The sequence below is a fragment of the Hyalella azteca genome, unplaced genomic scaffold (assembly GCF_000764305.2).
Source record: "Hyalella azteca isolate HAZT.00-mixed unplaced genomic scaffold, Hazt_2.0.2 contig1382, whole genome shotgun sequence".
Lineage (NCBI taxonomy): Eukaryota > Metazoa > Arthropoda > Malacostraca > Amphipoda > Hyalellidae > Hyalella > Hyalella azteca.
The window spans coordinates 51049-123137 of record NW_025931701.1 but is presented as its reverse complement, the minus strand read 5'-3'; the positions used below and the strand labels follow the sequence as shown (position 1 = coordinate 123137).

General features: G+C 37.2%; 1 protein-coding gene and 1 non-coding gene across 2 annotated transcripts; one reads left to right on the top strand and one right to left on the bottom strand.

Moving 5' to 3' along the window:
- Positions 1–15259: 15259 nt before the first annotated feature.
- Positions 15260–70804, bottom strand: LOC108670906 (rho guanine nucleotide exchange factor 17). Its single transcript, XM_018158402.2, has 20 exons — positions 70745–70804; positions 68827–68904; positions 65797–65874; positions 49836–49940; positions 43584–43700; positions 42273–42365; positions 35425–35618; positions 34266–34403; positions 33855–33949; positions 31954–32176; positions 28968–29059; positions 27851–27995; positions 26924–27046; positions 24716–24907; positions 23654–23920; positions 23031–23247; positions 21975–22158; positions 21005–21263; positions 20311–20410; positions 15260–19709 (listed from the first exon to the last, which is right to left on the bottom strand). The coding sequence occupies exons 1-20, from the start codon at positions 70802–70804 to the stop codon at positions 19575–19577; spliced, it is 2895 nt and encodes a 964-aa protein (XP_018013891.1). The 3' UTR covers positions 15260–19574.
- Positions 60250–60321, top strand: Trnag-ucc. The gene has a single exon. It is a non-coding gene; the product is annotated as a tRNA-Gly (tRNA).
- Positions 70805–72089: the final 1285 nt, after the last annotated feature.

The window sequence follows — 72089 nt, the reverse complement described above, 5'->3', positions numbered from 1 at the left end:
ACTCCATACACATCAGCTGCACGAGCCGTGTTCAAGAGGCTGACTCCATACACACTTTGCACGGGCCGTGTTCAAGAGGCTGACTCCACACACACTTTGCACGGGCCGTGTTCAAGAGGCTGACTCCATACACACCAGCTGCACGGGCCGTGTTCAAGAGGCTGACTCCATACACATCAGCTGCACGGGTCGTGTTCAAGAGGCTGACTCCATACACATCAGCTGCACGGGCCGTGTTCAAGAAGCTAACAAATGTGTCCCTAATAAGAGCCCCCCATAGCCCCTTGATGGTAACAGTGGAGAAGCTGCTGTTCAAAGGAGTAGATGAGGGAGATTTTTTTTGACCGTTTAGAAAGGTTAGATGCTTCAATGCCTTAGTGCAAATTAAAAAATTATGCTCATCATCTAAAGCGTTATATCACAAACTAGCAATAACCAAAGTAAAACATATTATAAATTCGCGTTTGATTTACAGAATTTTAAGAGAAGCTATATAGAAAATGAGTAAATTAAAATCTCAATACAATGTTTTATCCCTCCCAAGGTTGCACGCCGTTATAGAGGCATGCCTGCATATTCATACGAGCACATTGTTTTGTATTCAAAATTGTGAGTTCATTTACGTACAAATTACAGAAGAATTGTTAACGCTTTACTCGGCTGTGAATTAAGATACGCTTCAACACTTATGAACATTTAATTGAAAGTTTTTACCTGGACGATAAATAGGCGCTCGTTAAGCATTTTTTATAAGATGGAAGTGTTATTTGTATTAAATCAGTTAATGTAACTCTATGAAATTGAATTACAATAATGCCAGATAGTTATTCTTTACGTATGAATGTTTGAATTTTTATTATCTATGCCTTTTTTAAGCAAAGTGACCATATTTAATAGATGTTTCGAGGGCGGTTTATTCCATCATTAAGCAATATTTTTAAAATATTGCTTATATGAGTAAATGTACCTTATTTACTGTTTATGCTTTCTTTTAATGGTTTAAAAAATTTAAAATTCTTCATCTTTATATGCTTGCCCACAAAAGGCTTACATCTTGATCTGCTGTCCGAGTTTTGTTCAATGTGAAGTGAACGATTCCTTGAATGTGTAAAAGCTTTTGATTGAGATAAGTTTGACTGCGAAATTAAATGCAGTTATTACAAGCGTGACGCAAAATAAGTAATATGATTTGAGAGAATATTGCAGGGATATGTAATATATCAATATTGATTGTTTGTTAGTCATTTATGAAATCCACGTTCTTGTTCGGGAACAAAAATATTCGAAAATTATAATGCTACCACAAATCAGAGTTACCGCCATTGATCTTATGAATAGTTTGCACTGGCAGGGTTTATCTTGAACTTATCGCGACCATTTGTTCCTGAACATTATTACTTATACGAATAAGATGACAACGAATTAACTCACTTCATAAACATTGCTACGGAAATGAATTAGCTATACAAACTATCATTGCTTGATTAAGTAAAATTCTCAGGTTGATTTCTCTGTCAGGAGTCAAATTTGATTAGGACTATAAAATCAGGGAATATTTGCAATAGTTACACAAATTTATCAGGAATAATCCTATACCAGGGGCCGACTAAGTGCATTTACTAGAAGATACAAAAAACTCCTCTGCAACTTTTACAGACAACTCACTGCATGTGGGACGCCGTTAAAAAGTGTGACTAGAGTTGAAAATTTAGAGACAATGCGTCCTCGGTGCATCAGTATGAGTGACACAAACTCTTATGTTCCCTTATGTTGATGTGGGTCGCGAGGTTCTCTTAATGAGGGGACACTCCCTCATCTGACACTCAGAGGCGCGACTCTGGAACACAAAGGAACTTTCGTTTGCATCGTTTAGGAGTTCGTTGCCTCCCCGCAACCGACGCTAATCACCGTGCATTGTCGTAGGCGCATCGCCTTGTGACCTGACCTAGTATGAGCTCTCTAGTGACGGAATCACAACAATTATAGTGAAAGCCGCAAAGATAGCATGATGATATCTGTCCGCACAGCAGCAAAGATAACACGATGATATCTGTCCGCACAGCAGCAAAGATAACACGATGATATCTGTCCGCACAGCAGCAAAGAAAACACGATGATATCTGTCCGCACAGCAGCAAAGATAACACGATGATAGCAGTCTACACAGCAGCAAAGATAACACGATGATAGAGCAAAGATAAGAAGCAAAGATAACACAATGATACCAGTCTACACAGCGATAACACGATGATAGCTGTCAAAACAGCATAAACAATCTCCGAAGATTATAGCCCAGAATAATTAATATAGCACCTATTTAAGCAGCCACGAAAATAAAAACAGAAACTGGAGAAGGAAACTTATGAATTTTTCCATAAAAATCAGTAGCTATAAAGAAGTAACATATCTCCATAAGAGAAAATTTGGTAACGAGCAACAACTAAGAATCACGATCAATGGCAGGAAAATATTGTAATATTTACAATAATTCAAACCTAGACAGAAGAACTGGTAGTACAATGTCAATGAAAATATTAACTTACAGCCCGTTGCACAAATTACAGAATAGAGCTCGTAAAAAACTACAATAACAAACTGTTACAGAAACAACACTCGTGGAATCTTGCTGGGTGCAGCCGTCAGACACGTGGATGGCAGGGTGCAGCAGTGATTCAACACGGGCAATTCTACGAGAAGCTGTAACAATCAACTTTAGCGCTGTAAGATGCAGCCGTAATGCAGACTGATTGCGAAAAGTTCAAGTATTTAGGTTACCTAATGGGGCGCTACAAGTTGAAGCTGTCGGGAAACATGAATGTTTCCCGTAACAGGAATACGGCCACTTCAGCGGTCCAGACATCAACAGTCAGGAAGCCTGAGTATGGGAGGAACTGCAGTTAGGCAACCTGGGTGTTGCCTATCTGCTCTTTAGAGGCTGTAGCTAGGCAAGATTAGTGTTGCAAGTGGAGCAGTTAGGCATGATTGTTGCGAGTTGTAGCTTTAAGGCATGAGTGTTAAAAGTGATAGCTTTAAAGCATGAGTGTTACAAGTGGTAGATTTAAACCATGCGTGCTAAAAGAGGTATATTTAAGGCATGAGTGTTACAAGTGGTAGCTTTAAGGCATGAGTGTTACGAGTGGTAGCTTTTAGTTTAGGCATAAGTGTTGCAATTGGCTACAACCCTGCCACGTGAGTGTTACATGTGGCAGCATAGGAACCAGTCTTTTCTGGTTCATTTTATGGGATAATTCCTAAATTGATTGGGCAATGCACATGACCGAGCATGTGTATGTCATCCAACTGGTTGGCACCAACTGGATCTTGTGTATCAAGTCACCGCATGCATCATGTTGGTATCGTAGAGCAACTTATCAGTTTATTACTTTCCAGTAATTTGAATTTTTATGGTAACATGTTTGATCTTAGCGGATTTGCTGCAAACAAAAGATTTAGTTTGTAACAACTTACCAGTTAACATCAACTGGCTTATTAGTAGAAACTTGCTAGTCTCTCGAAGCAGTAGGATATAACTGCTTATAAACTGCTGTATAAGTAGACAATGCATTGCCAGTAGTATAACTAAGAACGTGGCGTGTATTTTTACTCTTTGCTTTTAAGAAGTGGTGCCCCAAGTTTTCAAGCTGTAAACATCAACGAAACTTTTCAACCACACTTTTAAAGAATTTTATTGGTTTGAAACAGTGCACGCAAATAGCCGCTGGCCGAGGATCGAGCTCCGAAGAGAGTTAGTCCATATAGGCTGCCCTACAATTAATATGCTGACGTTCGGACCACTGATCGGATTGTTGATGAGAGTTGGGGGTTACGACTTCACATAATACGGCAGAAAATACTGTATCAATATGTAAAATCAATATGTATTATTAAATGAATAATAGCGATAAATTTTTAGCTTTTAAATTTAATTTCAGACTAGTGAATCGTGAATTGTGTCTACTTGAAAGTTATATTAGCAAAAAAAAAAAGACCATCGTTGAAATGCATTGAAGCGTTAACCGGTGGTTAAGCGATAATAAGGCGAGTGCAAACGTTCAGTTTACCCACAACAATCTTCTTAGACAAGATATATCCTAATCCGGATCGAGAATAGATTTGATATTTGCCTAAAATCTTGATGCATGTACATGCTGATGGAAAGAACCTCACGTGCAGTACGGGCTCGTGGTACGTGCATGCTGATGCAAAGACCTCACGTGCAGTACGGGCTCGTGTTACGTGTATGCTGATGCAAAGACCTCACGTGCAGTACGGGCTCGTGTTACGTGCATGCTGATGGAAAGAACCTCACGTGCGCTACGGGCTCGTGGTGCGTGCATGCTGATGCAAAGACCTCACGTGCAGTACGGGCTCGTGTTACGTGTATGCTGATGGAAAGAACCTCACGTGCGCTACGGGCTCGTGGTGCGTGCATGCTGATGCAAAGACCTCACGTGCGGTACGGGCTCGTGTTACGTGTATGTTCTAATACAGTAAACCTCAGTGCGGTTTCAGATAGTGACTCGTGTAATTACTAATTTAATGCAGTGAACCCATCGTGCGGGTCAGGCTCGGGGTGCTTGAAGATTCAGAGGTACGTACAAGACAAAGGCCGTAGACCGCAGACCACGCTTGGAGGAACAACCCCGAAAAAGCGACATATGACAAATTCATTAGGTTTAGTAACAAATAAAATAAAACATCCATGACGTATATGCGACACAAATGTAAGTAATGTATAATTCTTAACAATATATATCAGTTGAATTGGGAAAGATTAATGATAATCGTGTGTTTTTTGTATGGCTTATCTGCATCATTTGTCATTCGTGAACGAATTTCGCAGTGAATCAAAATGAAAATCTCCAATCGACCACTGGTGGTTCCTTAAAGCGACATTGATCGAATGGCTGCCGAAGTATTTTGGATACTTCACTCATTGGTTTCATCCAATATTGAAAATTGATCATGCCAACATAAATGACGCCGATGAAGGATATATTTTTAAAACCGAGCTCCTGCCAATGCAATGTGTCGAATTCAATTGAAAATGTATGAATGTATAAAATTCATAGTACTTTTAGCGCATTTCTCGTTTATGGAAAAAATATAACTCAGTACTCACTGCAGTAAGTGACAGAGGGCGCATTTTCTCGTCGACGAAAACTTGATGTCACAGACGGACGGACAGACGGACGGACGGACAGACAGACAGACGGACATGGCGAGCACAATAGTGCATTTTTCCATAAATGAGAAAATGCGCTAAAAATACACTATTGTGCTCGCCATGTGCGTCCGTCTCTCTGTCCGTCCGTGACTTCACGTTTTCGTCGACGAGAAAATGCGCTCTCTGTCACTCACTGCAGTAAGTACTGAGTTTTATTTTTTAGTATTATTTTCCCTTAACTATTTAATTTTAATACTGAGCACAGTGGTCAAAAGTCTTCATAGGTAGCGAGAGAACTAGCCTATATGAATTGCATTAAAATCAGTGTGAGCTACAGGCGTTTAAACATTTAAGTTAATTTACAGCGTAATAGCTTCCAATTACTTGTTATAGTTTACAATTAAATAGCAAAATTTCATATTTTCCACCGTGTTAATAACCTGACACACCGCAGTGCAATAGATAATAAATCTATGGTGACGCAACTCTAATTAATAGCAGCAGCTGGAGGGTACCCGCAGAATAGACACTAAATTTAGCGTGATGACCATGACTTGCAGGGCTCGAAAGCTTGTGTAAGTTGGCAACATCTAAAAGAGTGAGGGAAACGATTTATATATGTACGTGCAGAGGTGAAGTGTCCACTTTATATGTACGTGCAGAGATGAAGTGTCCACTTTATATGTACGTGCAGAGGTGAAGTGTCCACTTTATATGTACGTGCAGAGGTGCAGTGTCCACTTTATATGTGTCCACTTTATATGTACGTGCAGAGGTGAAGTGTCCGCTTTATTCGTGCAGGTACAAGTATGATCAACTATTAATGAGTGCCAGCTTCGTGAGAAAAAAATAGTTTTACTTATAGTTATAATTAATGCCTTATTTAAAATAAACGATCATGCCAAGGGTCAGTCAGTCAAAAATTTCATTCGTTTCACGAGAAAATTAAAATCGATGAAGTATTTTCAAGATATCGCGAACATACAGAAGTTGAAGAGAAAATAATTGAAGTTGTGTCCATTAGTTTTTTAAATATTCAAGGACTAATAAATCTAAAAAATCTTAAAACTACATCGTTAGCGCGACAGATTTTTTACCTATATCAAGATAGGACACAAACTTAATAAATAAGGCTAGGAAAAGAAGAAAATGAACCTTCGAACTGCGATAGTCATACAGAATTAACAATTTAAACTAATGCGTTAAATGAATAGAGAAATTAAGTCGCAAATGGAAACTCAACTTTATTAAAATGATCACAGTTTATTAATATCAAATGCATAGTTTGATATACATAATCGTAGTTTATTACTCTGCAATGCAACCGTCGAGTGGCCAACCTACTTCCCCCGTGCGCCTAACTGTACTCTAAACATGCGTTTTTACTTTAAGTTGTGACCTCATAGGTTCTTGTATAGTTTTGACCTCACATCGTCAAAACCAGTCTCGCTCAGGCCTACCTCGGTCGTCAGTAAAAAGTGGCCTCCAGACTACCCTGGAGGATGGTCAAGACCAGTGCCTTCGTAGTGCCTTGACACTCACTTCTGCATGGGTCATTCGCTTCTCAGGTGCTCCCAGGTCGACTTATTCTGGGTCTTGGTATTTTGACGAGTACCGCCTGAATTCTGAAATCGGGGTTATTATGCTATATGACATTTCTTAACTTATCTTATGTTTTTTCTCTTCTTCGCTTTGTCTAGAGATTCATTTAATTAAGAGTTTGTATCTTCATATCTTACGATGATACGGTTATGGTTTTCCAGTAGTACTAGGTCTATGTTTTTAGATGTGGTCAGATTGTTTTTAGATGTGGTCACAGAGTGCATTTTTTGTTCTAACTTTAAGGAATTGGACGCTTTTTTGATCGAACTTCATCATTCAGCCTAATCTCAAATGGCGCTTGTCACTGTGACAGTAAGGTTGCCTGTAAAACTATTCCGCCTGGGATAATCCAATCCTGGAATAATTCAAAACAATCCTAGATCATCAATAAGACGAGGTCGTCACCAATGCATACGATGCCATCCACTTCCAGGGCCTATACTTTCAAAAAAGTTATGAGATCGTAAGTTCATCAGCCAATCATTGACGGCCTTTCAAGTAAAATTCACCAATCGTAGACAAGAAAATAGAGCGTAAGTACTTACGTTCACTTGGCGTGTTTTGGAAGTATGACCCCAGGTTTCCGAATCACGCGCCGTACGTGTTCCCCAATTTCATCTACCCCAACCTACATTTATTTTAATCTTCCTAGTCGCTACTACATAGACATGGAAAAGATTTTAATGCTGTTTTATAAAAGCTTATTGATATACCATGTGAGAGAAGATGAGGATCCATGTTTATTTAATCTTCAAATAAATGGCATGAATAATATTCAATTTTTTACTGCGAGTACGACAACTAAGGTTAAGCTTTTCAACATAGACTTATTAAACTCAAGACAATACAGTGAAAAACTTCACAGTTCCTTAATTTAAGCTAGCGGTAAGGAGGCAGCCTCAACAGTTGGGTCAGTGGCCAAAAAACAGACACCAAAAGATGCCTGATCAAATATGGAATAAAAAAACCCTCCCTCGCAAAACCTGGCTACGTGCACAGAGTGCAAAGTATTTTTGAAACTTTCAACCCTAAACCTTTTCTTGGGAGTCAATATTGAGAAGGGACTCAATATTGTTTGGAAAACTGAACTATATATTTGACAGCTGTTGCACTTGACAGTCAGGAATTTTAGTGAAATTTGAGAAACCCCTTCCCCCTCCCCAAAATATTTGACCTTGTTTAGTGTGAAAATGGTAGCAAGGTTTTAGTTAGCATTCAGCTAGTAAGGCTTTATCATCAATATTTGCAATACAGGCTAGTCACAGAATGCGATAAGGCTGTGTAACCATAATGTCTCACTTTAGATGTCGTATTGATCAAATGAAATGCATTTCAGGCTGCGTTTTAGCAAGAATTGAAAATATTGTGAAACTTTTAGATTACAGAAACTGACAGATGTAGAAGAGATCTTAGTAAATCTGATAACGGATTCAAATTTTGGCAAACGGCTAGAACTTCCGTGAAATTGAAATGTTTCGTAGACATAATGGTAGTGAAGTACACAATACAAATGATTGTCAAAAAACAAGTTATGTAGAAATGAGAGCATAAAATCGGAAACAATGAACATTGTTACTCACGGGCGTGATCGAAGGTCTTGCCAAATGATCCTCTAATTGTGTAATTGATGGGCAAGAAGCAATTTAAATTATTATTCCGATACTTAATTCGATCACAATTTTATTCTAGCAGCAAAAAGCTGGAACTTTTGCTCCTTTACATACTAATTCAATATGAATAAATAATTTTTCCCACAGAATATGATGAGTAAATGGGGACAATCTTTATGAGCAGTGCCGTTAATGAAATTTTGTCTCGAGTTTTTCGAGATGGAACATACACATCGATTATACAAGATTTCACCGAAAAATTCTTCACCACCTAACGGATACCATAACGGTAAGGAACGTGTACGATTTGATTTTAGCAACTTTGTATAAAAAAAACAATATTACTACAGATTTGAAAATAATACTACTTCATTCATTGAATGACAACTTTAAGCTACACTGGAGAATTTAGATAAATGTAAATTCTCTAAAACTACAATTATTTCTTCACTAACAGGCTAAAAATAAGTCGGTAAGCGATATCTAGAAGGCCGCGAAATGCCAGCTAGAGTCGTTTGTCGAGAGTAATAATGGAGATTTTTGTTTTATTTTGACGCAATTATTTAAATTTTCATTTATAGGACTTGATTCCCGTCAATGCTCAGCTATTATATTAATTTGGATCGTCGATGATTGTTAGATTTGCTTCGTTTAAGAGCAAATATCCAATCCAAAAAGAAAACTTTGTTGTTCGTTGGAAAATCTAATCCTTCACAATATTCACGACAAAATTGAATCAATTGGAAACCGTTGGAGGTTATTCATTATTTTTTCCTTTTCATCTTTAAATGTCTCTGAGATCAATCTCGCCTGGTTCCTCGATCCTGCGTAACAGAACATCACAGCACAAGAAACCTATTTTGCCTTAGTGTGACACCAGTGATATTATTACATCCACTGAAGTGTTCTATTTGAGAGCCATTTTTATTACCCTATAACGGCGATGCTTCTTCAAACGTCAAAAATAACCGCTCAGATCAAAGTAACAGCTCCACAATAGAGCCAAAGTACAGAGATCGAGGGGCAGTGGAGCAGAACGAGCCTATCAATTACTAAACTAAGGGATTGTCTCACCTCATGACAACCATGGAAATGACCCAGATTCACACTTAACACAAGGTTCCTACAGACAGATTTCAAATCTATGGAAGTGCGACGCGTCTCCAACGAAGTTGTAAATTGGAAAGAGGAACAGATGCGTCAGGGCTAATAAGCAAAAAAACATTATAAATTTTATTATGTTAAAGTTCAACAGATTGTCAACGCGCAACGCTCTTTACTGCTTGTAAGCTGACTTTTAGCAAAAATGTTGATCTGTGCGAGCTCAATTAGCAGAGACTTTATCAGTTGGACTATTAGCCAATGTCGAACCTCCAGTAATTGGGTAAGAATAGATTATTATTTATTAGTATATAACAGGTTATTTTTAACTTGAATCCAAAGTCATTATTATACAGACTTGCTTCTTGTTTTCTAGATTTAATTTTCATGCCATGGTTTTCGTATTGATTCTAGAAACCGGTAAACAAGTATCATCACAAAACCGTGTCTTCATTTAATCCCTTCTATAAACGCAAAGAATACATAAAAAGATTTGTGAATTATGCAAAGAAATATGATCTTGATTGTTTAGAAAATTTTAGATGATTTATTTATGATCTAAATTAGTACTCAATCGGACGCGAAACAGGAATCGCGCACCTAATTCAAAGAAATTCCTGGATTGGTAATCAATGTGAGTTACATCTCATTACCTAAGACCAAGATAAACCAGGGCAGAGAAAACTGGAAATATTGGTTGTTAGTGTAAAAGTATTCATCATGGTGAACCTTTGACGTCACATGAATTTAATCAGAACAAATTAATAATCATTAATCAAAAAGTAATTGACATCGTTGACAGAAAATATGGATGTAAATAAGGGTGGCCTGTACGGTGCAGGTAAGAGCTTGCCCTCGGCGAGCCAGTCACCCCGGCAGATGGTAACTCAGCTACCGGCGGTGCGGTTCTTCTGCCCGTCATCTTGGGAGTCGTGAAACATGAGGTCGAGGTAAGCCTTTTCTCGACGTGTAACGGTCATGCAGATATCTTCACAGCCAGACAAAACAACCTCACGAGACCTCCTAACATGGACATAACGCAGTTATGTTACTCGCTGCAGCATTCATAACGCAAAAAAGGTGTGCCGCTCGAAAATATCAAATCCAAGATGACAAGAATGAATGAAATTAAGGTAACAATATAGAATTTTTTTCGGTTTACCAAGAATGTAGAGGTGAGATAGTGGTTTCAGTAAAAAGAAACTGAAGTGGTTGTGTTGCAAAAGTACGAACCGGACCAAAAAGTTGTATTAATGGATATGCTTTAATTTGATAACGGAGCAGGACGTTGAGCAGGTTTGTGTGTCGATGATTCAAAATAAATACTCCAGCGATATGATTGTTCATTTCGATATTTAATTTCGTAATGTAAGTAAAACGTCAAACAAATGGCAATTTTTCATATCTTTTATTTGCGGTCTTTTATTGATAGCATTTATTATGATGAGTGCAAACATTAGGAAAATTTGCACATAATCATTCCTGAGAGTCCTAAGACTGAGAGTCCTTCGACTGAGAGTACTAATACTGAGAGTGCTACGACTGAGAGTCTTAAGACTGAGAGTCTTAAGACTGAGAGTCCTACGACTGAGAGTCCTACGACTGAGAGTCCTACGACTGAGAGTCCTACGACTGAGAGTCCTACGACTGAGAGTACTAATAATGAGAGTCCTACGACTGAGAGTACTAAGAATAAGAGTCCTACGACTGAGAGTACTAGGACTGAGAATCCTAAGACTGAGAGTTACGACTGAGAGTCTTAAGACTGAGAGTCCTAAGACTGAGAGTCCTAAGACTGAGAGTCTTAAGACTGAGAGTCTTAAGACTGAGAGTCCTAAGACTGAGAGTCCTGAGACTAAGAGTCCTAAGACTGAGATGGTCACGTTTACTCTCACCGAAATAACGTCATGGTCACTTTTTTCTTAATTATACTATAGCCTCATTCTAGTTTCTTATAATTCCTATATATGCGTGACTAATTCCCATCTCAGTGAAGTTTCGGAGACACAAACTGATAAACAATTTAGGAGTTCCAAATTTACATAAAAAATACTCATCGTATAAGAAACAGCCGAGTATATCAAATTGCTGCATTCCAGATGCGCAGTACGATTCGTGCTTAGGATATGCATAAACTATTTCTGCATAACTTCTATGAAATTCTAGGCATTTACGACATAAAAATCAATCAATTGCTCGAATTTGAGGTTTCATTACATTTGAAAAGGTTGATGTACTGTTCGTTGTAAAGTTGATTCCTCGTTCATTTTTTTGGTAATTTGTTTGTGTAATCGTGCCACAAACAGCCACAGCGCTGATATCAAGCTGTCATAACATAACATAACATAACATAACATAACATAACATAACATAACATAACATAACATAACATAACATAACATAACATAACATAACATAACATAGCATAACATAACATAACATAACATAACATAGCATAACATAACATAACATAACATAACATAACATAACATAACATAACATAACATAACATAACATAGTGATGTCAGCGCTGAAGTGTAGGACTGATGTGGCCCATGATTGAACTAGTAGAATATAAAATATAGTTCAACCATGATGTGGCCTGTCGCCGATTCTTTTCTTTTCGTGCCTTGTTCACAGAAGATCTAAAATCGTGTCATTCGACCTGCGGATCTTTTCATGACTGACGATAGTTTGAAATGCTGAAGCTACTAGACTTCCACCGGGTTCGATATGGTGCAAGGCATTTCAAGTCGGGTGGCCCAGTGGTTAAAGTTCAGAGTACCAAGATTGACGCACTAGAGAGGTGCGGGTTCGATCCCAGCTCTGTGCGCCAGTTTCTGGTCAGAATCGGCGAGGAGGCCGGGCGGTTAAAGCACAGCAGAATTGTAGCAGTGCGTTGCGAGTTCGAGACCGCAAAATGCTGCGAATGTTCTGCGATGTTAAGAATCGGCGACAGGCCTACGGCCTAATAAACGCTGAAACCGCTATTATTATTATTATATTATTATATTAAGTCTGAACATATATTTTCCCATAGCTTTATCTAGTCTGTTCTTGAACGCGTTCATACTCGGAGCGCCAACGACGTAATTGGGGAGGCTGTTCCACATGTCGGTGATTCGAAGCGGGAAGAAATTTTGTCGCGTGGATAAGTTGCAGCGCATTTTTTTTAACGGAAATGGTAAGATTTTGACCGTAGAGGCAGCTACCGTCCTAGCACGACCGTAATTAATTTACACGTTAATTGATGTCATTAATTTACATATTGTCACATTTACATGTCACGTTAATTAACATTCTGTCACATTTACACATCACGCTAATTTACATTCAGTCACATTTACATGTCGCATTAATTTACATTTTCATTTCATTGCAATCTTCCAAAATATGTTGTCAGGATGATTAGGTGCCATTCATTCAAATGATTTCAAATCGCACGTCTTATTTAATATTGTTAAATACTAGCAAGTCTCTGTTAATATTATTGAAAAACTTACGTCACGAACTGTTCTAAACATTATTTCACAATTATATCACTGAAATTATATTCACAAAAATTTACAATGACACCTGTCATAAAAGTGAGTGTATGATCGTTGGGCATTGGTTTAACACCAACTTTTTCAATAGTAAATAAGGAAAAGTTTTCTATGTATTTTGTGAAAACTTATTTCTGGGTAGGCTGATTTAAAATGTGTAGCAAACAGTTCGAACTCGACTCTTTGCATTTGATTTAATAACACATTTCAACGGATGTTTTCGATTCATTCGATTAATTATATGATAATAAGACTTACTGTACATTATGAACAGAGGTGGGCAGTAGCGCGCTACATGTAGCGGTGGCGGTAGCGGCGCTACATTTAAGCAATTGTAGCGGTAGAGTTAGCGCCCGCTACATATTTAAGTAGCCATACGAGGTTTTGCCGTTACAGCGCTACCGCTACATTTATAGATAAAGCCTTTAGATTTTACTTAATAGTATTAAATATTATTTAAAAACGAGCATGATACATACATAATATTAATTACAGAATAAAACTGTACGAAAGATTTTGGTGTAATGTTGTCAACCTCTGCCTGTTACTAGTGTCAACATGTTAGTTGTTACTTGTTAAGTTGTTACCAGTTACCACTTAAAGGTATTTTTTCATGTTTCAGTTTGCTTACAGTTATTTTTGCACAGTTATTTTTACGTTTCATCTTCCCTACATGGATATCTACTATAATCTACCAATCTCAAAAATAATCCACATATATATACCAATAAAAGATTGATTTTTCATATGTATATGTGGATAATTTTTGAGATTGGTAGATTAAAGTAGACATCCATGTAGGGAAGGTAAAACATTTGTAACTTTTATTTACTGTATCTAACCCATACTAGTTCGGATAGGTTAATTGCAATAAAGTTGCATTGATAACAGTATGTTTTGAAAATGTTTTATTATCATTAAATGTTTATGAGTAAATCCCAATAGCAGAACAATAAATATTTAGAGATTTCCGAAAAATTTGGCCATTGCAGCGGCTAATGTAGCGGCGCTACATTTTACTGTAGCGGTGCTACATTTTACTGTATCGATAGCGGTAGCGCTTGCTGCAATCTAGTGGGCGTAGCGGTAGCGGTAGCGCTGCTACATTTAAAAGTAGCGCTGCCCAGCTCTGCTGATAAGTGGCAGCTGCGTTGTGAAAAGTACTTCACTTCGGGAAGAACAATGAACAGCAAGATTACAGTATGAGAAGACATGGTTGCAACGAGAGAGTAATGATTAAAAAGTCTAGTTTTGAAAAAGATTTGGGAGTTTCTGTCGACAATGAGTTGAAATTTTCTGAGCATTTTGAAACGCAAGCTAATAAATACAACGAACCCCTTGGACAGATCAGACGCTCTTACGAGTTCCTAGATGCGGAAGCGATGAAGCAGTTGTTTGTTGCTGTCGTGTTGTCACCAGAGGGACTACTAAAATTTGAAACAAGAACCAACACCAGAAGCCACGACTATAAACTAAAAAAACTGCGTTGCAACTCATTCACGCGACAACATTTCTGCTCGCTTCGAATCACCGACATGTGGAACAGCCTCCTCGATTTTTTCGTTGACTATCAGAGTATAAACGCGTTCAAGAACAGGCTAGATAAAGCTATGGAAAAATGTATGTTCAGACTTGAAATGACTAGAACCATACCGAACCCGGTGGAAGTCTATTTAGTAGCTATTTTAAATTATCGTCAGTCTTGAAAAGATCCTGTCAAAGGACATGCTTTTGGATCTTCTGTGAACAAGTCAGAAAAGTACAAGAATCGGCGACAGGCCACATCAGGCCTACTCTTCAGCGCCATCACTATGTTATGTTATGTAAAAGGAAAACTGCAATGAGCTGAAGTTGAAACTTGAATTGCATTTGTAGGCACTGCACTCTTGTCATCGGAATATTTAAGAGCCTGGGCTTGGTTATAGATTTGAAACAAATTTTAAATGAGGTGAAATACAAATATATAAGTCAATTTGTTTATTGACCAAAGCCTAAATAAATGCAATCGTTTTGCTTGGGATTTTCCCATTCAAGTACTTTTATTAAAAAATTTTTACACATTACTGTTATAAAAATATTTGAATAATTTATCTTGCTCAATTCAATTTGTACAACTAGGTTTAAATACTTTAGACCCTAAATTTTGTGCATTATTCATCCCAAAACAACAAACACCATCTGCTTGTGGAGGATGAACGGCCACGTACGTGAGGATCAAAAATAAAAGCAGCGTGTTAAGTCAAAATATTTATTTCCTATTGAAGCGTAATAATATATTTAAAAAACGACCGTTTAATAGCATTTGACCACAAGATGCACAATAAAGCAGTCTACATTATACATTGAAAGGCGCAACTTCTCTAGTTTCTGACCAAGCTGTTTACTTCAAATACTTTTCATCTGTAAACCAACCTCAGTGCAACCAACCTAATCAATTTTGTGATGTGATTCATCCTTATTTTCTCTTACAATGAGAGGAGCGCATTCCAGCTACAATGAGTCATTGATACAAGGACACATTTGCTTCGAAATTCGGTAATGGGGTAAGCTTGGGCTAACATTTGCTGGTTTTATGCGCCTTCAAACTTAATTACTCTGAAATCCCGCGACCACGAAGCCACGACCTCATTATGCATAAAAAAAAGAATTCACAATTGTAAGCTAATTCAATAAAAAAAGCTTTACTGCTCGCTGGAATTGATGAAAATGAGGGGAGGAAAAAATAATTCACAGCATGAAATATAAAGAGAATATAAAGTTTGTGGTAACCGGAACGCACACACAATCACATCCACATACAACGATCAGACGGAGGCACACAAATCGTTCTTATAATTTCCTCCATGACGTGTAACATATGAACAAAACAAGTAACGACAGCAGTTCCTGATTCTGTGGCAACAACCACCACACCAACGTAAGCCGCGCTCACGCATTGCAGTTTTGCGCGGCCGTACATAGGCTGTCTAGTACGCAGCCGGGTGGTCGCAACAGAGTTTTTTGTCTTCCTCCATCGCAGATACCGGGCAAAGTTGTGAAGTATTTAAAGACGAACCAGTTTGAATTAAAGCTAAAAAATGTTTATAACTGAAAACTTCAGAAGTTTTCATGTGATAACGAAGTGTTATCGAAAACTGAAGTGTTTGAAGCTACCGTGACGCTTCTGAACGATTCATGGAAGTCCTATTGGGCTATACAGAAGTATGTAAAAATTCGAGCATGAATTTATAACGTATACTTTAAAACGGAGCCCTAATTATTCATAGGCGTTCGACGCTCTATTTTTGGTAGGAAGGTAGTTCATTTCTTCCATTTTCTTATGTCATAACAAAAAAGCAATTAAGACGAAATAATTCTTCACAAACTAATGAGCAAAAAGTAATCATAAGAAATATAGTTCATCAATGTCGCGTTTGACGCCGTACAAGATAATTGTATTGCTTAATCAGTTTAATTGTATTATGTGCAAAACAACATTAGTATAACGAAGCAATAACGATATGTACTTTTCTTGTTGAACGAATGTAGAGCAGAATCGTTGAGTTTAACCTCTCATTCCGTTCGAAGAGAAAATATTATTTAAAATTAAATCTTTAAAAATGACAACTGGTTTAGTCAGACTAGATAATTATCTGTACAATATTATACATTGAAATGCTTACTTTTCGAAAATACCAATTGAGCCCAGTGCTGCAACGCGAAGTTAAAGAACAAGTCGATAGCCTCGGACATGCTTGAAAATGCATCGGGTTCTCTCCCCATTGAAACAATTTTGAAATTCCGTGTTTGTAGATTTCATTATCAGTGTTTTTAATAATAATACATTATAAATAGTCTCATATACTCTAATAATACAGCCAAAACGAATCTCAACAAAGAAACTTCCCCTGGAGACACAAGAACTTACATAAACAGGAGTCACATTCCTGATCCTTAGTCTGAAGCGATAAGTTTTTAGCCAATCAGGAAACTCTCGCTACATAAGTAATTGCCGCTTCAGAAAGTATGATGAGCGTAATGGATCTGATGGAAAATTTCACAGAGTCCGATTAAAGAGTCGTGTTACATTTGCAGGAGTAAATACAGAGGGAGCCGCTTCAAGGTTCAAAGAGAAATATGTGAATTGTATGCACAAAAAAATGCAGATAATGAAGAGACTGATTAATTTACAGGGTTATAGTGCAAGCTTGTGTAGTTATATATAGATATAATTTTTTATAGCTGCACTTTTAAGACAATGTGAACGGAACATCATCGAATTCAAAATTAGTGTGAGATTAAAGAAGGTAAAAAAAGAACTATACGGTTCAGTATTCGCACATTATTTGCTTAGAAGCTTTTGCGGCCTAGCCTATTTTGATTGTAAACTCTCTCATTACAAAAACTTTTTTTGAAGAAAATATCTGTAGGAAAGTAGAATTGCGCATAACTAACCAATAATCACAAATAAATATAATCATTAATATAAAATCGGTGCAATGTGTCCCTCAGAAAATCAGACGACATGCACAATTTTCTAATCACCTAACAGTGAGCGTACCTTTTTGGGAAGCACTACGCGTTTGACGAGCCCTATGCTAGCGTTAGCTGCAATTTTGTATGAAGGGTGAGGCTACAAATAAACTTTGTTATGTGATATGTAAAATGCTTGAGCAGATGCAAACCAAAATTGAAATGAAATTGCAGATGCGAAACCATTAATTGAATTTTAGGATATAGTTCAATGCATAATCTGGTAAACTTAAAGCTCATTCTTCAACACCATTACGTATGACAATTTCACCTCATTAATCAAATGAAAAAAAAATGTTTACTAAGGATGAGGAGAGCAATTAGATTAAGATTATATAATTGAAGGACGCACGGTTTAATTTAAAAACGTTTTAAGATGCGTCCTCCACGCACACCAGAACAAGCTAAGGCTGAAGTTTATTCAAATCACAACCATAAATCATCGGAAAAAAAAATGATTTTATTAATGTAAGCACGCTACCGAAAGCTGAAACTACTCAGCGACATTCTTAGAAATAAGAAATTAAAAAGCAACGAATAACTGCCACGGAGAGCTAATTAATTAATTAAGTTATGCGACAAGCTGCACTTAATTGGTCTCCACCGAACTGCGAACACTCCTACCCTTCGTGTGCAAAAAGTTGTAATTACGTAGCTGATAAATATCTGATAGAAATATTTAAACAATTACTAGAATGCAATAACTGCCTCGGTACATTATTTTCTGAGTCAGTTTGATTTTGGTTTTAATCCAAAGTCAATTTAAATGGTTAAATGGTAAGGGTAAGTCCAATCTTAAGCTTTTTCAATGTTAACCATTTTATCTCAAACGCACGTAAAAATGTCGGAGCTAAAAAACTATATAGATTATAAATGAATGGGTAAATGTCTCTTTTACCTTGAAATATAAGAAGAACGATGAAGATCTGGGAATAAGAATTTTTGAGCGTATCTGGGACATATACAGTATAATACAAGATAAATATAATATAATACAAATTACTAGGTTAATTCTACTTCTTAAATATCTCCACACTTGATAGAGCCCCTAGTAGCTTGCTTGAAAATAATATTCTGGCACTTGAACGTCATTTATTTCCAAATAAAATTATATTGTAAGTTTCCCCTCAAACTTAGAAAAATGAGACTCAACCCAAACGAGATCGCTTTCAAGCCCAAAGTGTCTTATAGATCTGGATTTGTCTTTGTGACGCTTCCATGAAATGAAAAAATACTTGATTCCAAAGCAGTATTCATAGCAATATATAATTTATTTTTGATAATATATTACAAATGGTGAAATATTTTCCATTTACCGGAAATTTAAGCAGGTTGCCCTGAAACGTTTATTTTAGAAAACCTCCGTGATATTGATGCACAGGCGACAAACGACACAGCATTCAAGAATTTTTCTCATTCAACTTTGGGCAAAATAATTTTTGAGCGAATTTATCTTGGACTGTACATTTCACCGTGTCGTTGGGATTCCTCTCACAATTTTACTGAAAATAAAGTTTAATGCACCAGGAAAGTGCATGGTATCAAGTAGACAAACTACTGGCGCAGTTGAAGTCATTGACGTGTTGCAGCTGTATTGTTCTCACGCTTGCCTTAACACGTTACGGTGTTTTATATAATTACCCTATCGACAAGCATGTGTAAGTTAAAAATATTTAAAAACTAGTTACATTTAAAATACGTCACAGATCTTCGTTATCAGCATCAGCAAATGTGATGCATTTCGAGTTTTTCCGCCATACACCACAGATGTGCAAAGCTCTATTTTGGTGCGCACTGGCAACTAGATCACTTTTGTCCGACATCCGACGGTTGCTGGTTTCGGTCAAAGTTTCTTCACCCAGCTGGTTCTCATGTGTGAACTATTAGCAGATGGTTCTCATACGTGCCACATCAGCAGGTGGTTCTCATACGTGCCACATCAGCAGGTGGTTCTCATACGTGCCACATCAGCAGGTGGTTCTCATACGTGCCACATCAGCAGCTGGTTCTCATACGTGCCACATCAGCAGCTGGTTCTCATACGTGCCACATCAGCAGGTGGTTCGTAGAGTCGTCTCGCCCCGCGAGCTCCGACGCGTTCGCGTTTCTGAAGTCTTCGCTACCGTCGCCTCCTGAGATCACGAGCAGCTTTGTCGGGGCCGCCGTGCCAGCCTGCGGGATCATTAGTGCACGTCTTAGTGTAATAACAGACATGCAATAAGTCTTAGTGTTAACGCAGACATGCCTTGAGTCTTAGTGTTAGCGCAGACATGCCTTGAGTCTTAGTTTTATCGCAGACATGTCATACGTCTTAGTGTTATCGCAGACATGCCTTGAGTCTTGGTGTTAACGCAGACATGCCTTGAGTCTTAGTGTTAGCGCAGACATGCCTTGAGTCTTAGTGTTAGCGCACACATGCCATAAGTCTTAGTGTTATCGCAGACATGCCTTGAGTCTTAGTGTTATCGCAGACATGCCATACGTCTTAGTGCTATAGCAGACATGCCATACGTCTTAGTGTTATCGCAGACATACCATACGTCTTAGTGTTATCGTAGACATGCCATACGTCTTAGTGTTATCGTAGACATGCCATACGTCTAGTTATTAATCAACAGCAAATTTGAGCATCTGTTCGTAAATATAATGCAATAATATAATTAAAAATAAGTTAATCGTGACCACAGGACGTGGGACCGAGTAGGAGTAAGTGCAACTTAAAATGGAGGCGAAATAAAACACAAAGAGGACGGCAGCAGACATATCAGCTCACCGGATGAGAGTCTTTGCTTTTAAACGAGGCTGCGGACCTGGAGTGTGACTTGGCACGGGCAGGTCTCGCTTCGGGCGTCAGCTCAACGCACGTCAGGAACCTGGACAAAATGATAAATAATAAATAATACGATAAATAATATGATTAATAGATAAATAATGTGTCTGTCGTTAGTTTAAGTCAACTTTACAAATAAGTTTTATTATCTTTCAATCAGGAGATGCAGATTTAAAGAGAGAAATCAACAAAAGGCTGCAGGTACTGCCTCAAGGTTATCAATATATTGTACATTATCAGAAATAAGAAAGATGGTTTAGTTGGTTATAGATAAAATCAGCGGATTTTACATGTGTCTTTTAAGTAGCTCTGAAGAATCGTCGGATGATTGACGCAGATTCCGGAAATAATACGTTAATTTACATCGAATAAAATAGACTTAAATCGTACGTGAAAGAATAAAAGAAATTACCTGCAAGCGTTTAGATACGCTGTGAACGTTTATAATAATAATGGTGGTTTGTTATATAGGAAATAACTCGGTCACAATTCCCTCCCGCATGCTTGTTATAATTATAATATTTTTGCTTCTCATATTTCCAAGTAGATTTGAGTTTATTTATGTCAGAGGAAATAATTTCTGAGAAATACACGCGTATAGTAACTATTTCAATCACTTATTTATTGGTTTGCTTACCTGACTTGTCCCGTATGGCCATGGGGCACAGCTTGCAAATTAAGTGCTGCCGAGGCAGGGTGATGACTGGAGTGGTGAGGTTTCCAGTGAGGATGTGAGTGATGATGTTGCTGGTGGTGTGGCAGGTGGGGCAGTGGGGCGGTGAGCACCACACCGGCACTAGTGCCCACCCACAAGACGTCCTTGCATGCTAGCAGCGCCGTGACGCGCAGGCACGCTAGCTTGTGCTGCCGGATGATGTCGTCGCAGCCTGGAGACGCTGACCCCAACAACAGAATTACATGTTACTATACATAAGATTATAAATAACGTTCACATAGGAAACTCAATGAGGGTTTATCAATCAATGAGGGTTCATCAATCGATGAGGGTTCATCAATCAATGAGGGTTCATCAAGCAATGAGAGTTTATCAATCAATGAGGGTTATCAATCAATCAGGGTTTATCAATCAATGAGGGTTCATCAATCAATAAGGGTTCATCAATCAATCAGGGTTCATCAATCAGTCAAGGCTCATCAATCAAAGAAAACGAAAAAAGAATAAGGAAACGAAATAAAAGTATCCATAGATTGTAGTGGCACAAATATGGGAGAAAAATTGCAGCAGTGGCAAGTTGAATTTATTGTGTTATTAGCACACAGCCAATAGAAGTGAATTGACTTGCGTAAAAACGATTATGTTAACTCTCATGTTAATGAGCTCTACAGTTAGTTTTGTTGAGATAAATGGGCATTTTAAGTTTTTCGTGACTAGAAATGTTTCTTGAACTTAAAAAAATAACCTAATGTCGTGAAAAAATCTTATAATAACCGTTATTGTGGGAGGCTGAAACAAAAATTAATGCGCGTACTCGTTCTATTCATTAAAAATGGCAGCCAAGAAAGTGTCCAGGAACTTTCAGCGCAATATAAAGCGTGGTATGACTGGTCGACAGGATGGTATCAGGACAAGAAACTGTAGTACTTACACGCGAGCATCTTGGTGACGGCTGGAGAGACGTTGGCTTCACAGAGACATTCGTGTGAGGTAGCATGGTACAGACGTACGATAGATGAACCATGTGATGATAACCATACACCCTGACCAGCCGACACCATACACGTCACCCCACCACACTTGGTACCTTCACCACCCGCTACCGTAAACGAGTGCTGTAAGTAAAGTCACGGAATTTACACGGTGAAATATAAGCGGGCTCTTACCTTCCAATAATATTGAGCAACGAATTACTTTTATAAAAGCCGAAAAATTTTTCGTAAAGATTATGAATACAAGTAATTGTATTTTAGGTTACCGTAATTCATTGATGACAAATAATAAGATCATAAATCAATGACAAGTCCGTCTCCATGGAGACAGCTGCAGCTTATAATGAGGCGATCAGGCCGTTTCACTAACTTTCGTCTTCATTTTCAGATCATTAAATGTGATACTAAATTAATAAAAATTCATCAAAGTTCCTCGAAATTGAGATCAGAATTAGACTCGCACACATAATGTACGCTTGCCCCTGTTTTCGCAGTGATGGTAAAAATATCAAAAAATCTACGGTAAAAAAATATTTAGAAAATAAACACTCTGTCAACAAAATTGGTTGTTTTTTCAGGCCAGAATTTGAATTAGACACGAACTACGTGAACAAGAGTTGGTATCATACATCTGATGCAGTTCGATCATTCATTAATCGAAAACAATCGTCATTAATTACGATTGCAACATACATTTCAAAATTTTTGGTGAAATTTGACCAAAAATAATCCTCGGTTGTGATCTACCAAACTATTAGAATAGAAACAACAACTAAGAAGCAAATTCATTTATTGAAAACATTAATTGGTGGCCACCTCGAAACCTCGTGAGAAATACAAATAGATGCTCGAGTGTCCACTATGACAGATTTGTTATAGTAAAACTCTTATCTATCACTCAAACCATTAATTTTATTTTCTATTTTCCTAGTGGCATGTCGTAGAAGAAATATATAAAACAAAGGTGAAGTGAGCAATGGTCCTCAATGCCTTACCTCAAGTTGCAGCGTATTTGTGTTGAGTATTTTGATGGTATTGGCAGCAGCACACCATAGCTTGCCAGCCACCAGGATCATTTTGATGACGGGCGCCGCGGCAGAGCTGACCATCACCACTTCGCGGTCCACTTTAGCGGACCACGAGTCGTCGTGGCGCGTGAACACAACCACCTCTCCGCTGGCCAGAGACGCAAATACGCGGTTGTCGAGAGGACTGAGGAATGTACAGAGACGTTTACAACTCTTGATATGTAAAAACGGTCCATATACTTCACAGTATTGGCTTTGAACATAAACGAAGAAGTTTTTTCATTCATGCGTCACCAACTATAGCACTAAATTGTGTTGACATGAGATTGATTTTGTGGATTAAATTTATCTAACTTTTAAATCGAAACTGCCTTTTAAAAGTTTGGAGTTGAGAGAATTGATCACTGTGGTTACCTTCAGAATGTTTAATATGCCTCAAATTTAATATGCCGCAAATATTACACATTTCATCATCTTTGTGACGAAATAATCGACCTATCATTGTTTAATATTCCATTCAACAAAGCTCCAGTAAATGATGGAAATTCGTTTACAGTTGATAGTAAGAGTTTTGATCATTCAAGCCTCACATTATAGAGTGAACAGATGACCCAAGTTGGAACTTGAACTTGTTCTTCTTGATCCTGATGCTGTCCGAGCAGTTGTAGACGTGGATGAAGCCGTCCTCGGTACCTAGCCACATGGTAGGTCGTCGTGCATCGCCATCGTCAGCCGCGGCGCCGCTGCTCGCCGAAGAAGCGATGTTGTTGCTCGGTGGCAGGGACTCGCTGCGACGCTTGCGACCGCTGTCTTCGGCACACGTGACATCCTCATCGTCGTCGTCGTCACTTGAGTCACTGTACACATTATAATAGCCGTGTACATACTTATAATAGCCCTGTACACATTATAATAGCCGTGTACATACTTATAATAGCCCTGTACACATTATAATAGCCCTGTATACACTTATAATTGCCCTGTACACACTTATAATGGCCGTGTAAACACGTTATAATAGCCCTGTACACACTTTGCGCTGCGTTTAAATACTAGCGAAATGGTTACTTTATGATAATTTAAATTAACGAGACAAATATGAAATTAGCCCTTTCATATTATGAAACTGTTAACAGTTTTAAACATTTATTTGCAGTACAGAGCAACGCGTACAAGTTGCATTGAACGAAAAGGAACTGGGACCAATTGTGCTACCTTCACGACTAAGGACACAATTTTATTAGCGCTGTGATGAAAATGTCGACTTTATTGGCCGTATATAAGATCATTTCATTATCGATACTGTTTTGGAAAAAGGCTAAAAAACGGAATTGGGAGAAAATGCGTCAGGAATTCAAATTAAAAGATCAAAATGAGAAGTTAGAAACATCGCAAGAAACTTTAATTAAAAGGAAGGGTCACGCAAACAAAAATATCACCATATAAAGCTCAAGAGATTTCTGTTATTGGGGTTCATAAAATTTGAAACTTTAACGAACTCAATCAGTCCTTTTCGAGTGAGTATGAATAATAAACTCACAAGAACTCATAAAGAAAAAATTCTTGTTGAACCAAATAAACGATCATCGGTCATGTTTGAGTTTGAGTTGTTAGAAAAAATCGTCATTATTAAAATTTTTTATGCCTGTCACCTGTCATCTCTACTAGTCGCCGATCGGCCGACATCAGACCTAAACTTTTTGAAACTGTCAAGGCCGCGCTCTACCAACTGCTCCAAACCACCGTCGGCTGTTGGCAACCGCCGGCGTGACGACCGAACTCGGTTTCTGAGTGTCATGGTGGACGGTGGGCGACTCAGCGTCTTCGCTGGTTCTTCGGCCGCACTTCAATAGGGAAATATGAGCTGTGACTTACGGGACTTGAGATTTCAGGTATTGATTAAAACATAGTTATCTGTTGTACCATAGGATTAAAAGGAATAAAAGTCGCTGATTAGAGTAGGAAAATAATTATAGACGATATTGTTAAACCTCCAGTATGAAAATGAGACAATTGAGATGTTTAAACGTAATTGAAGGAGTGGGAAAAGATAGCGATTTCACAATGAAAATTTGCTAGTGATTTCCAGAGTAACAACGTCACTAGGGTAAGAACCACAGCCGAGAAACATGGGTTGATTTTCAAATTGAGATATGATGAAGACTGCATCAGCGCTGGATAGCAGTGCTTTTAAACAGATTTCGGTTATTGGCATATTTCTGCTCAGCCGTGGCGCTTTCGATGGTCTCAATGGCCTGAGATTGACGTCGGCCATAGGGGTAAATTAACCTCTAACCCTGGGTTTTTTACTGACGAAAAATGAGATGTGCAAGCAGCCAGAGCATTAAGCTGGCATAAAAGGTATCAATATTAGCGAGCCTGAAATCAATAGGACGCCAAATTGTGAAAGAATAGAATGAAGAAGTAATGATATTTGTATATAAACAACGTACCAAATAATGGCGTATAATGTAATGAATCGTATAATGTAATGAATATGACACCAGCGTAAGGTGTCATATTTAGTATCGTGCAATTTCTATCATTTTCTTAAATGAGAGAATTTCAATATTTATGTTCGCAGCTAAGATTTCATTATTTTATTGTGATAAATAATGGTAAATATGAGAAAATGTACGGAATATGTACTAAATATTTGCTTGAAAATTGTTCTTATCCGCAATTGGAAAACTGAATTAGAACCGGCGATCACCTGGAAATTCAGACGTTAAAAATATATATTTCCATCACGCACACACAAGAATATCAGCAGGAATCCTAGCTAAGGAAAAAAATTATCTTCTGCGCATCTCATCGATTCCCTACTTTAATATAAGGAGGAAATGCAAGGATCCAAGACGACGTCTGCTTCTCAGAAATGCATATCCGTTCTTCTATAACGGAGAGATCTTCCACTACTGCATTCCAAGAATGATTGGAATGCACCACTACGACTATTTCTACTAGTACTGCAACGACTAAGGCAACGACGAACAATTTATCCACTAAATCATAAGCGAAAAACACATTGTTTGCTAATGCAATAAATGATGTTGAGTTACTGCAAAATTTGCAGATATAAAATGATGATTAAACGTGTAACAAAATTGTCCCATTCAAAATATAATTCATAGCGAATAGTAGGTGCCTGAATCAACATAACAAATTGAAATAATTTACCGTGTAGTGCCACATTGTGACAATTAATATCTTCATTAGATTTTATATAAATTCAACAACTTTATATACTAAATAAAGTGAATTTGTAATGAAAATTGACAGTAGAATGCGAGTGACCTTAGTGTTTTATTCAAATTGTTGGGTATGAATAGGTAATTCATGTAATAGGACGAGAGTGTCCGAGAAACGCTGCATTGTATATGAATAAGGAATTGAAACAAGTAGTCAATAGTATACATGGAATTTATGAATACATTGAAGTCAGGTATAGAAAAGTGAACCCAACTCCTGCTGTGACCATCATTAGGTATCATACACTATGGTGAACATATTGGAAATAATTACCAATGCAATGCATATAAATACACCACGGCACAGCGGCGGTACTGACAGACTTTGTGCAGCGGCTACGGTGAACATATTGGAATTAATTACCAATGCAGTGCATATAAATACACCATGACACAGCGGCGGTACTGACAGACTTTGTGCAGCGGCTATGGTGAACATATTGGAATTAATTACCAATGCAGTGCATATAAATACACCATGACACAGCGGCGGTACTGACAGACTTTGTGCTGCGGCTATGGTGAACATATCGGGAAATAACTCAAATAAGTACCAATGCAGTGCATATAAATCATATAAATACACAATGACACAGCGGCGGTACTGACAGACTTTGTGCAGCGGCGACGGAGGCGATGCTGAGGATGCGGGCGTTGCAGACGCCGTTACAGCAGGCGACCGCAGGCTCAGGGTGAAGGCTAAGAACGCAGACCTGGCCTACGTAGCCGTCACTGCACGGCAGGCGTACCCAGGGTTATTTTAAATGATGGACACAATTTTATAAATTCGTATTTATTAATGTATAAATTCAAAATAAATAATTTATACACCAATGGAAAGAAAAAGATTAAGAATTTTTGTTTAACCTATTCAAACACGGAACTGGGCGGCGGCGGTATAGTTGCATAAACTTGGTATAAATAATGAATTATACCATGCATAAATTTATGACATAAAAATAATTATACCACTTATATTTATGGGGAAAAATGTTTATTATACCATGCATAAATGTGTGAAATAAAGAATGCTGGTAGTAGGACTCAATGAGGTTTGGGATGGAAAGGGGTAGGTAATGACAAAATTTGAAGATTTGTTTGGTAACTTGGGAAGTTGGTAAGGATTAGAAATAAAGCCGTGGATGGAAAGTGACTAGGATGTATGATGCAAAAAAGTAAATAATAAGGGACGGTTAATTAATAGAATATTTGATAATAGTTACACAAAAGATTTGTTACAGATATGTAAATAAATGTTGTTTTCGATTAAGATATAAAAGATTGATGAAAGTTACAAAAAATGATGAAAGTTATAGTTATATGTACATGCCTGTGCTAAACTATTGCACACCAGTTCACCACAGTCACCTGTTGCACACCAGTTCACCACAGTCACCTGTTGCACACCAGTTCACCACACTCACCTGTTGCACACCTGTTCACCACACTCACCTGTTGCACACCTGTTCACCCCACTCACCTGTTGCACACCTGTTCACCACACTCACCTGTTGCACACCTCTTCACCCCACTAACCTGTTGCACACCCACACGTCGCGCAGGTTGTGCACGCTGAGGCCGGTCGTGGCCGCGGCGCACGTGAACTGCAGTCCAGCGCGCGTCTTGCGCACCGGCAGCGCGCGCACAAACTCCGGAGGAGGCCGACGGTCAGCTGACATCGCTGCAACACGACGTAGCGGTCAGACATATATACACGTCAACTGCAACACGACACAACGGTTAGACATATATTATACACATCGCTGCAACACGATGCAGTGGTCAGACATATACCATACACATCGCTGCAACACGATGCAGTGGTCAGACATATATACACGTCAGCTGCATGGCTCGAGCACTGACTGGACCTCAGCTGAATGATCCGATCACTGATTAGGCATCAGATAGATCGCTCAAATACTGCCTAGATACAACTTGAATGGGTAAAGTACCACTTAGACCTATGCTGAATAGTTCCAGTCATTGTCTAGAGTCTCTAGACACTAGCCGAAAATAATGTCGAGAAATCAGCGGGATAGCTCAGGTATTGCCTAGAATTCTTTAGAAAATTTCAAGCACGGCTAAGATGAGTAATTCTAATGCGGTGATACACGTACTACTGGTGATATGTTAAAGCCTTTCAGGTGGAACGCCAACACTTCGGGATTGGAACGATTAATATTAATATATTTTACTCCCAAAAATATCTAGTATCTAACACATTTTAACTTTGCAAGGGTTTACAACGGTTGCCACGTGTCACCCATCTGTTCAGAGTGGCCCACATTTCACACATAAAAAAAAACACAACAAATTATTGTGTTGAGTATAATTAGCGCATGGAGTTAGTTATAATAATATTGCATATTAGGAAATAATATGTAATACTTGAGTATTTTTAGCATTTTTTAACACCGACCCCTGTGTCGCAATGCAGTCCCCCTAAACACGGCAAGGATCTTCCAGAATTATTTATGTCCGAGAGCTTATTTAGAGTTCTATTTAATTTTTATTAATTAGAGTTCTACTTAGAGTTCTATTCCTATGTGTTAGCAATATTATCCACTTGCTCAAAATCACCGAGTTTCCGATCTATCACTAGATTCACTGAAACATATTGAACTTAAGCATGTCTCAGTATGTGTCTCACCGAGTTTCTGCTTGGCACCAAGGAAGGCCTCCTCCCAGTTGGCGCGCTTCTCCGGGTTGTGGAACAGGAATGTTATGTTCTCCACTCCCTCCCTGCGTAGATGAGAGAGATAATTGTTAGCAATGAAAAAGCAGCACGACGGAAATTACCAATTAAGGACTGGAAACAACGAAACTTTGTTTTCATTTTTCATTTTCGAGAACTTTTTCAATGAACCTGCTAAAAAAAATTGAAGAGACGAAATGCAATTTTTTGGAAGTCCATCAGCGTTCCAGTGGGAATGATTTAATGAAACTTTCTAATAGAGTTGTTTTGAAGCATGAATATTGCATATATTGTTAATATTTATGAATTTTTCATTTCACTAACTTATACATATTTTTACTGTCATATAAAACGAATATTTTGCAGAATACGAATTAACAAATAATCAAAGAAACTTTCATCCTTCATTTCTTTTTGTGACAAGTCGATAAAGTCTTTCTTTTTCTTAATGTATAATTATATTGCCATCCATAGGCCATCTTCCGATACATTAAAATTTTCTCAATGTGTATCACGCGAAATCCGATTTGCAAAAAGTTAATCACTCATGGCGTACACGATTAATTCCTTTCAATAAATATTTTCTTAGTTACGCATCCACCTGCAGTCAACTCAACTCAAGTCATGTATGACTGAACACATATTGCTACGTCACTCTATAATTGCCTAAACGACTACGCCCATGCTCAGACCAGGTTATGCATATTGAATAAATTTTTATTTTGCTGTACAAAACGAAAATTACCGACAATTTTATTTATATACATTTTTATTTGATTTGCTATAATTCCTGTACAATTTGTTGATGCTGGAGATCACTGGTGAACAAATGCTCAGCCGGTTTTGCGTTTTATATGAATTGTATAGAAAACTTCGGACGTTCACACCGAGCATTGAAATGAAAGTTTAAATCATCTAATGAACCAGTTTTAAGATCTATGATAAATTATCGTTAAACTAAAACTTACTAAAGGCTAAATTATCTTTAGCAGGAAACGTTTGAGGTGTTATTTAGAATATTTTCAGCATAAGTAATCACTTTCTTGAATTAAATTAAAGTATAAGCTTCATAAATTTAGACTGCAAGCGTAAGAATGTCGGAGAAAATTTATTTACGCTTCGGTGGAGAAAATAAATATTCAAGACGCAAAAATTCAACGCCTCTGGCGATATACTAAGGAAGTTTGAAGCTTGCTTCAAATTGTCGAATCGAATACGGCTGCATTAAATCGCAACATTCATATTCACAAAGTCACAATTTATAAATAAGTTTTAGCGCTGCAGTAAAAATGGGTAAACAATTTTAAATTTTGAAGACCAAGCCCAACGGAATCCGAGCTCTAAATCTTTAGAGTTAAATTAAGCGCAAACATACAGAAGACCTAAAAGCTGTGCTCGTCTGACGTTGATCTTCCGAAAGCTACTAAAAAAACAGCATGGAAGTATTCGAAGCTCGGATACGATGGCTGCAATATTGCGGCTTCGGTTTTATAGGAAAAATACGATCAGGTGCCGTCAAAACACAAGATTACGAACCAGACCAAACTGGCTGGTGGCGTATCATATTGGCGCTGGCAGTCAAAACATCAGCGACACACACGGCTGTCTCAAAGCAAATAATAGTCTGGAATATATACAATCGAAATACATTAACACAATATTATTTTGACTCGGTATCGAGAAGGTTTATATGTTAAAAGAAAAGTGACCCTAAGATCCGACATTTATTCCTTTGGTGTTCAAACTAGGAGAAATAACCTCAACAAACGCATAAACTTTGTCTAGTGCACTTACCTATTTTGATTGGGAAATTTGCAGAAAAAATATTAAAAATATGTGCTGCTCTACGTGAGTACCATTAATGAGAATTAATGCATTTATCTCTAGAATTACTCTAAAAATTTTTAATCATTTAATTGCTGACTTCTTTATTTGTTTGAATTAATTTGATATTAATGAACATCCGGTGACTAGCAATCACGGTGCTGGGGCCACACTTTCAAAACTCGCTAAGTGAACGTAAGTACTTACGCTCTATTTTCTTATCTATGATTGGTGGATTTTGCTTGAAAGACCGTCAGTGATTGGCTGATGAACGTCCATTCTCTTAACTTTGTTTGAAAGTATAGGCCCTGGGGCCATATACTTTCAAAACTCGCTAAGTGAACGTCAGTACTTACGCTCTATTTTCCTGTCTATGATTGGTGGATTTTGCTTGAAAGGCCGTCAATGATTGGCTGATGAACTTACGATCTCTTAACTTTTTTTGAAAGTATAGGCCCAGGTCACATTAGTCTTCCGGATTACAATGAGTTACGGAGGCAATCAACATATTTTAAAAATAAAATTGTAAGAATATTTGTGCGGTGCGCATTCATGTGGCGCAACTATCAGAAACTTCACTTGGCAACGTGCTCAGGGTATGTTATGATTTACAAACCCGTTAGAGTTTCATAAAAATAGACGGTTTATATTTACCATACCATAACAAAATGGTTGAATGTTTATTCATTAAGTGTGTAATTTTGGCTAATTTTATAACAAAACTGGAAAAACCCCTCAAAAAGTCAACTTGATCGAGACGTGATGCGGAAATGATGATGGTGATCTCGAACTGATTCGACGGGAAAAATACTTCTCCGTCCAAAATTCATATTACTGGCATGGGGTAAAGGAGGAGAGCTCGATTGACTGGGTGGTGATGGTGAGCTCGACTCAGTTAAGGATGAAGGCCCCTAATATTGCATGATAATGTCACAACAATGTTGCACTGACTGGGTGGTGATGGTGAGCTCGACTCAGTTAAGGATGAAGGCCCCTAATATTGCATGATAATGTCACAACAATGTTGCACTGACTGGGTGGTGGTGGTGAGCTAGACTTCGTTAAGTATGAAGGCCCCTAATATTGCATGATAATGTCATAACAACGTTGCACTGACTGGGTGGTGATGGTGAGCTCGACTTCGTTGAGGATAGAGTCAGGACCCTGGCGCTCGGAGAGCTGTTTCCTGACGGCGTTCTCTGCGTCGTGCAGCGCCTCCTCGACGCTGGGCCGCGGTGTGTGCAAGGCGCGGCTGAAGCCCGCCATCCTCTGCACCGTCTGTAGGTCCTCCTCCAGGTTCTCGATCTCCTTCAGTAGCTTCTTGATGGCTTCATCGCGAGCTGCAGAAAAAAATGGATATAATATTTATACAAAATCAGAAGAAGATGAGGAAAAAATTTATCTACAACCATTTCAATCTTTTAAATGATGTTTTTTATTTGGTTCCAATTGATGTACTTAACTCTGACCTATTAACACCAACAGTACCGGATACTGACTAACAACTAATGAGATGAATGATTTTCTGAATTTAATGAATCGCTGGTTTCATAGACTATATTTCTGTTATCAGTTTTCTAATACAAGAGAAGTGTTCATGCGTTGCTAAGGGTCATGTCTGAAGATGAAAGTTGATGAATGGTAGGCTATATATAAAAGAACAAATGCCAAAATAATGAAAAAACGTAAAAATAATCATACTAATATTCTAATCATTAAATTTAAAGATGAAAATTGTATTTATTTCGAAATTTGGGAGATTTTCAACAAATTTTCCAGTAAATTTAAATGAAGTTTGAACTATGGAATCCTTGGAGCCTAAATATGCAGATTAGTTCCTTGCTACGATGAGCAATAAAGTTGGTCGACTGAAATATTGCTAAACTTGCCAGCGTTCTTCCCGCCCCTTTCGCAAGTTCCAGTAAGCGCTGTGACTATATCATTTAATATGAACGTAAGGTAAAAAATAAAATGCAACTAAATAAAGTGAGGATCGATGATCTACAGACATAAGCTTTCCAGTGTTATTCTCGAATATTGTATAACGTGCAGCCCCTACTTAATTTAATGACACAATTAAGCCTCCATGTGCAACGAAACTTTTATAAGCATTTAGCAGTCGTATAAATTGTATTACATCTAAGCCGTAGCTAATGTGCAATCAAGAATTGAATTATGATAGTTTTCCCATACTAGCACGCACCTGATGATGAGCTCGAGGGAAACTAATGCATCGAATTTTTTGTAGGTCGAATGTGCACTTTTAAAAAAATATTTATTCAACTAGCGGATAATTGATAAATCTGCATTCAAGTTAACTAGACTTTAATCTTTTAAAAATTTGACGAGCGTTTGATGCTAAGAACTACTTTAAAGCAGTTGCATTACCAAAAAAAAAAAACAGTGCAGTATAAAATATTTTGTCGAAGAACGACTGAAAAATAGATTGCTCATATCATCAAGACATCTTAATCAGGCCGAAATTTTTATTTAAATTATGTAAAATCTAATTCTAAAATCGTACCAAAAGAAACGTGTAACTCGTTACACTGTTAAGATGAAGTTGCTACGCGAGCAATAAATTGAAGCCCCAAGCTCACATGAACTGAGTATGAACGACTCTTTTCCATCAGCACCCGGTCCGATGGACCTGTTTCCATCAGCACTCTGTCCGATGGACATGTTTCCATCAGCACTCGGTCTGATGGACATGTTTCTATCAGCACTCGGTCTGATGGACATGTTTCCATCAGCACTCGGTCTGATGGACATGTTTCCATCAGCACTCGGTCCGATGGACATGTTTCCATCAGTACTCAGTCATGATGGACAATGCACTGAATGCCAGTGAATAAGGTCACCAAGTTGAGATGATCGTGTTCAGTAATGTTCGTTAGTGTACTGGTTGACCTCGCTTCAGATAAGAGTGGCTCTTTTGATCAGCTAATTATGCCTTAGATCAAGTCGACGTGGGAGTACAATAATCCTCATTATATAAAAGCTGTGTCGGGTACTCACATCTGGCGATCTCCAGGTCGTCAAGAGCAATAAACTTGAAGAGCTTGAGTTTGCTCACTTCCAGGAATGCCAGACTCAGCACCGTTACGGGACAACTGCAATAAAATCCTATGCTGTAAGAATTTTATATAGTCTGAGGAAGTGATGTCAGGAGAAGGTGATATCCCTGGGAAGGGATATCAGGAGTAAAATACACGATTTGACTACATGAAGAGAAACGTGGCATACAAAGTGAGCACAATAATATTAGAAGCGTGGTATAATTTCATGCGCGTTATTTCACAAAATATCATGAACATAATCGCGGCGCATAATGTAACCCAGTAACACAGAGTAGAACTGTTTAAATGAAAAAGAAAAACAGGATAAACCTGAGGAGAAAGACACACGAGCGGATTACGACCCACTCACTTGGAGATCTTCTTGAGGGCGCCGGTCCTGCGTTTGACGGAAGCGATGACGAGGATGTCGGAGAAGAGGAAGAGACATCGGTCCTTGCGACTGCCCAGCGCAGAGTGCATCGTCGCCAAGTCAACTTGTAGGAACGTTCTGTGCCGTCAACATCATCGAGGTAAATAAGATCTAAGTAATATCCATGCACCAGTATTTTCACACATGCAGAAATGCTGTGCGCAGTTGAAATAATCGCGGGAATATAATTTCTAAATATTTCCGTATGCATATTGCTAATTTGTTTGCACAATTATTAAATGCACATATGAGCGTTTTGCATCGTAAATTGGAGATTTTATGATATATTAAAAATATAACACCAAATTGCATTAAAAATAATAAACTAATTTGAAAAATATTTGAAAATACGAAACTAAAAACACACCTATTAAAAAAATGAGAGAATATACATATTTTTTCGACGGTACGAGCGCAATCGCCTAGAATTTTCTGCAAGCCCTATGAGTTCTTAACTGGATCATGGAGTGTTTATAAATCTATTTACTGTCATAAATACTTTAATATAGTGTAAAAATTTGAAATAAAAATCAATAAACATAAAATTTCTACCCTCATTTGAAGGCAAATGTTAAAACCGAGAGTATATACACGAAAAAACACGCAAGTAATTATCGACCATTAATTATCGCATATGCTCATTTTATTTTGCATATCAAATTAATCATTGAGCGTACATCGCGAGACTCTTCTTCAAAGTGGCTCCTGTAGGTAGCTAATAACGCATAATAATAATATTATTTATGGTAATCGTTGCATGCATTTATGGGGGGAGGGGAATTAATTCGGATATTTTGCTTTGAAAAATAAAGTTTTGTTCCTCACATAATCTATTATTTAGGTCAAAATACATGTACTAATACATAATGCATTTCGATGTTATTTTGATGGTTTAAAATAGATCATGCACACGTCACAGCTGATAGATTAGGATTGAGCTCCCTCAACGCAGCAAAGTTTAGGATTAAGCTCCCTCAACGCAGTAAAGTTTAGGACTAAGCTCCCTCAACGCAGTAAAGTTTTGGATTAGCTCCCTCAACGCAGGAAAGTTTAGGATTAAGCTCCTTCAACTCAGTAATAACTTGAAAGGTTAGCTCACCTGTCAGGTTGTACGAGTCCTTCTAGTCCCTCAATAACAGCCTCGAGGTCCCTGAGGATATCTTGCTGGTGCTCCTGCTGCAGCGCTCGCTTCTCGTGGTCGTTGATCTTGACGGTTACCTCCTGAGCCTTACTGAGGGCTTCCCCCAGCAGCGCGTGGTCAGGGTGGTCGTGTGGGGTGTGCTTCTGCAGCCGCTGTTAATTGTAGCAGGAAAACAGCAGTGAGACTAACTTCGGCTACTGACGTTGTGGAGAACTCATCACAATCACTGCACGCGCCCACTGTGGAGAACTCATCACAACCACTGTGGAGAACTCATCACAACCACTGTGGAGAACTCATCACACCCACTGTAGAGAACTCATCACACCCACTGTGGAGAACTAATCACACCCACTGTAGAGAACTCATCACACCCACTGTGGAGAACTCATCACACAAAAAATTATTAAATTATGCACGGTTTTTGAGGTTTGGTTTATATCATCCAGAAAAGCCGGCATCTGGCACCGCTGGCCGCAAACAATCGCATTGTCTTCAGCCACCATCCATGATACTCGTTCCGATATCGTCACTGTAATTAGCAGGTCTTGGTGATGTTCTGGACTGGAATATACTTTCGGTGTACTATCCTGTTGGCTCCCTATCTATGCCGTTGGTTAAAGACTGCGTCCTGAAGAGCTTTAATTAAGCTCGCTTGCCGTGATTTTTCAAACAAATGTACATTCAACCATATTTTCGTTTGTCTTTAATTAAACTTTCTTCAATTTTAGATCTCGTTCCCAATATTGCACGATTTTTCCTACAGGCTTACGAACATTTCTGCATTTGATATTTGATTTGATAGTTTGTGTGATAATTGATTAAAGAGATAATATAATAAACTGATAAATGATGATTGATGTAACTGACGACTGAAATAACTGATGATTGATTCAACTGATGATTGATTTAACTGATGATTGATTCAAGTGATGATTGATTTAACTGATGATTGTTTTAACTGATGATTGATTCAACTCATGATTGATTCAACTGATGATTGATTTAACTAATGGTCGATTAAACTAATGACTATTAAATTAATATTGATAAATATTATTTATTTATCTGATAAATGACTATTGATTTACGTGAAAAATGAACAGATAATTGATCTAACTTAGGACCAATAAATTTATCTAACTTAAAACTAAGAATTTATCTACCTTAGAACTGATAATTTATCTAATTATAACTAATAATTCATCTAACTTAGAGCTGATAATTTATCTAATTTATAACTGATAATTTATCTAACTTAAAACTGATAATTTATCTACCTTATAACTGGTAATTTATCTACCTTAGAACTGATAATTTATCTAACTTAGAACTGATTATTTATCTAACTTAGAATTGATTATTTATCTAATTTAAAACTGATTATTTATCTAACTTATAATTGATAATTTATCTAATTTATAACTGATAATTTATCTAACTTATAACTGATAATTTATCTACCTTATAATTGGTAATTTATCTACCTTAGAACTAATAGTTTATCTAACTTGGAGCTGATCATTTATCTAACTTAGAACTGATAATTTATCTAAATTAATACTGATTATTTATCTAACTTAAAACTGATAATTTATCTAATTTATATCTGATAATTTATCTAACTTATAACTGACAATTTATCTACCTTAGAACTGATAATTTATCTAACTTAGAACTGATAATTTATCTAATACGTATGAGTAACAGTAATAATTTTCTAACTCTATATGGCCTTAATTATAAATCAATTGAATATTATTCAGGAAATTATCAAGGAGCGTACGGACGAGAAAATTCGTGTGAATGGAGGGGCGGATCGAGCAGCTTGACTGTCTCTTTCGTGTACAGTTGCAATGGTTTAGTTTTTGTAATGAATTCAAAGATAAATTATCTGATTTATCGTTGTTTATATTTGTATTCGCCATGACGTTATTTTCGTCAGCGACGAAGGGAAAAACCAGATATGCTTAAGAATATGTAAGTATGCTTCTCCTTGCTGATTTTTAAAGAGAATGCGAAAAGTAATACTGATTTCATTGGATGTTTATGCATCTAACGCTAAGCTATAATAGAGGAAATTCAAATTAAAATGGTTCAAACGATTAATTTCTGAAACTAGGCAGAAGAGCCTTCAGACGTTGTGGCATTATTATGGTAATTAAAACGCATAACAATCATGCAAATGATTCAACTTATCGCCAGACTTAGATCTTATCCAGAACTCATATCATAAACAGCAGTTATCAATAACTGATTAGAATTTCAAATTACAGCAGAGTTCTCGGAAACTACCCAATTGCCTAAACAACCTTGTCTGGCAAGCAATGGGCAGCTGATCGCTTATCGTAATTGCATTTCCCGGAAGCGAAGAAGGTCTGGTCAATATGAGCCTCGTACGATGCAAGGACACAAACAAGGCGCAGAAGAACAAATTTAGCAAACAAAAGAAATTGATTTGAGTCTTCAAGACTATTCTTCTTCTCTTGGAGGCGCACCCGGCACGGAGAAAACGATGCGATCAGTTCCAAGGACTCAGCGTGACTAACGAGCGTCGTTAGTCTCACGACCAGGAACGGGGATCGGCTTGTGTTGTTGCGGATTGTGGTCTGTCGTTACAGAACCAATGCCAGTGGACCGAGCGGACATAACTCCTATCGTGGCCATAAGTAAGGATACACAAGAAGCAGGTGCAATCAATCACTCAAAGCCAACACTTTTGTTTCCGGTCTCGTAAAGAGATTGCTCCTGAGTGTTGAAAATGATCAACAAGTGAAAAAAAGAGATGATACTGTGACCGAAAAAAAATGTTCCATTCACTTACACCAAATATTAACCAAGAAAAATTCGAGTCATGCCAAATAGAATAACGTTCAATAAAACTATGAAATGAGTAATTCGGTTCTATTCTATTTGCACGTTCATTCCGGCAATAAGAACGAGTATGAAGTTTTCAGACGAAAATACACTGAAACAATGATGTGAACTAAGTCGTTCTCAAGAAAAGGTAAAATTCCAAGGTATTCTGCTAAAAAAATTCCCTGCACCTCTTGCAGAGCAGCCAAGATTTTGCTGAGCTTTTGAGAACGTGAGATGAGATAAGGGAGATAACTGCGCCGCTTAGTGGACAAGAATATCGATGAGGATGGATGATGATGAAACGTTCCAGAAACGAGGATTGAATTCGATGCCGGCTCCTCAAACTTTAGGTGGGGGGAATATTTACAATTCCCAACGCATGGGCAGACACTGTGAAGTATTTTGAAAATGAAATGTTATTCAGATTCTTAAATAAGATGTGAGCGAAATTTGACTGCAATCCCGATTGGCCGAAGCTTTGGATAAGCGCTCGGAAGGCAGGATTCCTACAATGATAGGTCCGAAATTTTTCAAGTAGTGCAGACATCCTTCAGACGATAACTTTGTAAGATCTGAACACAGGTAAGGAATAAACAGAAATAAATATTATATCATAAATATATTTATGTTAAGATATTATTTTTATATTATCGTCTAAAAGTTAAAATTAACCGGATAAAAATCCGTACCGTGATGATGCGGGCCGTTTTCAAGAAACAGTGACGATTCGTCACAGGCTCAGAACAGAAAGCCTTTGAGACGCGCGAGAGGCGCGACGGCTTTGGGCTGTCAACGACAAAGAAAAATGCCGCGCGAAGACGCGGGAAAAAATAAAAATGTGATGCTGCAAAAGCGAAAAGTAATAGAACAAGTTTCGTGAAATACTTTTTTTAGATACGTTCCTTGTCTCCTGACAAGTTTACGTATTTATTTTTAGTAAATAATAGCAGAATTTATTCTTGTATACAAGTTCGATAAAGACCAAAGTTCGATAAAAACAAGTTCGAACTTGTATACAAGTTCGATAAAGAGAAACGAGATATTCAAATATCATAACGTTCATTATCAGGTAATAAGATTGAAATCATGACTCATTTTCCTAGATGCGTGATGACACAAAATTTAAGAAGATATGTACAGCTAAATTCTGTCCCTGCCGGAATTATTTCTTAATAAAGGTATAGGATCAAATTGGATTAGAATAGATTTGAATCATGAGAATATTTTTAAACATTATGCCAGAAAAACACGTAAAATATGTTTAAAGCCATAAATATTATTCATTTATATACCATATTTTTGGCCGTCTGCGATTATAGATCACGATTCGACACTAATTCAGAAAAATTATCTAATCTCGAAATGGCTGAATTCATTCGTAGGTTTCACTAGAGTTCTGTTTAAATCAATTTCTCAATTATTTCATGTTTCTCTACTTGGCAGCAATTGTTTTTAGCGCTCCATCGATGATGTTATATTTCTATGCTGTAAATTTAGAAACTATCCAAAACGTCCTTACATCTGCAGTTCAACCAAATATTACTTATAGGCATATAGAGCAAGTTGGAAGAAAGAAGACGAGAACGTTGGGGAAAATCGTTTCCACAATAAAAATTCAACCCTGACTCCAGAGAATGTCGGTTACACAGAAGACTGTGGATGATGTAATTACAGTAAACATGGTTAGTCGGAAAAATATCGTTCATTAATTTAGAGTCTCAGAAAAACAAGAACATTTGGAAATGCGAAATAAACAAGGTTCATCGAACTCGACACAAAACTGAGCAGTGAAACCAACTAAATTTTTTTAATCAGTAAAATGAATGTTTAAAAAATACTCCTTTTTAACACGTTTTTCTTAGCTTAGCTTCGCGTTTGTTTGTTTGTTTGTTTGTTGTTAACATTGACAATGAAAATTAGCCCACTTCTGATTGTTCTAGAGATCTGAAATTCGGCATGCAGGCTATTTTCGCCTAACAATTTCAGATACAATCATAAAAACTAGTAATTAGAGACCTAAATTAGTTTAATTGAGAAAAGTTTATATATAGTATATATATAGTATGGCGTGCGGGCGCTCACGTTATAGACGAGCAGGCGCTAACGCTGCGTATCATCGATACGTACATCAAGTCATACTTAATCAAGTCTTAATCGTTTTTCTTGTGGACTAAAAAGCAGAAAATAAAATACTTAAAAAAACTTTTTAAAAAACCACGTTTTTCTTGTGGACTAAAAAGTAGAAAATAAATTATGGTTCGCCCCAAAAAAACGTGGGTCGGGCTGTACGTTCACCATCAAATTTCCAAAATTTTTTTTTTAAGTATTTTATTTAATTTTAAAACATCTAAAAAATGACGCAGTAGCAAAGCTATCATTTGGTATTAAAAGTTCAAAAGTGGTCGGCAAGTCTCACGAAATCCAACGGCCGCTAGCCGACACCTCTAAGATGTTTCCAAAAATTTGTTGAGATCGAACGAGGCTGCCACCTAACTTGTTTCAAGAATTGGCTGGTGAAAAATGAACTTGTTAGGAGAAATGAGCCGTGAAACTTTTCTTAAATCGATGAGAAGTTTACGGAGCTTCAGCGCCGTTAATCTCGAGTAAGCGACTGGCAAAAATGAGCAATGCAAATGCTCACCGAGACTCCATCAACTGCAGAAGATTTCCTAAGCCATGGGACCTAAGCCGTTTAAAACAATAATTATTCGGGTAACTCCGTGTGCCATTATTGTTACTAGTACCAACGACAAATCAAAGTTTTCAAATAAAATTGCTGGGACGAATATACAGAAAAATTCATATAATGATACCATTTATCCATGAAAATATAAGTAAAAAACCAAGCTGGCGCCGACTATTGGACTCGGAAGTAATTAATTCAGTTTATTATTATGTAAAAAATATCAGTAGCTGAGCTATATATTTAGTAAATATTTAACCTCGGTTAGATACTACTGAAAGAAAAACAACCGGCCGCAAACTGACGATCAAAATATCCGAAGAACCATGCAGGACCAAATTTCAGAACTGTCCTGTCTCAGAATCCTGGTGTTAAAATTGAGTAAGATGGCGAGGAATCTTGTTTATTTTTATACCTCAGTACAAAAAATTATTCCTGGATAATCTCACAAAATTAAATGACAAAATAAGTTCCCTAACATGAATAATTGCACAAATAAGTAAAATTTATAAAGAAGCCAAAATTAATATTAACGCAATGAAAATATTTCTGAATATTTTCCACGAAGTATTTCTCCATTGGATAAATTTATGCCTTTGTATATTGAATACATTGAATAAAGTGTTATTGTATGCATGCTTTTTAAAAACAATAGCTTTCCGTGTGATATCTCACTACAAAAGTCACTAGATTGCTTTAATCGCAGATTCACTAGAAATATAAAAGCGAAGAAAATACCACAAAAATTTAGCATATCTCTATTGAAAACGTAATATTGAAGCTTTACCAAATTGCAAATATCTCACTACGTTGTGAGCTCGACTTGCTGCTACCCAATACGTAAAACTTGAACATCAAAGCCACCACCAGGCCAGGAGCTGCATACATTGCTGCGCAATAATGTGGATAGTAGCTTCGTATGCAAAAATTTGAAAGGAAAAACTATCCAGGTCTGATTTTTGCACGCTTGCTCAAGCTTTAAGGCGCCAGAAGTTATTATTGCATGTTTATGATGTTTATGTATTATATTGATACTATTTATTTATGATCATAAAACGATACAAGTATCGATTAAGTGAGATTTATTTTATATTTCGCGACTACTTGTCTCGAAACTCTTTACCAAAGTGTTAAAATATAGAAAGTGTTGCTTTAGTTCTGTTTTAAAAGGCAGCAATTTTGAATGATATATATTTATATTATTTATAAGAAAAAATTTAAAAATATATATCTAAATATATGGAAGCGAGAAGTTGTGCGTCACCTTTAGTAGCATCTCGTAGTGAGGGAAGCGCTGCACGGGACTGATCAACAGCGCCTTCAGGTCCATCTTGCCTGGATGCTCCCGAGCCATTGCCTGCAATATTTAGTGGACGGTTTACATGCATTGTAAACATGTCATTGCCTGCAATATTTAGTGGACGGTTTACATGCATTGTAAACATGTCATTGCCTGGTAGAAGTAAATCCGCGCTTGAAATGTTACGTAAAAAAATTGTTTGTTTCCTGGGCTAAGATTCTGAGAGTCTGTGTATGATTTCCAGTGTGTAAAATTTTTTTCGAATTTCCTGAATTGGTCTTATAAAAAATCCCGGGAAAATTGGTAGAATGGTTTTTTAATTTGTCAACTTATATCAGTTAAATATGGCTTTCGATAATTAACTTGACTTGCATGGTATCTAATTGAAATTAATTAATCAATATTATCATCGAATAGTTTGAATAACTAACAATTATTGTTGAAAAATATTTATCTTATCTTAGAACATCAGGAAATTGACAAGTATTAATTAGAACAAAGCCATGCATTGGTCTAAATTTGAAGCTGACATATATGAACCAAGTTGTGTACATAAAGAAACAGAGATGCAATCAGTCGCTACAATCATTCAGGTTGCTACCAAGCGCGCGACCCAAACGATAGCACGGGCGATTCCAGACCTAAAGAGAAATTATTCGTTTTCTAGGCCGCAAGTTTCCTGTTTCTGAACAAGCCAAACAATCAATTTAATAAATTCTATAGTTTACAAGGACATATTATAGCAAATATCGCACAATTGTTGAAACATTTGCCTGAACTTTTCATACGGAATAAAAACATGAGAACATTAGGTACATAGTCGAATTATCTCGAGTACAAAATGGGAATAATTGTTTTCGGTCCCTGCAAGTTGACCTTTCTAATCTATGCAATTTGTTTTCATAATTAAAGCAAAATTCTATAGTTCTCCTAATTCTAATTTTTTTGGAAATTGACACCAAGAATGACGCAAACCTCCATATTATATACTCCGAAAAAGGGATATACATAATAATATACCCAATTAGTGCATACCCAATAATAATATACCCAATTCATAGTGCATTAAACATCGTGCTACAAGTTTGCATCGTGTTCGACAGCCTGCCACCGTACACGTGATGCCGTGAGGCGGAAGTGAGCCGTGAGAAGATAGGAGTATTATGAGTATAGAAATGCACTAGAGCTCTGTGAGTCGTAGCGCCACGAAACAAGGCTGTAATAAGTGACAGGCGTGTCGTTACACAAAACAGTGAGCTACACTATTTCACTCACCACCAGAAAGTCGGCAAATGCCGGCTTGGCAGCAGCCGCGGCTTTGGTCGCTTCCTGGGCCGCCTTCCAGTTCTTAGTGAAGCTCGTGTAGCTCCCCAGCACTGCCGGATCGCTCACCTGGTAAGATTAGAAAGAACGTTAGACAAATCCGATGAAAACCAAACCCATGCATAAGACATATGATCTTGAATCAACGTTGAATTAAACATTTTTTCGATTAATCAACGTTATATAAACGTTGTTTCGATTAAGCAATGTTATTTAAACGTTATTTCGATTAAGCAATATTATTTAAACGTTGTTTCGATTAATCAAGGTTATTTGAACGTTGTTTCAACGTCATTCTTCTGCTGGGAAGTGAATGCTGACCTGCTCATGAGCTGAGATGTGTTGCACGTGCATTGTTACTCTACAACGCAAATGGTCTTGAACACTGAAAAATCAATTTTAAATGAAGAAGAGAATGGAGAACGTTGATGTAGAAGAATGACAGCGATCTGTCGTGGACGAAACGTTGGTGCAAAAACAATATTTAGTTTAAACTTGAACGTTTTTGATTGACCCTTTATCTTGTCAGAAGTCATCCAAATCTCTCATGTGTACAGTAGAATATAAATGGGTGTGGCAGTAATCTTCGCCCTCTGACAGTAATATGGTCGGTAGAAACCGTACGTATCTTCCCGGTGATCGTCGAATGGTAGGCCGGTGATCAGGCTGAACTTGGGACCTCCTATCGCTCGCTCCACATTCTGCGCGGCCACAATGAACCTAACATCGCCGTCTCCAACCTAACATCACCGTCTCCAACCTAACATCACCGTCTCCAACCTAACATCGTCGGCTCCGTGGCTTGAACTTTCGACTGTTATGAGCCAGCGTGTTCAGGAATGAAAGTCTAAAATAAACAGCGTTACTGGAGCGAGACAGGAAAATAACAACAAAAAGCTATGGAAGAAGATAAGGGGCCCAGAAATAAAATAATGAATGGATGTTGTGTTTAAATTCCCTATGGAGGATTTACTAAGAGATTGCTTGAATGATGGCTGTGGCAGTTAATGCCGTAAGCATACCAGGGGTCACGAACTGCGACTGCTCCGCAGAACGCAGCGCAAGGCCACAGAAATAACCTTAGCAAAGTTGAGCAGGTACAAATATAAAAAAATCGTTCAAAATACTCACCGTGTGTATTTTCTCATGTATTTTTGCGATCAATTCTCTTTATGATGCGTCAAAAGATAATTGTAGCAGAGTCAAAACTATTTACATATAATTGAAACGTATGTGAGCTCGCATGTTCTTATTGAGATTTCATTGAGATTTTGAAATTATTCCAGCTCAAATAACGAGAGAATAAATTTTGAATATAGAATTCAGACGCTTTGAAGACTGGAAAGTATTTTCACGTTTGAGACGCGGCTTCATACACGAAATTCTCAATCATTTTTCAATTTGCCAGGAGTGAGCCTGACCCATTTAAAAATTTAGAATTTTCAAGGAAGTTCTCCCAATCCCCAGATAAAGCGGATGTGGAAAAACATCGCGGAATCGTTTGAATTTCTTGGAATTACGTATAAGGCCGAGATTTTGAAAAAGCTTGCTGATAATACCGAATAAAAACATGATCATTTTATATTTATATAGACAAGGCAGCATCCTATCAAACGACCGGAATTAGTTAAACTTGAGATCTTAAAATATAGACGCGCAAAAATTATTACAGGGGAAAATTACATTAAGAATAACGATGGAATTTCAACCATTAACTGAACGAATTATATTTGGTTTCGTCATATCTACCCAAATATAATCGTCATATCTATCGCAGACAACTTTGATTTACCACACTTCAGTGAAAGAAATAACGATTTATTACTTACGATTTTGTTAATTGATGGCAACTATGAGTACGAACTCTCAACAGTCACAAATTCAGTCTTCGATGGCCTTATTCAAGTACTTCGACATTATTTATCTAACAAAGAGTTAGCTATTTTCCCCATGCTAATAGGAGGATTTTTCTCTGGCTCATGCGAATTTTAAATTAAATTACAAGAGCACCAAAAAGTACCGTACTTCAGAGCTTTTCCACCAGATTTATTAGTAAAAAAAAGAAAATCAGACATTAGTTTCGCCATTAAGGTGGACTGATAGTTGGTCAGACGAAACAAACTCGGCTTATCTAAAACATTGAATCCAGGACCAACGTGATTGACGCGTTTTATCGTTGCGTTTTCGCCCCTGACTCTTTCAATGCCATCACTTTTTAGAGGCCCGCTCAAAGCTATCGCCTCACAAAAGCAGTACGCGCGACCGACTCCAATGAGATTCGCACCTTTCGCAGAATAAAAAAAAGAAATAAGCGGCAAGTCTGCTGACTTGAGTTTTGTTCTTGGTGTTGGGCGCCGGTTGTCAGAGCAGGCGCGCGGTAATCAGTGGCGACGGAACTCTATGGGCGCCTCTATGCCAGAATACTCACAAGCACATCAGAGCTTCGTGTGTGCGTGGAACAAAAGACCCGGGAAAAATGTTATGGCTAATGATATCTGGATGGCTAATGATGCGAAATCTGCATGAAGAGTCGGGAATTGTCTGCTGAATTCCAAGTTTAAATTAAATACACGAATGCTGGAATGGTTCGACAATATACAAATTTTTACGTTTATTGCATAAAATAAAAGTGAACCAGATTTAAATTTATTAGAAAATTTAAAATAACGTAAACTGGATTTATTTGTAAATCTTGTTACGGAGGGAAAACTTGGCACAATTTCACCAAGGTGGCAGCAACTAAATCTGTCGGCATTGTCCTGAGTTAAAAGATAAATGAAGCTTATGATTCAAACTAGTCGATTCATATTAATTAACGTCGTGTCATACAAACTACCCTACATAACTATATACGAGTAGGTTCTATAAAGTGACGCTAGTAGATTTAGCTCGTATATGACTATCCCATACGGTATTATGACGTTGTTGAGAAACCCCCGCCAATTAACAATTTATTTATTGTAAGAGGCATTGTTGGATATGAGGTTCAGTACAGACCATAATGCACTGAAGTCAGCGCTTTGAGAAGAATGAGGTTGCAAATGCAGTTGTCAGTCAAATCTTCCAGGCTATATGTGGACTTTGGCACTCAAGCAGCTAAAAATTTGTCATTTCTATTTCACACTGAAGGCTAGAAGCATACAAGCTTGTTTTGAGACGTTTCCCCCGCTACCAGCAACTAACAACTATCTTGTAGGTGAATTGAAGATTGTTAAAACGCAACTATCCGTACTACTGCTGAGCTGACATTTGAAGAAAGAGTTTACCTGTTTGAGCACGATATGTACTGTCAGCCGAGCATATGGCATACGAAGAACCTCCAGTAATTTGTTAAGACAAAATTATTTATTGTCTTGTTAATACCTGATTTTCATCGAATATTAATATTGGGATAATAAAGATTTTGTTATTTATGATATCACGCTTCTTGTATTGAATTCCAGAAACCAATCAATAACCCAAAAGAAACCGTGTTTTTATTTCCTCCGCGAATTAAAGACTTCGTAAGAAAATTTTTCACAATGATCTTTCTGTACGAACCGTAACTTGAGTGAAATGAAGCTTTGAATCACAAGTAATTTAGATGAGATCTCAGCTCGGAGGTCGAGCTCTCTAGGCTCGTTCCCAATAACCGCTGTCCAATTAGGCGGGTCATATTGCTAATTGAGTATGCGTACTCGGACCCATTGTAACCCGGCCGGAAACTTCAGCAGGCTGTCTGAGACCAAGCATGCAAACATACAAATGATAACAAATTTTGGTTCACGTGACGTAGCCGCATCTTTTTTTGTAATGAATACCTAAATTGTTCTAAAGTATACAGGCCAAGTCAGAGAGGCGATATATGGATCTATAGTTGTCAGGCGCTCCTCGATCAAAGCGGCTTGCAGCAGAACTGAATGGATTGGTACAAGGGAATTTTTGAAGTCAGTCTTTGAAGAATTTAATGACACGTCTCATGCAATTAATGAACGTACATGTTCTCCAGTGTCTTTATAGTTATTATTAAATAGCGTTCACCATTAAAGTGCTCACCATTTTGTGTCTACCTTAAATGATTTTTTAATTTGAATACTTCATGAATACTTTTTTGAATTGAATGTTTCTGATACATTAACTTGGAGCTAGAGATTTGTTGGATTAATAATTGGCAACTTTCCGGTAATTGACTTTGACTTAACTTGAAGAATAATGAGTGAGAAGAAACAAATATCTATTGTATCTAATGACACTATAAGTGCATAAGCGCGATAAAGATTTCAGGGATAAAAAATCACCCCCCAGAATAAAGCGGTAGTCTACAATATAGTGGGACAACATTCATCTTGGTTACAACAGGCCGTATTCAAGAAAATGTTTACACGTCAAATATAACAAAGAATGTAAATATTAGATAGTTATTTGTTTGATTTATTGATACGACGGAAGAAGAAGAAGCAGAAAAACAATGTCTGTAATTTAGAGATGTCTGGAGACGGAGAAGCGGCACAGGAGACAGTATGAACAATTTAAAATTTGACCCGCAGTTTCTAAGCAGTTGAAGCAAGAATGAGTAGAACGTCTGATCTTTTTATTATGTAGATGAATATATTTGAATGAGATTACAAATTCTCCGGTAATTTAGTACTGATATGCATGAAACGTAACACTTTCTATAACGATTACTAATCAAGAGCAGTAATGGTTGGTTTACAACAGTAGGGCGTATTTTCACAATTCTATGTCTTGATCGAGGTTACATAGAAATTCAGATGAAATTTAAATTTCCAGATTTTACGACGGAGTACAAAAAGTTTATTTTATTACTTTCATTCAGTTTTAAATTCATGTTGAGCAAATTCTGTCGCACGCACTCTCATCTTGGGTCGTGCAGTTGAAGATTTTTGAGATACTTCCAAGCTGAAGCAGGAAGTAATTTTCGATGCAGTCACATCGCAGTGCAACGCAAATGAGAAGCTGTCGAGCATGTAACGATGTCACGAATGTAGCGAGTGCTGCCGCTGCTAAAATGTCACGAATGTAGCGAGTGCTGCCGCTGCTAAAATGTCACGAATGTAGCGAGTGCTGCCGCTGCTAAGATGTCACGAATGTAGCGAGTGCTGCCGCTGCTAAAATGTCGCGAATGTAGCGAGTGCTGCCGCTGCTAAAATGTCGCGAATGTAGCGAGTGCTGCCGCTGCTGACTGGCGCTGTAGCGGGTCGCATTTTCTTTGTATCGTCACTGTGAGTATCGTATATTGGAAGTATGAGGGGTTTCAAACTTACTTCGGAAATTCACTCCCAGAAGGTTAATTGACGTAGTCGTTGTATGACAAACGGAAAAGAATCAAAACCGATTATTGAAGATTGGGCGAAATAAAAAAAAATAATGCCAGACCACTTGAGATTTCCACCAAATCAGCCGAACTTCACAGAATTCAACAATCCGACTTTGGCATGGGTCTCAATACCTTGCTCGAGGTAATATAATCTATAGCAGCCCAATGAAGTCTACATAGGCAAAACGTGAGTGCAAACCTCGTGTGGGTGCATAAAATAATCTACCACAGGATTTTATTTTATTTCTTCTGTCATCCATTGGAAACTTTCTGCTTCATCGCAAGAGTATATATCAGAACCTGGGAGACGCTCAGGACGACCAAGAAATGAAGACGATTAACATTTAGTGATAAATCAGAATTTCAAGGAATGCTTGTTTTGTTCATGCAACCATTTCTTCTCATAGGACCAGTCTTCTGATCTTCTCAAAGACTGATTAATTGAACTTATTGATCAAACTTTGATTGATTGAGGATATCATGAAACTCGAATAAGGGATGAAATAAAGTCATGAAGATGAAGGCTTAAGGGCTACGCTGCAATTGCAGAAAAAATTATGAATCTAAATATTAGGTATATAGTATAAAAATGTAGTTTAGGATAACAATTCAAAATGGAATCATATACCAATCAAAGGAATCAGAGAAAATAACTTTTTGCTGCAAGAGTTAAATCTCGGTTTTCTCAGTGCTAAAAGTATATGAATCATTTAAACTCATTACCAATTCAATTTCTTCACTTATATTCAGAAACCACATACTGAACAGTTGCCGACAATATATTCTTTCTAATTTCAGCTGAATACATTAGCTAGTAGGGATTGCCAGCAACAGGAACTTAGAAAATTAATTAAAAAGCAAAGAAAGAATTTGTAGTCAAAACTCACAAAATTATAGATGACGTCGCCGACGCACATGTTGGACTCTCTGGCTTCTATGCGACGCCGAAACTCCTCGAGGAACCTCTCGTGGTGTCCCAAAATGTCAGGCACCTGCAAAATGAAACACAAAATAATCAAGAACCGTATTTTAGAACACGTAAAGTACGGGCCCGGTTCATTAATTTAGTTTTTATGTATTCATCATATCAGGAGAGCTTGGTAGGAGGTGAGTGGGTTGGAGAGTGGGCGAAGAACCCGGTCCCCTATTCAATTCTACGAATCGATCTTATTCGATCCCAAATTGCACGAATAAGTTCCTCAAAATTAAAGATCAAAGGTTTCTAAAGTGTGTTGGATTTATCCGATTGCGAACGATTTATTCCAAAAAAAAAAAAAAAAAGAAATTCAAGAAAGAGGTTATTGGTAGGATCTATATCAACATTATCCGATTAAAAGACGATTCTGCTTTTAATTATATTATTTATGTGCCAGGAAAACTCATTTTCTTCTCTCTTAATTTAGAACCTGCAAGAAATGCTCTCTCTTTCTCAGCTGGTTAAGACAATTTTAGTCAAATTAAACAAGTATGAGTGTCAATATGAATAGAGAGAGTAATTATGAACGAGTTCAATTTATTGCCGATTTCCAACGCCATAATTAATTTACATGATCTGGAACTCGGCAAAACGTAATTCAGGTAGACACACAGCACATAACTAACATTTGATAATGCAGTGACCAAAAGATTAAAAATGTAACTCTGCGTTTAAAAAAATTCCATTACAAATAACTATAAGCTAGACAAATAGTTGCATGTACATTCACAACAACTAACTAATATCTTGATAAATGGATTCCTATTGTCTCTTCATGTCATGTCTTTGAAACACGTAATTTAGTTGCACAAAACATAATACAAGGAAATGTTTGCAAGCTAATACTTTCGGCTCGAAAGTTCGTGAAAATGCACGCATTGCAACGCTTTATAATTTCGAGTATCTCACTGTCGCGGTATTTTATTTCATTCATTAGGTAAATAAAAAAGTTAATTTTGAAAGTCTTCTCATCTCGAATTTATCAGACACAGAAATATATTTATACAGGTATGTTCATATACCCTTTCTATTCCATTCTTATGTAATAGAAGAAAGTATTTTGTTTTCATTGGCAAAATTTTGGAGTAGAATCGAGGAAATTTTAATTCATTTGAACTTTTACTATTAGTTTCTCAACACACATAATATAATTGAACAGAGCTAAGATGGAAATATTTCAAACTTTCGCCACGTTAGATGAGTACGCAATCGTACAAATGACAAAGGCGATAATATACCGTCGCAACGGGAGAAAAAAAATGCAAGAAACATGCTCGCCGCCGCAGTTCATCTTCGTTTAAAGCATCACACAGAGGAAAACTCGCTTTGAAAATACAACAGAACTTTGCAAATAATTATTTGGGCTGGGCACGCATTCATGGGCAAGCAAATGAAAGACTTTTGGTCGTGTATTCAATCGAATGGGCCGTGTTTTGCTCCAGTCTCGATGAATGAAAAGCTAAACAAAAAACTGTCACAGGTTAAAACGTATAGCTGAGACCTACTTAATCATCACCTGATAGAAATCTACAAAGCACTGGAACGCATTTTACCGAATCCAGGATACAGGAACTCGGCATCACGTTAATGAATTTGCTGGTGTTCAAATGTGGTGAGAGTCCACTTTTTGTTCAGAAAGCAGATGATGCAGATGCAAAGTTTTCCTAAATTATATTCACTTTCTCAAATACCGCATTTAAGTGTATGATCCCTGATTGATGGATGAGATGGTGCTGCTGCAGGCCGATGTACTGAGAGCCATCGTTTGGGAAATTCAGGTTCATCCATCATATTAGTTGAAGGTGAAATTGAACGCGAGCTTTGAGCAGCTCGTTTTCTGACAAGTGGTCTTTGTCGATGGCGGACTGCGAGGGGTAACATTCAAGTACTAGCCTCCATTGTTGTACTATTGAGAGGAAGATTTTTAAATGAAATTATTTTTAGTTGAAATGCTCAATTTATTTCATTTATAATACTTGAACTTGAGACAGAAATGTGAACAGGTTGCCGCACCCATATATTAGAGGCCAACGGGGTTTCTCGTGTTCCCGCTGATTAAAATTAAGTAATGGAGTAGCCTCTGACGCACAGTGCCGGGATTCAGCTAGCAAAGTCTATAAAACAGTTTGCAACAAAATTTATATTTGTTTATAGATCCGTTCCAGAAGGGGAAATTTATTTTAAAGCATATTCTTTCTACTTCCGTCCATTAGCTCGCAAACTGTCTTTACACTATCAGGTGCGCAACATTAAGGGCCAAAATCAATAAAGAACGTCGTTTAAGAAATTTTGGAGCTATAAGCGTCTGAGATGCGCTACACTGTCCCATTCATGAAACACGTTTTACACTTCCTCATAACCATTCATTCAACACGACTCATCGCTTCGTGTCCCATTCATGAAACGTGAAACACAGCCTCACGTCTCAGCCACGAAACATGCTTCACGGCTTCGTGTCCCATTCAGGAAATACTCCATATAATACTTCGTATCCCATTCATGAAACACGTAATTCACTAATTCCTCATATCCCATTCATACAACACGAAGCATCGCTTCGTGTCCCATTAATGAAACATATGTAACAGAGCCTCATGTCTCATTCACGAAACATGCTTCACGGTATTAGGTCCCATTCATGAAATACTCTATTATACCTCATGTCACATTCACGAAGCACGCTACACGTCCTCATGGCAAATCCACGCAACACGCTACACAGAGCGGGATATGAAAATACATCAGGACGACATACACTTCCTTTCCAGCAACCGCAGTGTTTTATCATGCTAAAAGCTTGCCCGGATAATGCTATCGAGGCCGTGGCAGTTGCTGTCAGATAAGTCACAAGCCTAAGCCCCAATTTCCGTAAAATATCCCGATTCTCAGGAGTTTTTCTGTCTACAGCCCCCCCAAAAAACTTCCCCATGCCTGAGTGGTGAAGTTCAAATTGCAAATTAGCAAATTTGAAGTGAAAGAGTAGACTCTTCGAGTATTTCACTCAGTCACATCGTGTTCCAGGCAGAAAACTCAACAAAATATAGCGAATGCGTCAATAAATTATAATAATAGGTCGATACTGGCAATCACCAACTCACGAACGATAGTATTTACATGCGTCGTAATGTGAATCAGAGTGACTCACTTAGTTAGGTGAGTGAGATGCTTGTCTAACACAACAGTGGGGCCTGAGAGAATGAACAACCTTGTCACATCTGAGTCGCATTTGCCTGCGCGTGTTCTTGACTGGCAATCAAGTTTACAAACGACAATTTTTTATGCAATAATAAATATAACCCCGGTAAAATACCAGACTTGTAAAAACTATGCTTGCATGCACACTATATTTAAAATAATTATTTTTAAAAATATTTTCTGATATATCCCGAATCGAACAAATATAAAGGTCGCCTTCTAGTAATGCGTCGATCCATTTATACATAGAGGCTTCACCCATTTGAAAAATTATACTTTCGGATCAAAAATCTAGGCAAGTGAATAAGTTGAGAAGAATGGCAAAGTCCGCCTTGCTTCTTCAAATTTCGGTCATAAAACCATGCAAGTGTACAATTTGAGTTCAAAACCAATTCCAACGAGTTTTCAATGAATATTAAATCATATTACATATTATTCATATTTATTCAAATCATATTATTACAAGGTAGCCGTCAGCATCAGATTTCAACCTAATCGGAAGTCTCACTAATTTGCGGGGTAATTGAGACAAATTCGAAACTTGACTCGACGATCTCAACTTTTTTCGTCAATTTCCGCTTTGTTCCGCAAATTCGCCGCTAGTCTGCTTTAATATTCAGTTTATCTAAGGAAGTTTTCAAATTTTTCCTCTCTTGTGTAGTGTAAGCGACTTGTACGTTTTAAAGCATTTCGTACAGTAGTCGGTACCACAGTATTTTGAGTTCAAGCTTCCCAAGTTTTTTTAGCGCATTTTCTCATTTATGAAAAAGCCTCTATTGTGCTCGTCATGTCCGACCATCCGTCTGTCCGTCCGTGGCTTCACGTTTTCGTCGACGAGAAAATGCAGCTGTCACTCACTGCAGTGAGTACCGAGTTATATTTCTTACTAATTACGCCGAGGCTTGCGTTTGACAGAAAATTAAAAAAAAATACATATCATAATTATTTAAATCGCTCCACTACATCGCACACAATTGAATGACAATCACCGTTAAAAATTAAAGGAATTTAAAAACAACAAATATGCACAACTTGATAATATCTCCTTAAACGTACCCTATATCAAATACTTTGCAGAGCACAGGACAAAATTCTTTTTGATGCAATGTTTTCCCGTAGAGAACTCAGCCAAGTTCAGGTCAATATTCTTACTCGCGTCAAATATATTTGATTCAGATGATCCTTTGCCTGTACAATATAGGACGACGTGTAGCTCATGCGGAAGTTGCTGGCAAAATCGACCTGCAGAATGCGGAAGCTTCTGCCCTCCTCTTTCGAGTTTCAGCTTTACTCGTCTCTCTTCTCAAATCCTGTTTTATTCAATTAAAAACGTGGTATTCATTTATTAAAAGTGATACAATGAAAAAAATTCGCATTCGCATCTTTTCAAAATAGTATAATATCTAGGACGATACTGTCATCATATTTTGCACAAACTCCGCTTGCATAATTTTTGAGCGTAGGAACTATTGTAGCTTCAAGTTTATAGCATGCGCATTTGCTGATAGGCAACATGCACTCCAATCGGTTAAAAGCAATGAAACATTACGTCTATTGTAATACTGTGATTCGTTCAATTTGCTGTCATGGAATGTACATAGAACAGGAAATTCCGGCTGGGCGCAGAATCCACTGCAGATTTTCAGGATATATACTGTAAGTAGGGCGCTTTTTTAAGAAGGCAGCTAGCCAGGCTCAAAGCATTTCTAAAGCATTAGTTAGCGTTAAACCTCAAAACTTGAATTGACGACGATTTACTTGCATTTAAGTGGGCGTTTAATTAGGAGAAAGAGACATGAAAGCGAAACATTATATTTGAAAAAATTGTACTCCTGAACAAGATTTAGGTTAGAACAATGTAAATAAGGGAAATTTAAGAGATAAATCATGAAAAATCATTTCAAATTAAATTGTATTTTCATCAAAGTATTAGGTAAAATGCTGGAGGTAAAAATTAACGTGTCACAAGATCAAAATAAACAATTTTGCAGTTTGCAGTCAGCATTTTTTGTCGTACATTAATATAGTCTGATTCCCAAAATTAAGCAAACAAGTTGTTCGTGAATTAGGATATCGCTGAGCCAATGTTGCGAATCGAAGCTCGACTTTTTGAATGACGCCACTTATTTCCTTCTATCGTTCAGATGGAAGTTGAGAAAATACCTTCGGAATTACGATGCCATGCAGTTCTCGGACCATTCTGTTTGGCTGTGAGCGAAATCCAATCCGCTGGGCATTCGCATAATGAGCCTAAATGATAGGCTGGATTAAGAGGTCTCACCCGAAAATGAAAACGACAGGGGTAGCAACGACCACAACGAAGCTCTAGACTTGGCTGACAGAAGCTTTAGTTATAGCAGAATATGATGAGTTCAGCGGCTTGCAGCCATTAAAAGAGCAAATAATGTTGTTGTAAATAAGAATAAAGAAGCAAATATGATTGTTGTTAGTTCTATGGCTGGTAATTCTGTTCATAGGTTGAGAACGAGCGTATACACTGATGGTCCAGTAGTTGTGGAAACAATAAGAAAATCATTATCCTAACAGCCTCCAAAGCATCAAGGAATTACCATTGGTCCACAATCAGGAGACAAATTAGGGCTTGTATCGATTAAAGGGCCTCATAATTGGGGGCCAGTATCGATTAAAGCAAGCAATTCAACGTTATATATAGTTATAGGATTAACTTTCTCTTGTGTATAAATTTTCATAAGGTTTACAAGGAAATGAAACCCAGAAGCAGAAAGAACATTGCACTACTATTTTTCCTTTTTGGATGAAGTTGAGGTAGATTTTAAACAAGAAGATCGGTGGGGCAAGGGGAGAAAACAAATATTATATTGATAAAATTAGCGTCCAGCCTACAAGACATAATAAAGAACTTTGTGAAGATATCGTTAAGAAAATAGAGTGGCTGCGTGCATGTCTCGGAGCATCCGGAGACTCCATAAATTCGGCCTTCATTGAGAGGGGAAACTTAAGTTACTGCAAGGATAAACCATAGAAATAAACATTCAGTGTTAACATCATTCTAGAACGCATGAAAAATTAAAACGAAAAGGAGTTTTCCTAACTGAAGCGCAAGCAATTGATTCTTCTTGAAATAAGAAGGGGCTGTTCGCCGTTATTACTTGCTTTCATGAAAACGCTTTCCATTGAGAATGCATTGGTATGAATGTTAATTCAATTGTTAATTAATTCAATTAAGATGACACAATAGAATTGGACAGATTAATGAATATATATCACTTGTTTTCTTAAATCGCACTTTTCTAACTTGTCGCACTGTTGTTTTCTAACTTGTCTTCTAACTCTAAATCGCACTGTTTTCTTCACTTGTTTGCTTAAATCGCAAATTAACTAAGAATCAAGGACTACTACACACAGGACATGCATAGCCTATGTCCAGCCTCTGCTAGCAGAGGCGATCGCCTACACTATGAAAATGCTGGTGTTTTAGTGGCATCAACAAATTATATGCCCATAATTGTTTCATACAATAGTATTACAATGTGTGTAGTAGTTCGATCGCCTCTGCTAGCAGAGGCTGGACATAGGCTATGCATGTCCTGTGTGTAGTAGTCCTTGCTAAGAATTTAAAAGCAAAGAAAAGTCCACAAAAATTCATATCTTTATAGAAACGTTTTCTATAAAGATATGAATTTTTGTGGACTTTTCTTTGCTTTTAAATTCTTAGTATTGGACAGCTATCACAATAGGATATGTCAGAGAGCACAATAGGTCAATAGTATTGGATAGCTAGCAAAACAATATTATATTATATTATAAACATCTCCTGACTCAAGACATGCAAGTTAAAATAGTAGCTTTCAATGAAAATGAATTCAGTTTTTTTTGTTATTTTCTTTTCTAGATTTTGTCATTTTTCTCAAATTTGATGTCAATCCATATTGAACCGAAAAATTTGAAAGCTGTTGGCAAATAAATTTCACATTTTCTTAGGTCGTTAGGTAATTGAAGATTTAAAGATTTATGCATAACAACCAATTTGCAGACAACCCGATTGTTGTATACACGTTAGCCTGTACGGGCTACGTACAAATTTGCATGCGCTGCAGGAAAAAGTAAGATATCGTCACGCCGAGCTAAGCCCGCAGATTGAGGGGGTCTACGATGGGGTTATGGTTAAAGCAGCTGAGGACGGCCGAGCGTATCAAGGCAATGGTGCGTGCAGTCTGCGGTTATCTAGCGCCCCCCTCATAGCAGACGGGCGACTAACGTGCTGCATCGCCAGCATTTTCGTGACGCTCTCGAGCGTCACGAAAGTTTCTAGCGCGCGTCATTTTTTATATCTATCAATTTCTAAATTTCGATTTTATTTTAGAATTATTTAAATTTAATTTCGATTTTATTTAATTTTTACAATTAAATTTAATTTAATTGTAACAATTCAAATTTAGATTTTATTTCTAGCAATTTCTAAATTGTAGCAATTTCGAAAATTTCTAGCGCGCCCCCTCATAGCAGAGGGACGACTAACGTGCTGCATCGCCAGCATTTTCGTGACGCTCTCGAGCGGAAAACTCAGCGACATGGTACATGCAGTCGCTTAACAAATTTATTTGCGGACTTCAATCTTCAAGTCTGTCAGAAATATTGCTAATACTTTCCACGGTTTTTATTTCAAATGAAATCCGGATGATCGATCTTCTGGAATATTGAGTCTCAATTTTCGAGAAAATGTTTCCAAATTTAGGGGATATTTCTGTGAACATGCATGACTAACGAACCATTCAGAAGTGAAAGGTCATTTGGCCTCTCATAGCATTCTCACTCGATCCGCACGGCTGAGATCTATTAAACAGAATCACGAATCGATAGTTATAATGGCTAAAAACCTAAGTCGATAGCAACTCATCAAACCTACACTCCAACGCCGATGCTGTATTACGAGTAATAAGAATAAGTAATAATGCAGAGGTGCGTTGTTGGTGCTGTGGGTAATGGGTTGAGTACAAATACAATTGGAATGTTATATAGAAAAGAGTACTGAATACGGATGTATTGTTACGCTCCAAATAATTAATAAAAACTTCAGTTCTTCAATGGTAAACATCTATCGATAGTTATGCACATGCATGTTTATGTTTTGAAATTCTTTTCTGACCCTGTTAGAAGAATAAGTGTTTTATTCTTCTTAAGTACATTTATTACTTATTCTTCTAACAGGGTCAGAAAAGAATTTCAAAACATAAACATGCATGTGCATAACTATCGATAGATGTTTACCATTGCAGAACTGAAGTTTTTATTAATTATTTGGAGCTTAACCATTTACATCAGTATTCTGCACTCTTTTCTATATAGCATTCCAATTGTATTTGTTCTCAACCCATTACCCACAGCACCAACAACGCGCCTCTGCATTCACACACTCAGACGCAATGCAAGACTTGCACAGGCTAGAGCTATCATTAATTATATTTTGCCGTGTTTAATTATGTTGTCTTGACAACTATTTAGCCCCGCAACAAGGCTTCCGGAATATTGTTGCCGTGTTAACGAATATATTAAATGCTTCAGAACGCACGTAAAAGTTTTTCCAAATGAATGAAGACTGCGAGTATCGACAAATAACTAAGATATGTCTTTTACAACGGTCAACGAGCATTTATTCTTCATTTATATATGGAGCTAATTATCAATTTATTGATTGAGTGTAATTATGTTAACGGTGAACAACATTTGATTATAGCATATCCCAGCTTTACTTGAATCATCACATCGCTCACGTTTGTGTTTGGTTTCAACAAATCAATTTTTAACATAAAATATGTTATTAATGTTATTGTTAAAAAGATGTTTCAATTATGAACATCCAACATCACATACATAACAGTGGCGCAGCTCATGCGTGCTGGCCTTTGAGGTCCGTGGATCCAAAGCGCACACTGATTATTATTTTGCATTAAATATTTAGTTAAGAAATTTGAACATTTATTTTTCAATATTCCCCAGCACTCTATTATATACTTATATTTCACTTGATCCATCATGAGTTACAATATCTGGGTAATTGGTCAAGTAACTAATTATAAAATGTCTAATCCCTTGACTAGACTAAATGAGAAAATCCCTTTTCGGTAGATAAACCGTATTTAGACTTGATAATAACATTATTATTGAGTTTGGCTTTCATTTGCTCAATCATTTATTCAGTCAAGGCTTATCGTCCCAGGATTGGTGGGATACCAAACGAGATTCTCATAATCTGCCACGAGTTTTGAGGTGTGATGTAAAAAGTTGCCATTTAACAGCGCGATTTAAATATTCAAAAATAAAATAATTTCAACAAACATAAATAAAGAAAATTACATATGAACCATTATTCTTCGTCAAGATAATTTCTTCGAAAATTACATATGAACCATTATTCTTCATCATTATTCACTCCGCCAGTAAATCATTTGAAAAATGGTGCAAAACTTCTCTCCGAATAGCTTCATCTCCAAAAAAATACGTTCAAATAATGCGAATGAATATTATTAATAAGTTATGTGAGAAACAGACTCCGTATCCAAAATAAATGCATTCAAGTTAATTGAAAGTAGACTGCTGTGTCAAATCATTTAATCACGATACAAACAACAGATAAAATTAAACTCATATCCATTTTAAATTTATATCCATATTATACTAATTAAAGAATTCATTTTCGTCGAAGAGCAACAATGTGTATAAAGATATGAGTCACTCAAAATTAAATAAAACATAATTTTAAAATTTGCAATCAATAACGAAATCGTTTTATTAATATATGTGACAGGAGTAATGGAAAACCAAGGTGAACATTACGTTGCTGTGCTTCTTACTGCGGCAAATCTCCTCCACATATGCAGTTAGGATCCCATTACAAACGTAAACTCCGTGACATAATGTCGCGAACTTTGGAATGCATTGATTTGGATTCTTTTTATTTAGCTAGAATTAAGTTTCACATATGCAGTTAAGATCCCATTACAAAAGTCAACTCCGCGACATAAATTCGCAAACTTTGGAATGAATTGATTTGTATTCTTTTTATTTAGTTAGAAGTTTGAGAGAATTGAGTGTGAATGGCTCAGGAACACTATGGATATTATCGTCAAGAATAGCACACTAGAGCAGCAGCGATGGTGGTATAGTGGTGAGCATAGCTGCCTTCCAAGCAGTTGACCCGGGTTCGATTCCCGGCCATCGCAAGAAGTTTTTGGTTGGATTATCTTTGGAAATATTCTAGTATTTCCAAAGATAATATAAGAGAGTATCCGCCGCGGAGAATAATTGGTGATGAGGCATGCTAAGCTGGAGCATCGTAGAAAATAAGCCGAAAATCAGTATTTTTATATTATGCAAGTTTTTCTTATAATTGATACCATACAAATTCTAGACAGCGCTATAATTAATTTTTTTAAGGCAAACGTACATTATCCCTCGTATTTCCTTCAGTTATGACGACAATAAAATACTGGTATACACTCCACTCAGTTGAAAGCAAGAATAAGTTATACCGTATTTATTCCAAATGAGTACCAAGATATAAATATTTTTAGGGTTACAATTTAATACAATATATCAAATTAGAATTGTTTTAGTGGTTTCAATAGTTTCAGCATTGGAGCACACTTTAAGCAATAGCTTAAATAATCGGACGATATAGATAATTATTGACCAAGATTAATGACCAATGAACAAACATAAGCGAAAATAACCCTTTTTTACGAAAAAACTTATAAAAATTCAACACTCAGTTCCCGAAAGAGTCACACTTTGCATCCATAATCGTAGCTGCTCGTTAAGTAAACTTTTCAAACTTCATCATTGGTTAGAAAAAGACAAGAAACTCAGTAACCTGGATAATATCATACTAAACCCAAATAATAAAAATTTAACCAAAACGTGGAAACAATCGGAGCTGGGAAACACCTAAAATAATTCGGTAAGCTTTCAAATGTAGAAATTCGCAGTGACGGGTCCCATTCTTTCGGGATGAAATAATTTAGGATGCGACTGTTGGTACAGTCCTGGGCGACAATGGACTTTTTGTTGCACAGAACACCAGTCGGGAGCTCGGCTACAGTCAACAACGCTGGAGCAATCAAGATTCAGCAGGAAGAATAAGCTTCTTTTTAAAAACATTTATTTCGAATTTAGCAGCGATTATTATGTAGCATAGCACTTTAGACGTTCTCTGATCAACGTATTCAGAGGACGTATTCAAATTGTAAACAGAAGAAAAATAGAGCCAGTTTGGAACGTCATTAGCATTCGCTAACAAAAATAAACCAAAAAAAAAACATTCCTCCAAATTCATCAAAAATATTGACAGCTGTTTGGTTATCCTCTAAATGAAATTATTCTCTTATTGATAGGAGACAATCTGAAGCGGTCACAATCTCATAAGGAAAATAAAAACGTGCAATGAAACTCAAGATGTAGATCGAAAATGCTGAAAATTTCTTTTTGATTTTCATTTAATTGCAGGCTTGGTGCAGGCTTGGAGCACCGCATGATGATGCTGGTGCAGGCTTGGAGCACCGCATGATGATGCTGCATGGTGCAGGCTTGGGTCACCGCATGATGATGCTGGTGCAGGCTTGGGGCACCGCATGATGATGCTGGTGCAGGCGTCGGGGCACCGCATGGCGATGCTGGTGCAGGCTTGGGGCACCGCATGATGACCAGCATTCCAGCACCGCGCGAGTGCTGGTCTTGTTGTGAGCCTCCCTCATGTGGTTCCTTGCTCCCTCAGGACTGGAGGTGGCGGCTGCATGGGGCGGAGGCTCAAGGTAGTTGTGGTCAAACGGATGTAATTTAAACTTTTTAGAAGTCTACAACCTTCTTATTATCACAGGAAAATTTGTAAACATCATTAGTTTCCTATAGTGGTCCTGATTTGTTACACAGATTTTATGACTAAACTCATGATTTTTTTGTTGTTGTAATAATTAACGAATTTGATTCGGTCAGTTCCTAGTGTGCTTCTGATATTAATTGACATAGTTGAATTGAGGACTCGTTCATCAGTCCTATAACCGTTGTTCATCTGGTTTTGTACTAAATGGTAGCGATGTTTTCGTTTATTGCAGGTTCGTTGTCGGTTTGGTTTAGACGTTATTGTATTATTATTTGTGTTTGTAGACGGACGAACAAAATATAGGGCGGTTTCCCCAGCGCGAATTAACAATACCAATCGTGGTGGGATATTACCTGATTATAAAGTTGACTTTTTTTGGTTAGGTCATGAGACATGACAGAACAATTTGTTGACAAACAAAAAGAACAATTTCTCTAAAATTTCAAAAAAGGGAGTTTAACTGTGATTTGATGTTAAATAAAGGCTCTCAAAGACGGCTTGACTCTCACTTCCGGTAGGCTTGACTCCAAGGGCTTCCGGTAGGTCCGTTGGCAATTGCTGCTAGGCTTGACCTAATCTCTGGTATAGGAAAGGCAGCGATGTCTGTTAATTTCATCAGACAAAAACGAAGCTGGGAACAGACTAACTCTCATACAGAATCGAACTTGGGTCCAAAAATTAGTTTGGCTGGCGATCTCACAACGTATAAATTACGTGATAGGGAACTATATTGAAAAATCATGTGTCTCAAGAGGAAAGACGGTCTGAACAGGCCTTGTCAATTCTCGTAAAAAGCAACACGATCAAGCTAGAAAGAGACCTACTGCCTTCGCGCCTACAATGGCTATGCATACAATTAAAGGTTGTATACCAGTTTGAACACAGGACGCACATCCTAGTGGTATATACCAATAATTTTACACTCACAACTTAGGAATTACATATTGCAAGCACCTTCTTGTTGATCTGCTATATATGTTCGGCTACAATAGAACGTCGCCGAGGTTCTAGAATCGATCAATGACTCATCATGTATAAAAGTTGAAAATAAGAGAAAAGCTCAGTACTGTAAAATTGAAGCATAAGTGAATAAAGATCATTTATTAAGTTATATATTTGATATTTTCTTTGGCGCTATATAACATCATTCCGCTTAGTTACTCCACCAGTAACCAGTAAAACGAACAAGATACTAAATTAGATTAAATCCAATCAAACAGTGACATTCAAATTTTTGGAAAGATTCATTTACAAACCCTCAGTATGGGAGACAATGGTAAAAATGGCTGCGGTCTCTGTCTTTACACATCTCTTAGTCTGCATGCTATAAAATTCCGATCCAATTTCATTCCTTACGTTAATAACAAGGCAATACCCCACAATACCGGCCGCGTGCAAATATTGTGAAGCACACGATTGCGGCAGCCTGGAATGCATTCATTTCTCCTTGAACGTAAGTAAGAAGTCGCAAAAATTTGTACCTGAACTGCGAATGAAACCTGCAATCCATTTGCGGGCGTTGTGTTTGCACTTTCTCGGGAACATCCCTCAAAAAAAAAAAGCGATGAGCGGAGATCAGATAGAGCGAAAGGTCTCACTCAATACTCGAATAACAATGAAACGGAAAAAAGTAAGAGAGCGGAGAAGAATTATTACATTTAATATAGGAGCCTCGTCGTCTCCAAATTTAAGAGTAAGGACCAAACTTTTGCCTAAAGAAAGTGATTAAGACCGTGGAATTCTACTAGAAGTGTCCTTCAAATAGTTGAAATAGGTAATAATGGTGACAATAAAAATAAAGCACGCGCTGCTAAGTTACAATATTTCCCATTTTAAGTTAGTCGTCCTAAGAAGTTGATACCAATAAATTCACGATAAATTATTTGAATCTAAATTAATTGAGGTGTTCGTAGGTTCTCATTTCTTCCAGCCATACAATCCAAAGCGTGGCGAGCCTACCAGGATTATATCTCAACTCGAAGCGCCAGACTAACCTGGGCAGTTAATGCACGAGTTGCCCCTTGGACACACTGAGTGGACTTTCACGTAGCGCACTTTGATCACATGATCGTTTACGCTTGTCTGGACATTAAGACACGTCGATAAAGCTTAGGCAATCTACAGCACTGAAATGTGGTGCCTTTGCAGGGGTCGATGCACATTTTTTAACCTAGTGTCTTATAAGGATATAACTTCAGTTAAAATTCCTATTGACACGAGCAAAATTAATAACGATTGACGTATCCGTAGACAAATGCTCCACAGCGGCCAAATGACGAAAATTGAAACGGCGCAAGATGAAATGAAAGTAAAAGCTTTATTTTACATTTTAGATTACATGACTATATATATCCCTATTAAAATTAAATTAGATGAAACCAATACTAGTTGCATTAGAATGGGAGGGTGAACCATAATACGCTCATGTATTTATTATGTTCTAAACCGATCAAAATATTTTCAATAGCAAGCGATTTCACACCACAAAAATTCTAAAATAATACCTTGCATTACATGTGTCGAGCATATAAAATGTTATTCTGACACACACGAAATTTTTTTTCGCTTCATCAGTTAATTTTAATCGTTCGCGGTACAGGCGCTTTCATTACTTGTAATTGGAGTCAATCCCCTACAAGAATTGCTGCTGAAGCTCGTACAAGCTGTGATACTGGAATCTTTCTGGACTGCTATTTCAACGATCCATTTTCTAAAGTCATTTGGAACAGAACATGATATTATTCATCCATAAAAATTCAAAAGCAGAGCGGCCACAACAAATTCTCAAGGTTTTAATTTTTAAAGTGAAAATATAAATACTAGCTTCGACTAGTAGCTAAAGTCAGGTCTATAAACAGAGAAATAAGACACAATTCTGATGCTAGATGAATTTCTGCCATGCAATTAAGGGGACCTACTGATAATTTTGATAACTTCTATAGTTATTATCCGATTGACATGAAACTTCACATACATACGTAAAATGTAAAAAGAAAAACATTTTGCTCCTGTGAATTTTTCGAAAAAATTGATAGAAAACGTGATATTCATAGAAAACGGACAAATAACGGGTACTTCAGAAAATCTATCTCCTCCTACAAATATCATCCTACAACATCGAGACACGTATCATTCGATTTGTAAAGACCATATCTATCGACTCTATCGTTTCTAATTACTTTATATCTAATTACTTAAACAACTCTCCCACCCGCTTCCCTTTAAAGAGACGTCATGAACGTAAATATTGGCGTACAGCGATGGCAGTGGTACCATTGGAAAGAGCAGAATTCCAGCTTTCAGATGAGCACAAAAACCGAAAAACGCCAAAATTGAAAATTTTAGGCAGCAGGTCCCCTTAAGCACACATTAAGCGCATTATTTTCAATGTAGAGGGCTTGGTTAATTATTAAAGATCAATAATGTGTATTATCTTGATGTATAGTGTATAGGAAAATGATGTATTTTAATTAGGATGTAAAAGTTGTAAGTTTGTTTTAGAAAGAATCGTAGCTTTGCTGACTGGTGTCGTACGAACGGATTCATTCGGATTTTAGAGAGCGGGCAGGAAGGATCCCTCTATTCGGCCCGTATATGTCTTGCTCCAGATTGTCTCGATTAACTTTGTAACCTTGCCCAATTTTATATCTTTGATGTGGTGTTGGATTTTAAGTATATTTTGACCAGAAAAGACTTTTATTCATGACAACAGTTCATGCGAACCTGATGGTCCCCAACATCAGTGAAGTAAAACTCATTTAATTTACTAATATGCGTCATATGAAATATACGAACGGTTATGTAGTATTTCAATGCTCACCTGATAGAAGATGTCGTCCACGAGCGACTGGTCGATGATGGAACTAAATTCTGGACCTCGAAGTGCTTGCTCGTAGCGCTGCATTGAGAAGATACAGACATTTCAATCTCGGAATATGAAAATTAAATGCAAATACGCAATAAAAATAAAATGGCAAGTCGATGCATCCAAAATAGGCAGAAACATAGCTAAGTGGTTATTAATCTTAATATAAAGGTACTTACAGCGCAGAGATACAATGTTGGCCATTGAACCATAAAAGATCACTTTAATTTGAATACCTGGCGGAACAAAGTATTATTCGGTAAATTAGGGTAGACAGTAATCTTTCAGAGAGCCGTGGAGCCTTGAGCTCATTCATTAGCCTTCAATTTTAACGGAAATCATTTTCGCTTGACTTGTTCTATAACATCCATTTCTTTTCTTCCGAAATAATAAACATTATTTGGTAATAAACACTCAATATTGTTGTCAATGGTCAAGTACTACCGAAAGTAGGGTACCAAGTGGATACTCATTATTATACGCATTTTGCCTTGAATAATTAATTTCCACACTGAAGACTTTTTAAACTCCAAAGAATGCGTCAAATAACACAGTATAAACACACTAAAATTCGTCCAGAATATACCATAGCCCGAACACTTTAGCTCCATTTCGTACACGTCCAAAGAAAGTTTATGAAGATATTAATAATAATTCAAGTGTTTTTGGAGCAAATTAAGAAATAAAGATATTTCAAATTCATTACAAATAAATGTGATAAAAAACAATTCTGATGGCATAACAGGTTCCAGAAATGAATTTCTCATGCCGGACGCTCAGAATTCCTAACGCACAGGTTGTCGAACGCGAACAATAATAGTGCAAGGATGAGAAGTTAATTAGTAAATGATTTGTCCTGACGTTTAACATGAAATTTAAATCAATAAATACTTTTTGTATAAAATAATTACTAGTTAATGAGCATTTCCGAACATAAGTAAAATTTGAGTTGTAGTTTTTACAGGCATGTCCTGTAAGCTTGTATCTACGCCGAAATGGGACAGGTATGAACGAATTGCAATCCTAAATTTATCTCCATTATCCAAAAATTATGTACCGAGAGACCAGTTTACGAGAAGAAGCTTCGCGTCTGCCACAAATGATCATCCATCTCGGCCAGAATTGGGCGACAGCCTCTTGTCCCTCCGCACTACCAACAAGAAATAGCGGTAGACAGCTCAAGGCTCGCGGCCAGAATAATGTGAGGGATATCCTGACTAATTAAATGGAGGTCTATGGTAAATATAAATACTAGATCGTGAACAAGCGTGAATATCAGGCACTGAGGCAAACAATTACAGATACCGAAAAGCAAGCATGACAAGGCAAAAAAGTTGATTAAATGAAAATATAAACTTTTTGATTACACAATGATTCTATTCTTTGGCAGGTTTCTTTGCTAACCCGACTAAATAGCTCGTCTAGCAAGTGGGAAAATTTAGACTTCATTATTTAATTGTAGAGAAGCTAAAACCATTTAAAATAGAGATAATTTCTGCTCAAAACGTCATCGAGAGCACAGTGATAGCGTGGGGTGTTGTATCTCATATAGGGATGCTAGCACTGATGAACATTAACTTATCAGACCGTAAACTATGTGAGCATTTACTCATCAGGATTGAAATTTTGTGGGGATTTACTCATGAGACCGTAAACTCTATGAGCTTCTATACAGAACGGAATCTTTGCGAGCTTCAAGTCATCACAGCATAAACAATGCGAACATTCAATTATTACTTCTCAGACCGCGCGCAGATCTCGAAGCAAGAAGCAAGATATGTTATAAGGCGCCTAGGACAGATTTCTTGTCGTGTGGGCGATCTGTCTTAAATTTTTCGTCTTGTTGCTCATTACAAATCAAGGATTACAGACGCTCGTACATCACTGCTCAGCGGACGCTCGTGCCGCGCCAATGAATTGTGTGTGTTACTTGAAACATTGCATTTAGACTGAAGAAAAGTCCTTTCTCTTTAAGATTGGCTGCCCATGCTCCAGTGAGTGATGAGTAATCAGGGACCCTTAGGTCTCCTTGATTGCCTTTTGTGTGCAACGGGCTGCACAAATCAACTTATCGCATTAGCTTAAATATTGCTCAATCAACTCGCCCTATTTTCCTTGAGACTGCCACATTTAAGATCAAATTTCACAGACATTTTATCCAATGACCACAATTAAGTAGAATTGCACATGCAGGCAGCAAATCTTTAACTATTTTCAATCTTATGAACTAATAATCATGGCTAAATTCTGTGAAATTTCATAGCCGATAAATTTAGCCAACAATTTTTCATCTATTTGCTTCGATTTTCAGGAAATAATGGTTTAAAATAAAATTATCAATCATAGATTTTGTGAGTTTCGAACACGTAGACAAGTGTTTAAGGAACAGCTCGACTTTCTCACGCACTAGCCGCTCTCCAGCAAATGTTACAGCACAGCTAAAGAATACAGAACTGCTCTCAATTCAATGTCGGTCTGCACTCCTGTTCAGCCTTGTTCCAAGTTTTACTGCAGCAATGCTGTGAATAAATAAAGTGTTTCTAGCTTGAGTTTATAGTAAAAAATCATACGTGAGATATTTGATAGTCCCACCATGAGATCTTTGAAGTCTTTTTATGATATACTCGTACGTTTATAGAACGTGAATTCTCAGTAGTATATTGTATTAGTAATTATATAATTTCATTTGCAATAAATTGTTTGAATATTGTACTACATAAATGCGATTAATCATCTAAATTAATATGAACTTTTTGAAACATGATCGAATCTCTAACTTCATACTTAAATTGATACCTTTTTCACCTCAATCTGTGCTGAATGGTTTAAATCATTGCGTGGCTCATCATCCATTAGGTTACAATTAATAATTTCAGACGTGCGTGCAGTTATTGAGAAGAAAATCAACTTAAGTACCAACAACCTGCTATGGGCGACATACTTAATAAAACCATGTCGTAAATCATCGACTAGCGCAGGCCTCACCTTTATCAAAAAGCCAAGTTTCTTGACGTAATTCTTCTCGGTGTCGTAAAGCTCGCCGATGACGTGCGCTCGAGTGTCCTGTGACATAAAAATCGGGCATTAGCTCATTAAAACATTGAGGATTAATTATCATGATAACGTGGGAGGAAGCTGGGGATAAGGAGAAGATAAGGAGATAGAGAGTACCTGCGTCAAACAATTGTGATTGTAATGAAGTTCAGAGCATATAGTGTTCTTCGGAAGAGGAGCATGAGTGTTATTTGCGGAAGAATGGATGATTGATTGCAAAAGAAGCAGTAACAATACTACCAAAAATATAATCAAGTGGTGAGACGTGCCTTAATTAATTAATCCAAGCCAATAAACGAAGAACGTTGCAGAACAAATAACCCTAAATTAAAGCTTGCCGCGTCTTGATATTTATCTGTTCTAAGTCAAAATTTAAGGATTTTTTAAATATATATGGTTCCAAGTTGCAGTTATTTATGTATTTCTAATTCTTTACAATCCTTTGCAATCATACGAATTGAAGATGTGATTTTATAGCAAAATTCTCAGTTAAAAAAGTTTAGATTAAAAAAGTTGAGTGATGAATTGTTGAATGAGATTTTCATTGCAATGTGTTATCAAAACCTGTGGCGCCACCACATAAAAGCAGCAATCAGATCTGTTTCATCATCAATTATCTTTTATACTTGACAATTACGGCAATATTAATCTGAAAAATTTTTCATCCAATTGGTATTTTTGCCTTGAGAAAATAGCAGAGCGGCACACAATAACCGCTACGCAGACTCAGCCATTAGCCTGATACCAGCGAAAATGTTGAGAAGTAGCACCCAATAAAACAGTTGAATACTAGTAAACATTTTCACCCACTGAAGTTCTTAAAACAAACAAATTAGGCACCCGAACAACAAGGCTAGCAGTTTTGTAGTAAAAAGTAATCCATTACTTCCATGACTGAAGGTTCAACGTGTGCATGAGTAAATAGCTGCTCGAGGCTGCCCAGTGCTAATGACAGTAATATTGCATTACAGACGAGCACGGCGCCATCATTGCACCACGCACTTCATTAGCTTTAAAGATTGCCAAGCCAGCTCCTCTTTGTCGCTAATGTCCTGCCTTGCCCGCACCCAGGCTTAATTCCAACAAACCTTTTAAGGCCTTTTGTCCCGTGCGTTTCTGTCGAGCGTATCGTTAATCCTGAGGTAACAATGGAAAATCCCTAAGCGATTTCCTGCAAATTAGGCTGACCGAATCTGCGAAATTTAGAAGAACTTCAAGACCGAAATGAACCCAATGTCGTTGCTACCCGCGCTTCCGCAAGATTTGCCCTAAACATAAAAGGAATATTTCATCGTAGTCAAGCCCGCGTTATTGTCATGCTCACTAATTTAATTAACCGAAACTATATATGTGTAAATTGTATTCTGTCTAAGCTTTTTGCTGTGGCACTTCATTCTTCACCTTGACTTGGTACAGGACTGTAAACTGCATTGGGTTGTGCCTTGCCTATTGCATGATTATTAAATAATATAAATAGTCTCATAATCTTCGAATTTACACTTTTGTAGCAATTGCTTTATATTTTGTGAATTTATTTCGATCTTCTATTTCACATAATAGAGTCAGTACCCGTTCTATATACATTACATTGATATAGAACTTCGGTAAACGAAATTAGAACTCTAATGAAAGATTCAAATGAGCCTTCTCATAATTTTTTATTCATTATATTCTCGTGAACCAAGTATTCAACGCCTTGATTTGATGTAAATTAAAAAATTTGTGGGAAATTTCTATATTGTTTTTATTTTTCAAACTACGTTTAGGTTGACGATCTTTCCCAGGGTTTAATAAAGTTAAACTGAATAGGGCGACCAAATTTTGTTCGATTTCGTGGAAGCAAACATACGGCGGAAATTGCTGTTGCCAAAGATCCGATGCCGTGACGATATTTCACGGCATTCGTCATTGTATTAATTGTTCGACCGCGATGATCAAACAACACAAACCAGCTGGTAAAAATCATGTTCCTGCTGCGTTCCTCGTAATTTAATGTTTAAAACATCTTCAATTTTGCTATTAGATCAGATTGCCGTGAATTCACGATGTCATTTAATGTACAAGTAGGATGGATCTAGATATAAAAAAAATCCCAGAACAACTATCAAAGCATCAAAACATATTTATATCTATGTTCATTTCTAGACAAATTAATAAACGATAAATAAAATCAATCGCATATAAACCTACCAAAAATAAAATCAAAAACATAATAATACTAAAATCAGTAACCTAAAAAACGGTTATTCGTAATATCTTCAGATTTGATGGACAATTGAAAAGGAGATTAGGAAGATGGTTTGAACCTTCAAATTTTCTCTCATAAAGAATCTGGTTTTATTCGGTCTTTGTTAGTAAACTTTTCTCTACGAAAACTTCAATTTGTCTTTTCGATACGATAACGTTCAACAGTCGCTTCGTTCCAACGCCACAAAAAAAATCTCTCGTTTTTTTCACACCCATCCATCAATTGTTCTAAAGTTTGACTAGCATTGTGAGAAAGAAGCAGCGGCCATCACAAGCTTTGGTCATTATGACTGTTATTTCTCCCGCGATGGCTTCCCAAGTCTAAGTAACTTAATTTCTGCATGATTTTTCAAAATTAAATGCTGGTGAGTGCAGTCGATTTTGTGGCTTTTGCCTCACAACTTTCAAAGATATGAATTGAAGTCAACTTTAAAAGATATGAATTTAATTTAATGCAACTAGTTTTCGGTTTTATGAAAAGTTGGCTTAGAAGAAACGAAGGCCTTACTTTCAACTCTCAGTTACAAAAAATAACCAAAAATGCATATGGCAGCCACGCAAGCTTGGACTGCATTACGATTTTTTTTCTGACTCATAATAAATGTTAAAATCTAGCTGTGTCATTGTTAGAATAGTTCAATTTTATATTGAAGTAAAAATAGAGCGACGGAGCAAGACAGGTAAGAGGAATATTGGATGTAACGCCAGCGTGACTCCGCAACGTTGCACGTGGTAACGATAGTTTAATCGATCATTCTGCCATCAATTAACACATCAGATAAGGTCTATCATTAACACACAATGCTTAATACTTGCAATCATGTTCACTTTACTCTATTAATAAAAGTATGGTTCCCTCCGGCTGCGTTTGAACAGCGGTGCATTTGCTGCTTTGGTTACTGCTGTTGCCGGTGTTTAGAATAATTTCTACTAATGTTACCGTAGAC

Coding starts and splice junctions, on each gene's coding strand:
- LOC108670906 (XM_018158402.2), bottom strand. CDS start 70,804: ATGACGAATGCCGTGAAATATCGTCACGGCATCGGATCTTTGGCAACA. Junction 29,060..31,953: donor GAGCTCACCATCACCACCCA/GTCAGTGCAACG, acceptor TCATCTACGCAG/GGAGGGAGTGGAGAACATAA. Junction 24,908..26,923: donor GTCGCCGCTGCACAAAGTCT/GTCAGTACCGCC, acceptor TCCCTATTGAAG/TGCGGCCGAAGAACCAGCGA.